A 72089-nucleotide genomic window follows, 5' to 3' on the forward strand; every position below is an offset into this window, starting at 1 on the left:
TAACAGGAATATATAATAATCTATATATTTTCTATTGTTTATTAAAAAATGATTATAAAAAAATTGAATAGATCAATCAACAAATCTATAACAAAATTTTTAAATTTAAATCTTATTAGATTCCACATATCATTTTTTTCTAATTTGTTGCTATTTAATTAATTTTCTAATAATTATATAGTTTCAAAATAGTTAAATGATTAATTAATAATAAAAATATAAATTATATTATTACCGAAAAATTAAATCTATATTATAAATATCTATCTATATTTTAAATAACCTAAAGCATGGATTTGAATTATAGAAAGAAAAAAAAACTAAAATATCTATAAAAATTAATCTTTAAAAATAAAATTGAAAATAACTAAAATATTATATATTATTTTATTTAATGTAACGTAAATTTTTGATTGAATTTAAATGATTATTATATTGTAACAAATGTGAAGATATTTATAATATCTTATCTCTTAAATTACCAAGTTTATCATAATGCTTTAGTAAAATATCTATGTTACACCCAGATTTTGAGGCCTGAGGTTGTGACCTCAAAAGCTAGATTCATCAGGTATGAGCTCGCAATATCTAAAGTGTGTGTTCGTGGTCTAGGTGCCAAAGCTCGAAGCAAGGTGGCCACCTTGAAGATATGTAACATCGGAGTTCTTTCTAAGCTCGAAAGACGTAGCATCGGAGTATATCCATCGCCAGGTGTCTCGGATCAAGTAGCCCGAGCTTGGTATGGGTATGAGCTCAGAATGTGACAGCCTCGATGATATTTACCTGCTCTAAGCTGGTCTTGGGGAAAGTTATACAGCTCGTAATTTACCTAGAGACCTGGACTGACATGATGCTGACCGCTGACCGCTGACCTCGAACAGCTTAGTGAGTCATCTGATGAGACGCAGTCCATGCATTCAAGAGATATTTATTGTTGTAAATTCCCTACAATAAAGGGATATTAACTAGTCGGTTATACGCCCCCTGGTCTTTAGGGGACGTTTCCTTATATATAGGAGTTACATAATTTAATGTCATTATTCCCATTAATGAAGAAGAGTGTCTTCCCGAAATATGTGGGAACGAACTCTAAGAACCCTCTATAAATAGAGAAGTCCTGAACACTTGAAAAGGATCGAATTTTTGTTATCTTGAGAGAATTTCTGGAGAATCCATCCCTGAAGGAATTCCAGAAAACTTCAAAGTCCTAATAAAAAAGACTCGTGGACTAGGCAGAATAAACTGCTGAACCACGTAAAAAATCCTCATAGTTCTACTGTATTATTCTTCTTTGTCATAGTTTTTATTGTTTACGTGTTCTACATTTTAAGATGACAAAAAACGGCGTCAACAATCTATAATAATTAAATAATCTAAAACTTAAATTGAAAATAACTAAAATATTATATATTATTTTATTTAATATAACTAAAATTTAAATATGTTTCTAATTGAATTTAAATAATTCTTATATTGTAATAAATGTGAAGATATTTATAATATCTTATTTTACAAATTATCAAGTTTACCTTTATGCTTCACTATAAATAGAGTTTAAGTTCATTGGTAAAAGAGACTTGAATTCCAATTCTCTAGAGAAAACCCTCTCACTTGTAATCATTTTTTTCTATGGTGAAAATAATATACGTTCTTTTTTATTGATAATTCTTTTTCAATTATTATTATTACTATCGTTTTTACATATTGTCACTTTTAATTTGTGTAACCACTTTTGCTAATATAATATTTTCATGATATTTAATCATGATACTATATACTTATCTATCTTTTTTTTGCATTTTTTTTTGCTTTTTTTTTATAATTGCATTCATAAGATTGATTGTTGAAAATTTCAAATTAAATATTTCACTTCCTTTTTTTATTTTGTTAATCTATTGTGTTAGTTTTTCCTTTTTTTTTTATCTTTTATGGAGTCTCATATTTGACTCAAAATACTCGGTATATGATAATTCAATTTCAAAGAGTCATCGTTTAGATTTGATATTAAGTATTAACCCAACAATATATCATGTCAAAAAATTGTTATTAAGAGTTCTATATGTGGATTTAGATTTTTTATTTTGTGTATTTATACTCTGACATTTTTTTCTCATTTTTTAGTAACCTTTCATATATATAATAAAAATACATAACCAATTAAAATCAAATAAGTTATCACCATGTTATACACATGATTCTATTTTTTATCAATTTTAATTCTATTTTTTCTAATTTATGGTGCAATAATAATAAGTATAATAAATGTTTATTCAAAACATTTATACTTTTTATTTAAATGTAAATAGTTTTACAAAAATATCTTAACAACATATATACTTTAAATTTGAATTCTAATTTGATTTATATAAAAATTTAATTTAAATGATATTTAATTTCAATTCAAATTTGATTAGATATTTAATAACGATAATTTTTTAATTAAATTATAAATTATAAAAATAATAATAAAAGTCTTTTTTCTCACTTTTTATTCTATTTTTTTAATTTATGCTTAAAGTGTTATACCCAGATTTCGAGCCATAGTAAATATGATCTCGAAATCTGAGTTCGCATTAAATGGTCTCGTGAGGGTTAGGGTATGCTCTACGATTGTAAATCGAAGCCTGCAAAGTACGATACATGACCTCGAATGTACTGACCTCGAAATGGTCTCGATCTCGAAAGATAGCTCTGAGAGCCCCTCATCTTCAGGAACAACTTCGGAGTAGGGATATCGAGCTCGATGTACTATCTCGAAAGCAATGTTAGCTCGGGAGATGTCAGTGGCTCGCACAATGACGTGAAACCTGAGATGCTGAAGCCTTATGACCACCTTAAATATCTACAAGTATTGTAGATATGAGATATAATCCTCATTTATTGATGTAAATCCCCAAGAATCGTGGGATATTATTTAGTCAGTTATGCGTTTCCTGATCTTTGGGGAACGTTTCCTTTTATATCTGATTATTGGCATTTAAAGCCATTTATTTTTATTCACAAAAGAGTAACTACCCAAAATATGTGGGATAGTATTCTGCATCCTTCTCTATAAATAGAGAAGTCATGCACCATTGTAAAGGACCGAAATTCTGATCCTTGAGAGAAAACTCTGGAAAATTCATGCTAAAGAATTGTTCAGAGATAATCTTGAGATTAATAACAGAGACTTGTGGACTAGGCAGATTTAACTGCTGAACCACGTAAAAAACCGTGTTTGATTCGTTTGTTTATTTTTGGCCATTGTCTTAAATTGTTTACGTGCTCTCTTCTTTTATCTGTTGACGAAAAACGGCGTCAACAGTTTGGTGCTTTCATTGAGAGCCTCAAGCATCCATCCCGGAGAGATTCATGGCTGCAAACAATCAGAACACTCCTGAAGAAAATTACCCAAGGCGTCCTGGAAAACAACCAATGGAGAACCCGGACGCTGAAGAAAGGAGTGGGTCCTCTGATTCCCGGGGACCACCTCCACAACCAAGGGATGAGGACATGTACTATAACCCTGAGCATTATGTCCCTATTGTAGAATTGGAGAATCGGCAGCTGAAACAGCTGCTGGCAGATGCCAACAAACGTAACGAGGAGTTGACTAGGATAGCCGCGGAGGCGCAGGTGGCTCAGCCCCCGCTTCCGCGCGAAGACCAAGTCCCTCCTCCAAGGGACGTGCACGTTCCTCCCCGGAGGCCCCGTGGACGTCCACGAAAAAATGCTGCCACAAGGAGGCCAGCACAACCTCCAGCACCAACAGAGCCATCTGCTCCTTCTAGGCCTCAGAGGAGTACCGGAGCTCGGGTCCCGCCTAATCCACCTGTGGAAGTGCCTGCAGGAACTGAGAACAACTGAGCTCCTGCCGAGGCTCGGACTCAGGTTCCTGGTAGTGCACCGAACGCAACTGCCCATCTCGGGCAAATTCTGGACCCTCCAGGCCGAGGCAAGGATGGCAACCACCGTCTCCTATACGGTTTCCTCCGTCACCCATAAGATATCCTTCACCCCCCCCCGCAGGAACGCTCAACCTGGTCGAGATCAGGATCAAGGGCGTACAGGGGAAAGACAAGGAAACAGGGAGACGTTCCAGGGGCGGAAAGGTGCGCCATCCGAGAGAAGTCAGACGTCCCGATCTCGCACTGCACAGACAAGGCGACGTAGAAAGGATCCACCACGAAATGACCGATCGATGAGTTTCACCAGTGATGAGTCCGGAGAAACTAGGTCTGTCAGTAAACACGACCGGGGTCGTAAAAATACTGGAAATCACAAGAGCCATTCCGACCTGCGCAATCATCTGAATCAGAGCAGGGGAAAGAGAGATCAGACAAATCCGGATCTTAGGAATCATCTGAATGGGCGTAGAGATCCCTCACGGAGACGCGAGCCTGGGATCGCGATTAATGACTATCAATTCCAAACACCGCCTAAGGACCCAGTACAAGAAAGGATCGATCAGCTCGAAAAAGCCTTTAGGCTTTTGAAGAATGAACGAGGGAACGGTCGATATGAGGACTCTGATGAGGAGCTCGAGCCGTTTGCTCCCAATATTTCTAACACTCAGTTCCCCCAAGGGTTCTGGATTCCTCACGTCCCAGCGTTTGAAGGAAAAACCGACCCATGCAGCCACCTGAGTACATTCAACACTATCATGAGAGCTAGTAACGTGGGCTACGAGCTCAGATGTATGTTGTTTCCGACATCATTGGCCGGACCTGCCAAGAGTTGGTTCGAGAAGTACAAGAGACATTCTATAACTTCGTGGGATCAATTGTCTAGAGACTTCAAGAAGCAGTTCCGAGCTATGATGGGAGTCAGACCCGAAGCATCCACTTTGACTAACGTCCGACAACAACCGGGCGAAACACTGAAGAGCTACCTGACAAGATTTAATCTAGAGGTCGCCCGAGCTCGAGACGTGGATGACAGTGGGCATTTGATGGCCATCCGAGCTGGTGTTTTACCCGGGAGTGCCCTTTGGGATGACATGCAAGGGAAACCGGTGAGGTCGATAACCGAGTTTAACAGACAGGCGCAGAGATTTGTCAATGTAGAGGAGGCGAGGTCAACACTCAAGGCGACCTCGCAGACCGAAACTACAACGATAAACATTAACTCCGCCTCAACCTCGGTTGACCCAGTATGGGGCCGGTTATTCACTCGTCACACATGAAAGGCAACACATCCATTGTGCACTTTGTTTTGGGTTTAATGCATCTAATATCAAAGCAGAGTATGGAGAATTAATCATGGGGCTAAAGTTAGCAAAAGAAGTGAAGGCTAAATTCTTGGACATATACAGTGATCCGCAGGTTGTTGTCAATCAGGTCCCGATGAGTACAATGCTTAGGGAGCAAAAACCATAGCCTATCTTAGTAAGATCAAAGACCTACTCACTCAGCTTAAGAAATACACCATTTAACAGATGCCAAGAGAGCAAAGCAGATGCACTGTCCAGACTGGCCAGTAGTACTGTGGTGGACAAGGCCAACCTAGTTCCTATTGAATACCTGGTCAAACCTAGTATCTACCTGCCAAAACAACTCCTTCTGATAAACGACACTCCTTCCTAGATGACCCCGATTGTAGCTTATCTGGAACAGAGAATCCTACTCAACAGTCGCAATGAATCCAGGAAACTGATGAGGAAAGCTGCTCAGTACCTAATCTTGGATGGGGTTATGTACAGAAGAGGGTTTTCCATGCCATTGCTCAGGTGTGTCAACCAAACAAAGTGAGGACGGCTTCTAGAGGAGGTACATGAGGGTTTATGTGAGAACCATGCAGGGGGCAAAGTTTATCTAAAAAAATCCTGAGGCAAGGCTACTTCTAGCCAACTATGAATGAGGATTCTATGGCATATGTTAAAAAGTTCGACAAGTGTCAATGGTTTTGAGATAATAAAACACTTATTCATTAAATATTTTAGAAATAGCATAACATACAAAATGTTTTGAGATAAGCAAAATACTAAAACACTTATCTTCTATTTCTTAGGCACTTTAGCTAGCCATGAACCCATGTGTCCCGGTAGGCGAGAGTCACAAATATTCACGTAGTTAAATAGAGAAACATCTCAATTAATAAAACATCATAGACTTTTATTAACTACCTATTCCATCCGATCAAAGTAACGAAAACTCATGTGTCCCGGTAGGCGAGAGTCACAAATATTTCTTACTTTATGAGTTTGACCCACGGTTTCGATTATTATAGATTTAATTCCTATAGTCACCGTAGGGATGAGTCTATAGAAGGTCCATCCATAACCATCTATCCTAAGAAATTTAACCATGTTAAGAAGTCCAGTGAATACCTTCCGTAGGGAGACAAAATCAAAGTGCCATGAGGCCCCATTGAACTCTAACCTTGTTAAATCAACGATGGAGATCAAATTGAATTTTTTTTTTTAAAACTCATTATTAAATATTTTAGTATTTTATTCTTTTTGAAAAAATATCAACTTAGGTTTTCCAAATTATCAAAATAATCAATAAACCAACTAAGGTTCGCCAAATTATAAAAATAATCAACAAACCATAGTTTATAATTTTTCCATTAATTCTAAAATTACCATTGAAAATTAATTCAAAAATTAGAATTAATATGTTTCTAATCAATTATTAAGTCCAACTAAAAAAAATAACCTAATATAATTAAGTCCAACTTAGGTAAATGGGCCTTAAATATTCGAGCTTGCATGGAGGAGAGCTGGGTTCAGTATGTCGGACACACTACTAAGGCTCCCTAACTTCCACACAAAGCCCAAAAAGACAGGAATTTGAACCTTTGTTTTATTAATTGTTATTCAATTGATTAGGCTCAATCTAGAAATGCAAAGCAAATGAGCCTTCACAAGTGGAACCACCCACAAGAGAGGAATTTAAACTTTACATGTTCAATTGGGCCCAAATAAAACCTAACATTTTATGAAAGTTTTATTTGAGTTTTCCCACATTTTTTTAAACGCAACAATTGGGCCATCATTATACTTATATTTAAAGCCAAAATGCAAAAAATAACTTAATAAGGATGCTTGATATGTTAATAATTGGATGAGTCTAAAATGTTATTCTATAAGCATGTATTATTAAATTATGTAAATATACCACAACAAAACACTATTTTGTAAAATACCATAATTAATTAACATAGAATTCATCGGATAAAATTCAATATAATTAATTAAACAAGTTACAAAATATTAAATTAATTAAAATAGAATTTATCAAACAAAATTCAATTTCAAATAATTAATTTAACCAAGGTTGTTAAGTTGTTAGGAATGATAAGAAATTTTATTTTTAAATATTTTAACAAATTTTAAAATATCAAAATATATTTTAACCAAGTTTAAAATATCTAGTATTATCTAATAACTAATTATAAATATTTTAAACAATAAAAATATCTTGAATGATCAGATAACTAATTTTAATATTTTATTTATAACAAAATAAAAAAAATATCTTAAAATGTACTAATTATCAGATAAAAAATTCAAAATATTTTAAAAAGCAAAAATATTTATCAAATTATCAAATAATCAATTTTAAATATTTTAAACCTAACTGCACAAAATATCCAATTTAAAAAAAAAAAAATTGCGAAAAAATGTCGCGCGCAGGTTCCAACACCGACGTCATACGGACGTCCGTACGGATCCGTACAGCGTCCATACGCCCGGGTCCCGGCGGCGGCTCCATGCATGCCAAGCACACACCGCAAAAAACAGTTCAATTTTTTTTTTTTTAAATCTGTGCAGTTTTTAAATCCAAAACAACCAAATTATTGCTAAATTTACATAAGAAAACATAACACATGCACTAATTACATGTACCATCCAATTAATACCTAACATATCAATCAATTTCATACATGCTCATTCATGAAAATAAACTAGCAATCTATGGCTCTGAGGCCAATTGTTAGAAAAACTCATTGCAGGATCTTTATTTATTTTCATGCAGTTTACATATTATCAAACAAACATGCAAATTCCTATAACATGCTTCTATGAAATTGATACAAATACAGAGTAAAGTAAAAGCTTACATTACGTAGTGGAACTAGAACAACTCCATCCTTCAATCTCTCTAACCCTTGATTCCTTTCTGTAGCAGAGTATTATCAAGAGATTGAACAAGATCAGCAACACAGTCTTCCTCACCAAGCCTTTGATCAACCTAGAACTAGTGTGGGCTGGTTCTCAACACATGAGATAGAGATCTTGAAGAGAAGAAGAAGAAGAAAGAGTGGCCAAGAAATGTTAGATTGTCTAGGTTTTCACTTACCAATCAACTGAAACTTACTTGCTTATGAAAATCCTAGATATCATATTCCTTATATAGGCAACTTAATGGGATTTATTAATTAAAAATAATAAACAAAAATAAAATCCTTGGGCTACCATAAATGAAAATCCTAGATATCATATTCCTTATATAGGCAACTTAATGAGATTTATTAATTAAAAATAATAAACAAAAATAAAAGTCTTGGGCTACCATAAATGGACTTGGGCCCAATCTCTTTGTTTTGAATTTAAATCCCAATTGGGCCTAAATTCAAAACATTTTATTTATTTTTATTTTTTAATTAATTAATTAAATCATTATTCAAATTAACTAATTATAATTTGAAACTTGATTTAATATTATTTATTTATATTGATACAAATTTATCAATATTAATAACTTTACCCAAAGATTCTCTTTTATTCTCTAAATCTCATATCTATGTAAATTTTCCAAAATTGACCTAGTCAACTTTAAAAATCCTAATTGATAATTAAATCAATTAATTGAGACATTCTAGATGATTTACTCAAAGGTGATGCAGGGACCATGGATCCATGAAATCAAGAATCAACAAGTTACCGTGAATTTATTTACGAATAATTTCACTACCTTATTAATTCCTCGTGAATCCATTTTAGACTCGGAATTGAACTCTTGAATTCATAGAACGTATTTTCAAAACCATAAATACGTTATACATTGTTATAACAATTACAATAAGTCAATCATCTATCGATGACTTACTAACGAGCTGGGTGCAAATTACCGTTTTACCCCTCATCAATATTTTATCCTTAACTCCCACTAAGTTCCTTATAAATGATATTTCCGTGAACTTAATCACAGAAATGAGATCTCAATCAGTTAACCTTTTGAACAAAACAATTAAGGAAATCATCTTTTCACTTCTCATACAGAAGTTATAGATTTCGTATCTATGAATAATACTCCCACTCAATTACACTAATAAATCTCCAAGATGTAAGTATAGGCTAGACCATAGGGTAAGCTGGTAACGAACAAGTCAAAAGATTTAAATAATAAAATTAGCAGAATATTATCAATCAGAATTAAGATTGAATTAACATATGGTCAACGTTGTGACATTGATTAGATTTGATAACAACGATACTTATTTATCAATCAATAATCAATATCGGTCCTAGTCCGATGTAACTAAATACATCCAATCTTATCTACTTGGTCGATGCCTTGGTCAAGACATCACACCCTGAATGTGTAAGTATATCATATCGTAGATTTCCTAATCAGTGAAAATCCAATGCACTGAACTAATCTTAGGACTCGTTCTTTTGAACATATAATTACAACTATAATCCACTGTGACCTAGTCACTATAATTGTAACTATCCATATATTCAGGATTTTATTAATGTTTGTATTATTTCAATAATCAAGCAAGCAACACGGTTGTCAAACTAAATGATTTCTACTACTTTTATTGATAATATGAAATCGTACTACATGTCAGACATGGTTTTATAAGGGCATAAAACCCAACACATAAATACGTCATATTATTGTTATCGTTCTTTTGATGTTTATTGGTCCTAGGTTTAGCTACTTTGAATAAATCATTATTAAGAACGAGGGGTTTGTTAGGTCGCAGAATTTAAAGCCCGTTTTCCAAACATGCAGTACAGAATTGTGATCCATTGAAAGAAATAGATATATTAAAACTTGTGAAAGTCCTAACAAATCGTTCTAATTGCAACATGGAAACTGAAATTAAATTTCTACTAAAATCCGGAATAAAAAATACATCTTTTAAAACTAAAAATTTATTTCCGAACTTCAGACGAGTTCTTCCTCTAGCTTGGACCGCAACGAACGCTCCGTTCCCAACTCTAAGCTTTAAGCCACCTTCGTTCACTTCCTCCCACGATTTAAGAAGTTGTAAAGGGTTGCAAACATGGTTGGTAGATCCAAAATCAATAATCCAAATACATTTATCATTCTCTACAGCACATGTTTCCAAGATAAATGAACTAAATCATTACCTTTGTTTTTTTCCGCTAGAAACTTTGGGCAATCTCGTTTCCAATGCCCATTCTCTTTGCAATGAAAGCTCTTATCTTTACCTTTCTTGTTTTTCTTGTTCTTCCCCTTAGGCGTCTGTGCACTCATCTTTGCAACCTTTGTAGGCTTGGGGTTGTTTATTTGTCCACCTTTCCTCTTGTTTCAAGCTTTCGAAGACGAAGCTTGGTTAGCTTCAGCCTTAGCTAGATGAGCAACAACATGAGTAGTCTTATTTTCACCTCCTTTACTAGGTCCACCCATGACAGGTTCAATAATCTGAAGCTCGTTCATGAGCTGTGTCAGACCATATTTGAGTTGAGCACGAATGTGCAGACACGGTGTCATCCGAGAATTTACGGTGCCATCATGAACGTGCAGAGACGATGCTATCCAAGCATTTACAGTGCCATCACGAGCACTGACGGTGCCATCACGAACGTACGGACACGACGCTCGTTCTGGGGATTCCTCAATCATGACGAATTCAGAGTTGTCACCAATCAACTCTATGTTGATATTCTGCTTCCAATTAAGGAAGTTTTCTCCAGTGACTTTCTCCATCGACAGTTGAGAAAGGATAGGAATAGACATAGACACTACTTAGCTTAAAACTACAAATTATCAATAAAATAGAAATCAATCACATTTGCTCAATAAAACTTCTATTCACACAAATTTCAAGAAATAGCACAACATATACAAAAATATGTAAGATATGAGAAAAAACACCAAAAACAATCATATATCTATTTTTTTAGGTTTTTAACTAATCTATGATATCCTTGTCCCGGTTGGCGAGAGTCAAAAATACAACTAGTTAAATAGAGTTGTAAACTCATTTAATAATGGACACCACTATTAACAACCTACTATTCGATCAAAATAAGAAAATAAAATCTCTTATATTATGAGCTAAACCCACGGTTTCAATAATCATAGATTCAGTCCTAGTAGTCACCGTAGGGGTGAGTCTAGTAGAATTTGATCTATAATGATCTATCTTTCGAAATCTAACATTGTCAAGATAACTAATGAACACCTTCCGTAGGGGGACGAATCAAAGCGCCTCGAGGCTCCATTAAGCTATTGACTATGTTAAACCAACGGTGGAGATCGAATAAAATTCTTAAAATAAGCTCATTATAAAATTAAAAATAGTATTTTTATTATTTATTTTTAGAAAATTAATGACTATGGTTTTCCCAAAAAAAATTAAACATATTAAATTTTTTAAAACCAAAGTCCTATAATTTCTTATTAATTCTAAAGTGTCACATTGAAACAAATTCAATTAATTTAGAATTAATTGTTGCTAATTAATATTTAGGTTTAACTAATATAATGAACCTATACAATTAAGCCCAACTCAGGTAAATGGGCCTTAACAATTGGGCTTGTATGGAGGAGGGATGGGTCCAGTATGTCGTTCCCACTACAAAGGCCCCCTATCTTCCATATAATGTCCAAAAGACATGAATTTAAACATTCGTTTTATTAATTGTTATTAATTGATTAGGCCCACTATAGTCATACAAAGCGAATAGGCCTTCACAAGTAGAATCACCCACAAGAGAGGAATTTAAAATTTACATTTTCTAATGGGCCCAAATAAAACCTATCATTTTATGAATATTTTATTTGACAAAATACCATATATCTAACAAACATATGGGTCACTATATGCATCTAACCCCAATTGCAAAAATACCACATATAGTGTAAATAGACATGTTATAATTGGATGGGCCTACTCATGCTACTATATGAGCAATTCTATGAATTTATGCAAAAATACCACAAATTATTTTATTTGCAAAAATACCACAATTAATTATCTAGAATTTATCAAAAAAATTCAAATTAATTAAATTTTTACAAAAAATACCACAATTGAGTTTGTCATAGAGTTGGCACCGGGGGTGGAGCCAGTCTCTAGGGCACCCTATAGAATGGATCCAGCGGAGTTAAAGGAATTAAAGATCCAGTTACAGGAATTGTTGGATTTGGGGTTTATCAGACCGAGTTTCTCGCCATGGGGTGCTCCAGTGCTATTTGTTAAGAAGAAGGATGGGTCACTTAGGATGTGCATTGATTACAGGGAGTTGAATAAGCTAACCATCAAGAATAAGTATCCACTGCCTAGGATTGATGATTTATTTGATCAGCTTCAGGGGAGTACGGTGTTTTCAAAGATCGATCTTCGGTCAGGCTATCATCAGTTGAGAATTAAAGAGGAGGACATACCGATGACAGCTTTTCGGACAAGGTATGGCCATTATGAATTTCTGGTTATGTCCTTTGGATTAACCAATGCCCTAGCAGCTTTCATGGATATGATGAATAGGATCTTTAAGGATTATCTAGACAAGTTTGTGATTGTATTTATTGATGATATATTGGTATACTCCCAATCAGAGATAGAGCATGAGCATCATCTGCGCCTGGTGTTACAGCGGTTGAGAGAGCACAAGTTATATGCTAAGTTTAGCAAGTGCGAGTTCTGGTTATCGTAAGTTACATTCTTGGGCCATATTGTTAGTAAGGAGGGGATACTGGTTGACCCAAGTAAGATAGAGGCAGTGAGAGATTGGCCTAGACCGAGCAGTGTTCCTGAAGTTAGAAGTTTTCTCGGATTGGCAGGGTATTATCGGAGGTTTGTAGAGGGATTCTCCAGAATTGTTACTCCATTGACAGAGTTGACAAGAAAGAAGACTAAGTATGTGTGGACAGATCAGTGTGAGAATAGCTTTAAAGAGTTGAAACGGTGATTGATTACTGCACCAGTGTTGAGTCTGCCGACAGAGAATGAGAAGTTTGTGGTCTACTGTGATGCTTCTAGACAGGGTTTGGGATGTGTGTTGATGCAGGCTGGGAAAGTAATAGCTTATGCATCAAGGCAGTTAAAGGAATACGAGCAGAGATATCCCACGCATGACCTGGAGTTGGCTGCAGTGGTATTTGCGCTTAAGGTGTGGAGGCATTATCTGTATGGTGAAAAGTGTGAGATATACACTGATCACAAGAGTTTAAAGTATTTCTTTACCCAGAAAGACCTGAATATGCGCCAAAGGCGGTGGCTGGAACTGGTAAAGGATTACGATTGTGACATCTTATATCATCCTGGAAGGGCTAATGTGGTGGCTGATGCATTGAGCCGGAAGGGCCCAGGACAGTTGTTTAGTTCGAGGCAGATATCAGATAGACTAGCTGAGGAGATAGCCAGAGCAGGTATAGAGTTAGTGGTTGGTAGGTTAGCCAACATAACTCTTCAGTCAACGCTCTTAGAGAGGATTAAGGAAGCGCAGGGAAAGGATCCCCAGTTATTTGATCATAGGGAGGATGTCCTAGCGGGAATGATTAAGGACTTCTCTATTTCAGAGTTGGGTCTGCTGAGGTACAAGGGACGGATTTGTGTTCCAATTGATGCAGATATTCGACGAGAGATTTTGGATGAATCTCATACCACTCCCTACTCTTTACTCCCAGGTACTACGAAGATGTACCAAGATTTGAAAGTGTTGTATTGGTGGTCAGGCATGAAAAGGGATGTGGTAGATTATGTGGCAAGGTGTCTAATGTGTCAGCAGATTAAGGCTGAACATCAGAGGCCAGCGGGGTTATTGCAGCCTCTAGGGATTCCCGAGTGGAAATGGGAGGATATTGCCATGGATTTTGTAGTTTTTCTACCGAAGACCGTGGGTCAGCATGATTCGGTGTGGGTGATTGTAGACAGGTATACTAAGTCTGCCCACTTCTTACCTGTGAGAACAACTTATACTGTGGAACAGTATGCTGAGCTTTATGTAAAGGAAATTGTTCGACTTCATGGGGCTCCGAGGTCGATAGTATCCGACAGGGACCCCACCTTTACCTCCAAGCTTTGGGAGAGCCTGCAGAAGGCAATGGGCACACAGTTGCGGTTCAGTATCGCTTACCATCCTCAGACAGATGGGCATTCTGAGAGGACGATTCAGATACTGGAAGATATGCTTTGGGCCTGTGTGTTAGATTTTGGGGGATCTTGGAGCAAGTATCTCCCATTGATTGAGTTTTGTACAATAACAGCTATCAGGCGACTATCGGAGTGGCTCCGTATGAGATACTATTTGGGAGAAAGTGTACATCACCGATACACTGGGATGAGACAGGTGAGAGAAGATATCTAGGTCCTGAGATGGTTCAGAGGACCAATGAGGCAATTGAAAAGATTAGAGCTCGTATGCTTGCCTCCCATAGTCGCCAGAAGAGTTACTCAGATCTGAGATGCAGAAAAGTGGAGTTTCAGGTCGGCGATCATTTGTTCCTCAGGGTTTCGCCCCTGAGGGGAGTGAAACGATTCGGTGTTCGGGGCAAGCTAAGTCCCAGGATTGTTGGTCCCTTTGAGGTTCTGGAACGAGTTGGTGAGGTGGTTTACAGGTTAGCAATGCCTCCAGCTCTATCAGGGGTTCATGACGTGTTTCATGTGTCCATGCTTCGGAAATATGTATCAGATACTACTCATGTGTTGAGCTATGAGAACCTAGAGTTGGATAAGGATTTGTCATACGAGGAGAAGCCTGTTCAGATCCTTGATCGAAAGGACAAAGTCTTGCGGAGCAACACCATCGCCTTGGTTAAAGTGCTGTGGAGGGACAGCAAGGTTGAAGAGGCTACGTGGGAGCTTGAGTCTGATATGCGGGAGCGGCATCCCGAGTTGTTCAGGTAATTTCGAGGACGAAATTCTTGTAAGGAGGGGATAATTGTAGCACCCCAATTTGCTAATAAGGTTTAGGACCTTTATTAGCGTGCCTGGAGGGAAATAAATGAGTTAACATGTTTATATATATATGAATTTAAATGAATATGTGATTAGAATGCATGTTTAGGTGGTATGAATATGCATGTGGGCCCCGTATGCATGATAGGGGTAAATTGGTAATTTTAGCTCATTGAGGACATAAATGCGATAATTGTGCTGTGTGAATTGTACCACGTGAGTGTGCTGATATCAGTGTGATGCACGTGCCGAGACGGTCCTAAGGAGCTAGTTAGTTTAAAAGTCACAATGGGACTAAATACCCTGCTCGGGAGGAGCCTAGGGGTATTTTGGGGATTTTGTAGTTGGGTTCTTGTGAGTTAATGGTAACTGGTAATTTGGTAACTTGTGTAACCGTTAGTAACCACTGAGAGTAACAAGTTTGGTTGGAAGAAGTGGTAGAATTGTAATAGATAAGAAAAGACAAGAGAGCCCTTGAGGTTTAGTTAGGAAGGGATATGTAAGGAAGGGTAAAATGGTCAATTGGCTAAGTATAGATAAGCTTGAGCTGAAGGGAAAGGGTGGTTCACGTATAACACTTGGCGATAGTGGTTTATGCTGAATTTTGAGACCTAGAGACAGAGCAAAAGAAAAACAGAAGAAGGAAGCTGAATTTGAGTCTTGGAAGGAGAATCAAGGGGTTTGAAGTAATCAAGATCAAGCTTAGGCCAAGGTTATTCAGAGGTAAGAGTTAGAACTCTGTTTTTTGTTGAATTTAAGTCTGAATTTTCAGAGATTGAATGTGGAATCTAAAGGGGATATGGCTGGTTTCACTTGGAATTCAACTAGGGTAATCAAGAGGAAAGATGTTGGAGGCTGGATTTGAGAGGAGTTCAAGCTGAGTTTGATTGAGGTAAGAATCCTTAGCATGCTTAAATTTTCGTATCTGGTGTGGTTTAAGATTTTAGAGGCATGATTTACATTTTTCAAGCTAAGGTTTAAGTCTTGGAAGCCATGGTTTAAGTTTCTGAAATTTGAAACTCAAAAATGGATTTTTGAATATGATTGTGTGATTGGGGTAGTCTAAGATGTTTATAGGTTGTTAAAGGGTTCATTTGGGGTTTTGAGTTGATTTTGGGACTTAGGTACTTGCTTGGAATGATTTGGAATGGTTTTAGCTCGGGAAAAACGCAAGGAAAAACCCAGATTTCTAGGTTCGCGAAGGAGCGCCGCGGCCCTATTCTTGGGCGCCGCGGTGCGAGGTTGCATCAGGATTAGGGAAAGCCACTGGGCGCCGCGGCCCTTGAAGGGAGTGCCGCGGCCCTAGGCCATTTTTGACAGCCAAAAAATTGCATTTTTAGGGCTTTTGCCCAGGGACTCGGGGGATGGTTCCAATGCGTTGTTTTAAGGAATTAAAGGTCCCGTGAGTGTGGGAGTGGTCCCGGGAAGGGGTTTTGGATTGGTTAGTATTAAAGAGTGTTTTACATGTGTTGTGACTAGGATTTTGGAAGAGGCTCGTGCTAGAGGACCGTGCTCGTGACCGTGGTGCATCGGAAAGCTCAGGGTACAGGTAAGAAAATTGTAGCACCTGTAGAGCAGGACTTGGGCCCATAGAATTATTGCAGGGCGCGGCCCTAAACTGTATTATTGCTAGGATGTAGCTTAATATGAATGATTGTATATTTGATTGTTATTTGTGAATGCTAAATATGGTAAAAGCATAATGAACGGCGAAGGGCCGAGAACGGCAGTGGGGCCGGGAATACCACTTAGCACATGGAGTGCTCGTGGTTAGGGTGAGACCCCAATGGATACATGGGATATCCTTACGGTATAGACCGAGATCCCAGCTTTGGTAACGCTTCTGGGACGGCGTGGCCGTGTATGTGTTAGATTTTATGGACTGTCTGACTAGATATGAACTATCTACTATAGTGACTGTAGATTATGCGTATGTTATGTACTGTTTCAGTTTTCTTGCTGGGCTTCGGCTCACGGGTGCTCTGTGTTGCAGGTAAGGGCAAAGAGAAGGTCAACCAGCCATGAGTACGGAGAGCGTGAGGGCGGCGCGTACATGTTTGGCCTGCCCAACTGCTTTGGTTGGGGTATTTTGAGAAATGGCTGTAAAAACCCTAATTTTGATAGTTAAACACTTGTAAACTTGTTTTGGAGTTGTAAATACTTTATATACTGTGTTTTGGGATCCCAGATGTAAGAGGCTTGAAATTTTCAATGAATTAAGGGATTTTCAAGATTATAGCCTTAACCTCAGTTTAGTCACAATTTTATTCTAAAAACCTCGTTTAGCGAGTTGTTAGCACATTTTAAACTCACTTAGTAACGGCTATAAGGTAATAGGGTGTTACAACATCAGTCTGAAAATCTAAATCGGTGTAGCCTACAAGGTTCAAAACACCATCCTTGTAGACTAAAATATAATCCATAGTCCGTCTCAAATACTTCAGGATATGCTTAACTGCTATCCAATGTTCCGGTCCTGGGTTTGATTGATACCTGTTCACTACTCCCACTGCATAGCAGATATCTGGTCTAGTACACAACATGGCATACATCAGACTTCCAACTGCAGATGCATAAGGAACTTTTCTCATTGCATCTTCCTCTTCAGGAGTCTGGGGAGACTGCTTCTTTGAAAGATGAATTCCATGGCGGGACGGTAGACGCCCTTTCTTGGAATTTGTCATTGAGAAACGTTCAAGCATTTTATCTATGTAAGCTGCTTGAGATAGAGCTAAGAGTCTGTTCTTTCTATCCCTTGTGATCTGGATACCTAGAATATAACTTCCTTCACCCAAATCCTTCATCTGGAATTGAGTGCTCAGCCAATTCTTCACATCCGATAATTTCTTAACATTGTTTCCAATGAGTAAGATATCATCTACATAAAGAACCAGGAATACCACTATTTGATTTACCTTCAGTTGGTAAACACAGGGCTCATCAATATTTTGTTCAAAGCCATAGGTTTTGATTATTTCATCAAACCTAAGATTCCAGGAACGAGAAGCTTGCTTAAGTCAATAGATGGACCTATTCAACTTGCAAACTTTTCCTTCTTGTCCAGACACTTTAAATCCTTCTAGCTGATCCATATAAATGACTTCATCAAGCTTTCCATTAAGAAAAGTTGTCTTGACGTCCATTTTCCAGATCTCATAGTCGAGAGCGGCTGCTATTGATAGGAGGATGCGAATGGATTTGAGCATGGCTACTGGACTAAAAGTTTCCTCATAGTCCACGCCTTCTCTTTGGGCATAACCCTTTTCCACTAATCGAGCTTTATAAGTCTCGATATTTCCATCAACACCTCGTTTCTTCTTGTAGATCCACTTGCACCCAATGGCCCTAAAGTCACTAGGTGCTTCCACAAGATCCGAGACGGAATTTGAGTACATGGACTCAATTTCCTATTTCATGGCTTCGAGCCATAGTTCCTTTTCAGGGCTAGCCATTGCCTGTTTGAAAGACAACGAAACATCATCACTAGTGTCACCAACAACCATATTGGTTTCATCATCCAAACCATAGCGAACTGGGTTCCTAGAAACCCTCCCACTACGACGAGGCTCCGTGACTGTTTGTTCAGGAACAGTGGTACTTTCTTCATTTAAATCGACTTGCGTCAGTTGTACATGAAGAGTGGGAATTTCATCATCGACTTGCTTTGATGACGATGGAACATTGGTTGGATTCAATTCTTTAACCATCTCCTCTAAAAACTACTTTGCTGCGAGGTTTAAAGTTCTTGACATAGTCATTTTCCAGAAAAGGAGCATTTGTAGAAGAAAACACTTTTTTTCTGAATGACTATAGAAAAGTCCACCCCGAGTACCTTTAGGATAGCCAACAAACATGCAAACTTCAGTTCGCGGTTCTAGCTTTCCCTTCTTTTTCCTCAGGACGTAAGTGGGACACCCCCAGATTCTATAATGGCGTAAACTAGGTTCACGACCATTCCAGCATTCTAAAGGTGTTTTGGGGATTGATTTTGACAGCACGACATTGAGAATGTCATTCGCGGTTTCAATTGCATGTCCCCAGAATGGAGTTGGTAGAGCTGAGTAACTAAGCATGCATCTAACCATTTCCAATAAAGTTCTGTTCCGGCATTCCGCTACACCATTTTGTTGCGGAGTACCTGGGGCAGTAAGTTGTGATAAAATCCCAAGTTCAGTTAAATGATCTTGGAACTGCATATCCAAATATTCTCCACCCCATCAGATCACAAGATCTTTAACGTTTTACCTAATTGATTCTGAGCCATTGCTAGGAATTCCTAAAACTTTTAAAATGTTTCTGATTTCCTATGCATTAGGTAAAGATATGAGTATCTAGATTAATCGTCAATGAAAGTGACGAAATACTCAAAACCACCCCTGGCTTGTACATTCAAAGGTCCACAAACATCTTAATGCACAAGACCAAGTGGTTCTTTGGCCCTATCACCCTTTGCAGAGAATGGACGCTTGGTCAGTTTGCCGTTTAGACAAGATTCACAGACAGGTAATTCACCTAAGGTGAGTTCCCTCAAAGGTCCATCCTTTGTAAGTATTTGAATCCTACAATAGCCAATGTGACATAGTCTCAAGTGCCATAAATACGTCATATTATTGTTATCGGTCTGTTGACGTTTATTGATCCTAGGTTTAGCTACTTTGAATAAATCATTATTAAGAACGAGGGGTTCGTTAGGTCGCAGAATATAAAGCCCGTTTTCCAAACATGCAATACACAATTGTGATCCATTGAAAGAAATAAATATATTAAAACTTGTGAAAGTCATAACAAATCGTTCTAATTGCAACATGGAAATTGAAATTAAATTTCTACTAAAATCCGGAATAAAAAATACACCTTTTAAAATTAAAAATTTATTTCCGAAATTCAGACGAGCTCTTCCTCTAGCTTGGACCGCAACGAACGCTCAGTTCCCAATTCTAAGCTTTAAGCCGCCTTCGTTCACTTCCTCCCACGATTCAAGAAGCTGTAAAGAGTTACAAACATGGTTGGTAGATCCAGAATCTATAATCCAAACAGATTTATCATTCTCTAAAACACATGTTTCCAAGATAAATGAACTATAATCATTACCTTTGTTTTTAGCTGCTAGAAACTTGGGGCAATCTCGTTTCCAATGCCCTTTCTCTTTGCAGTGAAAACATTTGTCTTTACCTTTCTTGTTTTTCATGTTCTTCCCCTTAGGCGTCTGTGCATGTGGTTGTGCACTCATCTTTGCAGCCTTTGTAGGCTTGGGGTTGTTGTTTTTTCCACCTTTCCTCTTATTTCTAGCTTTGGAAGACGAAGTTGGGTTAGCTTCAGCCTTAGCTAGATCAACAACAACATCAGTAGTCTTATTTTCTCCTCCTTTACTAGGTCCACCCATGATAGGCTCAAAAGTCTGAAGCTCATTCATGAGTTGCGTTAGACCATAGTTGAGTTGAGCACGAACGTGCAGACACGGTGTCATTCGAGAATTTACGGTGCCATCACGAATGTGCAGAGACGGTGCTATCCAACCATTTACGGTACCATCACGAGCATTGACGGTGCCATCAATAACGTGCGGACACGGTGCTCATTCTGGGGATTCCTCAATCATGACGAAGTTAGAGTTGTCACCAATCAACTCTATGTTGATAATCTGTTTCCAATTAAGGAAGTTTTCTCCAGTGAGTTTCTCCATCGAAAGTTGAGAAAGGATGGGAGTAGACACAGACACTACTTAGCTTAAAACTACAAATTATCAATAAAATAGAAATCAATCACATTTTCTCAATAAAACTTCTATTCACACAAATTTCAAGAAATAGCACAACATATACCAAAAATATGTAAGATATGAGAAAAAATACTAAAAACAATCATATCTATATTTCTTTAGGTTTTTAACTAATCTATGATATCCTTGTCCCGGTTGGCAAGAGTCAAAAATATCACTAGTTAAATAGAGTCGTAAACTCATTTAATAATGGATACCACTATTAACAACCTACTATTCGATCAAAATAAGAAAACAAAATCTCTTATTTTATGAGCTAGACCCACAGTTTCAATAATCATAGATCTAGTCCTAGTAGTCACCGTAGGGGTGAGTCTAGTAGAATTTGACCTATAATTATCTATCTTTCGAAACGTAACCTTGTCAAAATAGCTAATGAACACCTTTCGTAGGGGGTGAATCAAAGCGCCTCGAGGCCCCATTAATCCATTGACTATGTTAAACCAACGGTGGAGATCGAATAAAATTCTTAAAATAAGCTCATTATTAAAATAAAAAATAGTATTTTTATTATTTATTTTTAGAAAATTAATAACTATGGTTTTCCAAAAAAAAATAAACAGATTAAATTTTTAAAACCAAAGTCCTATAATTTCTTATTAATTCTAAAATGTCACATTGAAACAAATTCAATTAATTTAGAATTAATTTGTTGCTAATCAATATTTAGGTTTAACTAATATAATGAACCTATACAATTAAATCCAACTCAAGTAAATGGGCCTTAACAATTGGCCTTGTATGGAGGAGGGTTGGGTCCAGTATGTCGTTCCCACTACAAAGGCCCCATATCTTCCATACAAGGTCCAAAAGATAGGAATTTAAACCTTCGTTTTATTAATTGTTATTAATTGATTAGGTCCACCATAGTCATGCAAAGCAAATGGGCCTTCACAAGTGGAATCACCCACAAGAGAGGAATTTAAGCTTTACATTTTCTAATGGGCCCAACTAAAACCTATCATTTTATAAATATTTTATTTTGCAAAATACCATATATCTAACAAACATATGGGCCACTATATACATCAAAGCCCAATTGCAAAAATACCACATATAATGCAAACAGACATGTTATAATTGGATGGGCCTAATCATGTTACTATATGAGCAATTCTATGAATTTATGCAAAAATACAACAATTTATTTCATTTGCAAAAATACCACTATTAATTATCTAGAATTTATCAAAAAAAATAAAATTAATTAAATTTTTACAAAAAAATAAGTCAATTTAAATAAAATTTATCAACAATTAACAATAGTTAATTTAAATTTCATTTATCAACAATCAACTTGTTTTTAGGTTAATTTGAAAAAAAAATATTAATTTAATTTAAATATGATTTATCAACAATTAAACAAAGTTAATTTAAATCTCATTTATTAAAAAAATATATTTTATTAATTGGCTGAAAAAAATTATATTTTTCAAAATTTAACCAATTTTAAATTTTAAAATCAACATCTTAACTATTTTCCAAAATATCTTGTGTTGTTACAACTATTTGCTAATATTTTAACCATTTTAAATATATATATAAATAGTTATAACAACCCTTAAATATCTCAAAATAATTAAACAAATTCAAATATCCATAAAAATATCTAACTAACAATATTCAAATTTCAAATAATTTAAATATTAAAAACTATAGAATAAATAGATATTTATATTTTCAAATAAATATTTATAAAAATATCAAGAATTTAAATGAAAATATCTTAAATATCTGATATCATAATTTTAATAATTTAATATATTAAAAGATTAAAAATTAAGTTATTAGTCTATTTTTAAATTTGAATTTGAATCTTTGTAAAAAATATCTAATTATTTAAATCTCAACTAACAAAAAATTTCTTATTTTTTAAGAAAAAACCAATTTTAAATACATAACAAATTTGATATTTTTTTGGCTTTGATTATAAATAATAAATATCCACAATTTTAATTTTCTTAAATTTAAAAAAAATTAAAAATATATATGATGAACAGTACCGTACCGGTACTGTTCACTGGTTGCTGGTGTCTGGGCTTGTGTGCATGTACATGCGCACTGTGTGCGTGCACATGGCAGCCAGAAGAAAACAAATTCAAAAAAAAATTTGTGCAATTTTTCAAACAAAAACTATTTTCTAATTAATTTTTAATATGTTTTACACAAAATAAAGCATATATAAAATTTAATAGCATAAAAAACAAAACAAAATAACCTAAAAATTGCTAAAATTCACATAAAATTTATATGCTTCATAAAAACATGAAAACCATCCAATTATTCAAACATATCAAATAATCCAATTTTAAACATGTTCATGCATGAAAATAAAGATTACCAAAAGCTATGAGGCCAGTTGTTGGATTAGCTTATACAGGATCTTTATTTATTTTCATGTATATCTAACATTAAACAAATTAATACGAGATAGCCTAAAAACATGTTTCTAAAATTGAATTCAAAGAGAAACAAAGAATAGAATACTTACAGTATACGCAATAGAATTAAAGAGTCATTCATTCAGTTTCTCTAACTCTTGTATCCTCTCTGTCGTAGAGTATTATCAAGAAATTGAACCGATCTTCTATTTTCTTCACAATCTTCCAATGTATCCTTAGAACCACCTAGACTAGCGTGGGCAATTCTCAACACATGAGATAGATATAGAGAGAAGAAGAGAAAATAACAAAGAGGCTTAGAAAAGAACTTATGTTTAGAGGGAATCTAAAACTATCAGAAAATTTGACTTGTGACTTATCAAACTTATGTTTTGACTTCTCTCTAAGGACTCATTTTATAGACTCAGTTACGTCATTTAATTTAATTAAAAAATCAATAAAATAATAGTCATTTTGATGCCCTAGGTCAAAATTATCATGGGTTATAGGCCCGTGAAATTTCTCATTTGATTATAAGCCCATTAGACTTAAAATCAAGGTCTATATTATTTTCTATTGATTTAGTTAATTAAATAATTATTTAAATCCTTTATCAAATTAATTATTTATAATTTGAACCTTGATTTAAATTTATTTATTAATTTAGATACCAATTTATCTTAATTAATAAATCTGCCATAATTTCTCTTTTCTTCTCAAAATTACACAACTATGTGAAACTATCCAAAATTGACCTGGTTAACTTTGATAATTCTAATTGATAATTAAATCAATTAATTGAGACTATCTAGATGATTTTATCCAAGGTACAATGGGGACCATGGGCCTATGAAATCAAGCTCCAATAAGTTATCATAAATCTAACAAATAAATTTACTAACTTATTAATTCCTCGTGACTCCACTATAAACTCAGAATTGCACTCTTGAATTCATAGAACGCTCTATAACAAATATAGATAGGCTATTAATTATCCATTGTTACAACCATAATTGTCACTCAATCCTCTATAGAGGGTCTACAATGAGATGGGACTAAAATACGTTTTATCCCTCATTGTATTTTATCCTTAAAACACTTAAATCCTTGTAAATAATATTTCAGTAAACTAATTTAATTACTGAAATGAGATCTCTGTCATATAACACCTTGAACCAAACTAAAAGGAAACCATCGTTTCACTTCTTCATCAGAAGCTATAGATGTTCATATCTATGATTAGCACTCCCACTCAATTATACTACCGAGTTCCCAAGATGTAAGTATGGGCTAGTCCGTAGGGTAAGCTAGTAACGAACAAGTCAAAGAACTCAAATAATACAATCAGCTAGAATACTAACCACTCAGAATTAAGATTGAATTGACCTATGGTTAACTATATGATATGACTAGAATAGATAATAACAGTATGTTTACTTATCTTATCAACTGTCAATATCGGTCGTATCCAATGTAACAAATACATCCGATCTTATCTACTTTGCTAATGTTCTGGAAAGAACATAACACTGTAATGTGTAAGTAGATCATATCGTAGATTGGCAAGTCAGTGTAAACATGTGCACTGACTAATCTTAGGACTAACTTATTTTGAACATATAATCATATTTATATTCCACTGTGATTACGTCACTATAAATAAGATTAGTTATATGCTCGGGATTTAATAGAAGTTTATATTAAACAAATAATCATGAAAATAAAACATGTGAGCAAAGTGATTGACCAAGTCAAAAAATGATTTCTATTCTTTTATTGATAATAAAATGAGATTACAAAGAATTTGGGTTTTAATTAGGGCATAAAACCCCAACAGAAATACCCCGAGCGACCCTGGCGAGGGCTAGACTTGAGGACGAACAGATAGTTCACTTCATGTGCTGAGGGCACCGGCCATCCCTCAGATTTATACAGGACATACAAGGCAAACAAAAACCTAATACCTTTAGGACTAATTTGGGTAGGGAAAATCCAAAAATAATCAGCCACACTCCGAAAGTATGGCAGTAAGGGCAAGGTGGCACCAGCAGTAATAAGGTACTTGCTTCAGGTGCAAAACCCGAATCCAGGATACTCTACCATTTGCTCGGCGGTGGGTTTTAGAATAGTGGCACTCCCAAGTTTGAAATGTTCCATGACATTCTTTATTTGTTTGTCGAAGATGGTACTTGCGGGAGCTGAGTATGAGGGGGCTCTTTCATCTCCTGAGTCGGGTTTAGGATAGCCTCATTATAAATCTCCTTGGCATTGTTTGGCTAAGAGTCTTCCTCCCAGCCAGTGCCTATCAGCACTTCATCGGTGGGCAATGCTTCTTGATTTCTAGTAGCACAGCAGGCCATGTGGGGGTTTTGTGAATCGTCGGTACGGGTTGTATTCCTTGTGCGGGTCATAATCACCATGTGGAAGAAAGCCTCTTCAGGCTTGATGGTACCTCTACATGATGAGTGCTACTACGAGTTAATGTTAGTCCAGTGATCGCCTACCCAACAGTCTACACGTACAATAAAAAGGGGGAAAGGAAGGGGTGAGAGCACTGAACATCGTCGGTCGGTGTATACATTTTGTATTATACTGACCAGTATAAAATGACGAACAATGAAGAACACCGACTAGAAAATAAAGCAGCTTAAAGAACAAGAATTGCCAAGAAAAAAAATTCATAAAATTTTCAAGAATTGTTCTTCATGTTCTTTAAGAACACCAAGCACAAATCAACCAGAAAAAGGTATATTCACGAAATCAAAGGCTAGTATGAGCGGCCCATTCCTAGAACTACAAAATACATTAACACAAACCTAGATTAAAACAACATGCAAATATCATCCATGACAACAGTAAATAGCGTAGACGGAGAAAAAGAAAAAAAAATTCACACACAATGTCAAGTTAAGTAGAGAAGTTTGAGAAACTTACTTACTGCAGGAGTATGGTGCCAAAAGTGTGTTTGTAGTGTGAGGGTGGTGTGACGTAGAAGTCGGAGCACGAAATAGCTCTCTTGGACAGATTGGGAAGAGGAGACTTAGGGTTTCTTAGGTTGGCTCTGGTTTGTGTGAAGTAAAGAAGAAGGTGAAAATAGAAGAAAGGAAAGGGCATCCCTATTTATAGATAGGACTTCGCCCTACAAGAATTTAATACGTTTGTCTAATTAGCAATCCCCTCGATTGCTACAGGCGCATGTCCCCAGACACATCAGCATGCCGGCACGCACGTCCCTCTAATCACGTTTCCTCAACCGCCATACATGTCAGCCCACTATTTGGTAACTGCACAACCATCGATACAATTTTTAAAAGAGGCCATCGTGATGCTTTATGGTTCCAAAAAGAGGCGGGAAAGAGTGAAAAGTCATTTCTTGGAAACTTGAAGAAATACTAAGGCTATTAATTATACCAGACGTTATGCCACGTAGCAATGAGTATATACCCCTGATCAGATTGGACAGTATGCTCCTCAGAAAAAAGTTTCCATGCTGCTTAGCACCATTGCAAACTTGGGAGGCAAATGTTATCCCAAAAATTGGCATAGCTGGCATGGCATTAAGCATGGACATGTGTTGTAGACTTGGCAGAACCCGCAAAAGACTGATCGATGTATACCTGCATGGTATACGATAAGTTACAGATCGGTAGGGTAAGCAGTTTACAGACAGTAAATATTCAAACCCTTCCCAATCTTGAGGGGAAATCTTTCTAACACTGCTCGGCAGGACCATCAGAACACCTGATGATCGGTATGATAGACAGATATACTTTTTCGGTTGAAAGTGGTTACACTCACCATTAACAGTCCGTAGGAATCGCCCAACCATCCGCAAAGAGCGCCTAACAGCCATGAAAACTCGGTCAAGCCTCCTAACAAATAGGATTGCAACTACCTGTGAGAATAATGGGATATTTCCACCATCAGTTACGCCGTGGGCAACCCTTGGGCCAACAGAGCATTATAAATTTGAACCCTCCACCACAATGGAGGGGGTTCACGAAACTAGCCTACCAACCAGCACCAGAAACATACGAGCAGCCTGGCTTGATACTTATCAACGATTCTGTCATTCTGTTTTGTCTTTTACCCCTAGAAATCTACCTGTATTCACTTTTTATCTTATGTAAACCCTTAAGATCAATACAAATCTTAGAGGAAGTAGGTCATTACCATTTATTGGGGCCGAACCTCTATAATTCTGGTGTTATTTGTCATTTATTGCTCATAGTTTTAGGTTTTTGGCTTATTTATCGTTCATTGATTGTCTAATTGAAAGCTCTCTGATTAATTAATTTAACTTCGTGTTAGTTGACCAAAAAGTCCGTCAACATGTCTGTTTATGGGTTTTGGACATTTTGAAAAACTTGTTTTGTACATTTTAAAGAATAAATTTCTCTGTCATTAAGTAAAATCTTAAATTATGTAAGTGTTTTTAGGTTTTAATAATTTATTAATTAATATATTAAAAATATTAAATAATTAGTTTTGAATTTATAGAAAAAATAGAAAACCCTACAATGACTTGCAGGGGGAGACGTTGAATGTATTCAAAGTCTCCCTTTGTGAGTCATTCTAACACCCCAAGTTGCTAATAAGGTTTAGGACCTTGATTAGCGTGCCTGGAGGGCAATAAGTGAATTAATATGATAATATATGAATTTAAATGAATATGTGATTAGAATGCATGTTTAGGTGGTATAAATATGCATGTGGGCCCCGTTTGCATGATAGGGGTAAATTGATAATTTTAGCCCGTTGAGGGCATAAATGTGATAATTATATTATGCGGTTTATACCACGTGGGTGTGGTGATATTAATGTGATGCACGTGCCGAGACGGTCCTAGAGAGCTAGATAACTCAAAACTCACAACGGGATTTTATACTCGGCTCGGGAGGAGCCTGGGGTACTTTGGGGAATTTTGTGAGTTGAGTTAAGAATTTGTGGTTAGTGGTTATTGGTGATTGAGTAACCTGGGTCACCATTAGTAACCGCTGAGAGTAACAAGTTGTAATGAAAAGTGGTAGAATAGTAATAGAAATGAAATGACAAAAAAGGGCCTTGAGGTTTAGTTAGGAAGGGATATTTGAGGAAGGGTGGAATGGTCATTTGACAAGATAGATAACCTTCAGCAGAAGGAAAAGGGAATTTACGTATTATACTTGGTGATAGTTGGTTTATGCTAAACTTTGAGACCTAGAAATAGAACAAAAGAGGAGCTGAAGAAGGGAGCTGAATTTGAGTCCTAGGAGGAGAATTAAGAGGTTTGAAGTAACCAAAATCAAGCTTAGACCAAAATTGTTCAGAGGTAAGAATTTGTGTTCTGTCCTTGTTGAAATTAAGCTTGAATTTACAGAGATTAAGTGTGCGAACCTAAAAGCGATGTGGCTGGTTTTACTTGAAATTCAGTAGGATAATCAAAAGAAAAGGGGGCTTGAAGCTGGAATTGAGAAGAGTTCAAGCTGAGTTTTGTTTAAGGTAAGAGTTCTAACATGTTTACATTCTGTTTCTAATGTGGTTTAAGATTTTAGGGGCAAGGTGCATATTTTTCAAGCTATGGTTTAAGTCTTAGAAGCTATAGTTTAGGTTTCTGGAATTTGAGATCCAAGAGTGGGTTTTTGGGTGTGATTGTGTGATTGAGTTTGTTTATGATGGTTATAGGTTGTTAAGGGTTCATTTGGGGTTTTGAATTGGTTTTGGGGCTTAGGTACTTGTTTGGGATGATTTGGAGTGGTTTTAGCTCGGGAAAAATGCAGGGGAAAACCCAGATTTCTGGGTTCGCGAAGGAGCGCCATGGCCCTGTTCTTAGGCGCCGCAGCGCGAGGCTGTTTCTGGGAAGGGGAAGTGTTCTCTGACTTGCTGGGCGCCGCGGCCCTCTAGGGCAGCGCCGCGGCGCTAGACTATTTTCAGAACATGGGATTTTGCAATTTTGAGCTTTTGCTCCGGGGGTTCGGGGGATGTTTCTCACGTATTGCTTTAGGAATTTGGAGATTCCGAGAGTGTGGGAGTGGTCCCGGGAAGTGGTTTTGGATTGATTAGCATTAAAGGATGTTTTATATGTGTTGTGACTAGGTCTTTGGAGAGGCTCGGGTTAGAGGACCGTGCTCGCGGCCTTAGTGCATCAGAAAGCTTGAGATACAGGTAAGAAAACCGTAGCACCCGTAGAGCAGGGCTTGGGCCCATAGTTTTGTTGCAGGGCGCGGCCCTAGATTGTATTATTGCTAGGATGTAGCATTATATGAATGATTATATATTTTATTGTTATTTGATAATGCTAAATGTGGAAATAGCATAATGAACGGCGAAGGACCGATAACGGCAGAGGGGCCGGGAATACCACTTAGCACATGGAGTGCTCGTGGTTAGGGTGAGACCCCAATGGATACGTGGGATATCCTTACGGTGTAGACCGAGATCCCAGGCTTTGGTAACGCTTCTAGGACGGCATGGCCGTATATGTGTTAGATTTTATGGACCGCCTAACTAGATATGAGCTATCTGCTGTAATGACTATATACTATGCATATGTTATGTACTGTTTGAGTTTTCTTGCTGGGCTTCGGCTCACGGGTGCTCTATGTTGCAGGTAAGGGCAAAGAGAAAGTCAACCAGCCATGAGTACGGAGAGCGTGGGGGTGGCACGTACATGTTTGGCCTGCCCGACTGCTTTGGTTGGGGATATTTTTGAGAAATGGATGTACAAACCCTAGTTTTGATGGTTAACTACTTATAAACTTGTTTTGAATTGTAAATATTTTATAAACCGAGTTCTGGGATTCCGAATGTTAAACTCTTGAACTTTTAATGAAAATAGAGTACTTTTTAAAGATTACAGCCTAGACTTCTGTTTTATCGCACTTTTGTTTTAAAAACCTCGTTTAACGAGTTGATTGCACATTTTAACCTCACTTAGTAACGACTCTAAGGTAGTAGGGCGTTATAGTCATCGTAGGACCACATAAGATGGCTCCTAGAACAACGTCTCCCACAAGGGGAGACATTTAATGTAACGTCTCAAAATTCATAATAATACTTAGTGCATTGATTAGTGGGTTAGGAAGGCCTAATTTGATTTATTCATGTTTTTATTGAGTGTATATATGTGATTGTGTGAATTATATGAGTTATATTATAATATGATTGTGTATGCATGTTTAAGTGTATTAAATGTGCTTAAAGACCCGCTTTTGTTAAAATGGGACATTTTTGTAATTTTGACTCATTAAGGGTATAATTGTAATTATATGTTTTATGTGTTTGAGACCACGTTATTATGTGGATATTTTTTAGATATTCGACACAAGTCGGTCCTTTTGAGCAATTAGCGGAAAATTCACAACGGGGGTTAATGCCCAGCTCGGGTCGAGCAAAGGAATATTTTGGGATGTATTGGTAATGAGATAAATTGGTGAAATAGTTGTATTTGATGGATTAGTTGATAATGTGAGATTAGAGATGTAATTATATTTTTAAGCAAAAAGACCAAAATGCCTTTGAAATTAGCTTTGGAGCTAAGTAAAGGCAAGGGGAAAAATGATCATTTGACCAATAATTATTAGACAAAAAAAAATGGCTAAGTATGGGAAGTGGCTACCATACATGTTCTAGACTCACCCTCCTTATACTTTCACCACTTGCCTTTGGTTATTCAAGCTTATACAACACAAAGTTCTTGATCCTTGGAGGATGCTAGGAAGGAAATTGAGCTGAAGGAGAGGGTTTAGCAGTCACTAGGGTTATCTTCAACCAAGAAAAATTTAAATTCCATCTCTGAGGTAAGATTCCCTTGATTATTCTTCACTTGTTCTTGAGGGAAATTGAGAGTTTTTGGTTAATTTCAAAAATTGATGGTGGTGGGTTGTTTAGGAGGATAGGTTGAGAGTTAAAACATGTTCTTGAACTGAATTATAGTTTGAATTTCTGTTGAATCCCTAAGTTTAGTTAGAATTTTTGGATTGAAGAAAATTGGCAGTTTTTAACCTAAATCCTTGAATTATAGTTTGGAAACAGAAATTGAGTGATAGGTTATGGTTATTGGATGCTATATGATGTGTATGTTTGGTTTAGAATGCAAAATTTGGTCTGGTTGCAGGTTTGAGATGATTTTGGGTCGATTTGAGTTTGGGAAAATCGCAGAAAAATGCAAGGGTTTGGCCTCTGACTTGAATCGTAGGTATACAATTTTAAGACAACCTAAGGCAACCAACCAACCAAACTAATGTGTTAGCAAAAAAAATATCTTGTTATATTCTATTTAAAAGTTACCATCGTAAGCAATCTTTTTTTTTTAAAAAAAAAAAAACTATTTTTATAGCTTTCTAAAATAGCTTCTAAGGTTGTTTAGGATACTTTAAATGTAAAATAAAAATATACTTTTTGATAACTCATGAAACTTATGTCTAAATTATAGCTAATTTTTAGTTAACCAAATAGAAAAGTAACTAAAATGTTACTCTGGAATCATAACACAAAATCAATCCTTTCATTTCATCTTCAATGATGACGACAAGAAGCCAAATAAAAAAAAGTAACTAAAAGTTACTTTTGAAGACAATATAACTAGGAAATGGTCATATAACATTGATGATATTAGAGAAATGGGTGGTTGGATTTTATTACTCTCAAAATGCGTGTTCCAATGTTACCACACCTAAGCCTTGGAGTGGCCAAAGTTGATCGAAAAATACAGTCAAAGTCATGCATTTGACGACTTTGACCGACGCATATGTCATTGTTCAATAGCTTATAGCAGCAAATTTGGGTAGTGAAACCATCACCACAGGGCGAACCTCATTTTAAGCCTAGTAAGGTCAATGCCTAAAAACCTAAAGATTGGAGGCCCATTTTATATATTTGTATATTAATATATTTTAATACTTAGTTTAAAAAAATAGTCCTTTTTTTATTTTTTTAAATATTAGTGTGGTGAGTATGTATGGCTTAAATGAGAAAAAAAAATTGGAGAATAATTATTTTATTTTTAAATTTGAAAAAAAATCATTTCCAATGTAAAATTGTACCTTTTCATACAAAACAAATAATACTCTAAAGTTATTTTTTAATATAAACTAACAATAATTATGGCTTTCAAAATTGTACCATTGTTTGATTTATTGAGTTTATTTTACAAGATTACTAATATATCCTTAAATATTTGTATTTATTTCTATTACAATTTTCATGTTTTAACTATACAATTTTAAACTAATCATGTATTGACGCTAAATTTGTTGACGAAAATATGCCTGAATTTTAATATTGTTTTAATTATAGATTTATTTCGAAAATTGAACTTTATCAAATGGATATAAAGGTTTAGGTAGTTCTCCGGTGCACCCCTCAAAAAGGGGTACACCGGTGTACCCCCCCCCCCCCCTCTCTAGTTTTTTGCTCGATAAGTATTTTTGGAGTAATTTTTTTTATAGCCGTAATTATTTAGAGCATCTTGCAAAATTTCAAGAAATTTCAAATAATTTACTGTGTTGAAAACAATGTTCAAATAAGTTATTTTCCATGCGCATAAACAAAAGAAAAATATTATTTTGGCCCCTATATTTTACCCAAATACTCGATTGGCCCCTATGTTTGTTAAATGACAGAACTAACCCTATGTTTTGTAAAATTGAACAATATGATACCTTAAACCCGATTTTGGTGAAACAATTTTTCAATATGACTACAATGCCCTCAGTTTTTTTAATTTTTAATTTTTTTTAATTCCTTTAATGAATTTTCTTTTTTCTAATACATAAAAACAATTTATAAATTATTTTAACTAGAAAGTAAAAAGTCAAAGTAAAAATGAAATATAAAATATAACTGAAAAGTAAAAAGTAAAAGTAAAAAATCTATCCCACTTGTCGAACCTGAGTAAGCTTTTCCTTTGTCTTCGTCTTCATAGACTCATCGAACATAGATGAAGGTCTAGGGCAGTCGTCTTTGTCTTCAGGCAGTCGCTTTCGTCTTCGTCTTTAGGAAGTCGTCTAGGGTGTTTAAGGTTTTTGTGTTAATTTAAGGTTTTCAATCTTAAGCTTTTTGGTAACAAGAGAATGACCTCCTACAGCAGCAACTTAGTGGTCGAAAATGGTGTAAGATTTAGAAATAGGAGATGCAGTTGTGGTAAGAAATGTCTTGTGAGAATTAGTGAGTCAATAAATAATCCAAATCGTCTGTACTTTTGTTGTCCATTTGGGGAGAAAGGATGTGTAAGTATTTATCATGGTGGGGCGATGGCAATTTTGGGAAAGACGATTTTGAGAAGGGAGAAAGAGAACAAGAAGCAACTTCATATTGACATGATTCAAATGTTCAAGAAAGATTACAAAACTTTGAAGCCAATTTAGCTGCTGGGAAATTGTTGTTGAAGATCTTGGGAAAATATGTTTGTTTTTTATGTTCCTAGTTTTGTGTATGGTAATAAAGATGTAATATATAGTCTTTCTTGACTTAATTGAAGAAATTATTGTCAATTTGGTTCCATATAAATTTTTTTTTGTTTCAATTTGTTGTGTTAGAAATAATTTGTATAAACTAATGACCAAAACGTCATAAAAGACATAAAAAGGCATAGATAGGTTGTTTATGTTCAAAAAGCATAAAGTATGTTGCTAAATTTCAGTGTCAAAGCACTAACCAACAGAATACAAGTTCTTTACTTTGAAATGGCATACATAAGTCTACTAAATTAGTGTCTAAAGCACTAACCAATAAAATACAAGCATAAATTAACTAGATAAATTAGTGTCTGAAGCATTAACCAACAAAATAAAAGCTACCCTTAAATACAAACAGAGAAATCCATAATCAAAAGTTGATAATCCATAATGTCTAAATCACTAAGCAAGCAGTGGCAACACCTTGCTGGGGTTGCATATTGTGACAATCAGTATCCCGTAATCCGTAGGAGGAAACACCGAGTAAAGTTTTGCAATCCCACATCGTCTGGGGAAGGTCAAGTGTGATGATTCTAAGACTATGTAGGTATGGGACTACACAGTTGAAGATGGCTTAAATGGATTGATGGGTACTACCTATGCCAACAGGATGCATCTTCTTTTCAGTAGCCCATCACTTGAGAACTCCAAAGTTAAGCGTGCTTGACCTAGAGTAGTCTCATGATAGGTAACCTCTTGGGAAGTTTTCCCAGGAAGCATGCGAGTGAGGACAAAGCACGTTGGAAAGACTCGTGTTAGTTTGTAGGGTCAGTCGTCATTCCAGGACCATAGTGACGTGGGGCGTTACATATATAATCTACATGAACTTCATAGGCTACAGGCTCATTCTCAGGGCACCATGTTCCTCTGGTTGAGCACTTGCCTCGAATTGAGAAGTTGCAATGTCATTATCAGGGGCAAGCCCTTGCTCAAGTTGCATATAATAGGCATCTTCTTCAGAGGTTGTAGGCTCATTCTCAGGGGCACCATGTTCCTCTAGTTGAGAACTTGCCTCGAATTGAGAAGTTGCAGTGTCATTATCAGGGGCAAGACCTTTCTCAGGTTGCATATAATTTGCATCATCTTCAAAGACTGCATGCTCATTCTTAGGAGCACCATGTTCCTCTTGCATATAACTTGCCTCGAACTCAGAAGCTGCACTCTCATTCTCATGAGCCTCTTGTTCCACTTGCATATAACTTGCATCAACTTCAATTGGAATTGTAAAGTAAAAAAAAACACATGTTAACCAATCCCATAGTTTACATTAAATACATCATTCCTAGATTAACAAACTTACCTTTAGTTGGGACATCTTCATTTTCAAGTCCATCATTAGGTGTAGGTGAAGCTTCTCCTTGAGGCCCTGGATCTGGTTGAGCTTTGTTGCCACCATCTCGAGTTGGTGATGTGACGAACTCAAAACGGGTATGTTTTAAATATTTATACTCGCAAGCGCACGAATCGTATATGGAATATAGTGTTCGTGTAAGCACGAGATCGAACCCAAAGGAGTTGTCTAAAATCGAAAAGAAAACTATTTTAAACCAAAATTAATAAATTCTAACCTAGCTCCAAAGATTAAGAGATTTTTTAATAATGAAAATAAAATAAAAGACAATATATATTACTAAATTAATAATTGTAAACAAGAAGGTAAAATAAGATTATTAAGGATTAGAATCCACAAAATATAAGTTCAATAATATTTATAAGTATATTGATTCCCAAGTTTTAGTGATAGTTAAAATAAATCAAACTATCATTTTCCAAATAGATTTATTATTTTAAGCACAAATTACTTCTAAAAAGATAAGATTTTTCTTCATATTTCAAAATTATAATTTCAAAGCATTTAGTGTAAATCAATCTAATGAAATAACAAATAAATCAATGAACATTATTTATAAGGCAAAACATAGTATTTTTGTTCTAAGTATGGATGTGTGCAATTTAATGACACATCTTACACAAAGAATATTATGTTTTTGCACTAATGAAGAACAAAGTGTAAATATGTGCTAACAATCCAAAATACATGATATTTAAGATGAAAGAAGATATTTGAAGAAGAAAATTCCATAAACTTTGTTGCACAAAATGGGAAATTGACATACAAGATAAATACTATCTAGTTACATATTGTTTCATCATCACCTTAATAATCTTAAAAAGATTAGAAACTCATAACTAGAATAGCAAATACAAACTAAAAATTACAAACATAAATAGGAAAATTTGGAGGAGAAACCCCCAAATTATTCCTCTAAAAATACATAAAATCTAAGAAAAGAACAAAGATGGAAAAAATAAAGAGATATGGAAGAATTAGTGTAAGAGAGGGCATGTGAAATGGTGACATGATGCTCCTATTTATAGGAGGGGATGAGGACTAAGAAATAAAAGTAAATTACATTGGGGATTAAAAACAAAGATTAAACCAAAATAAAACATGAAATAAAAAAAAAACAATAAAAATGGTAATTTTGATGTGAATGTTGTAGCTTTCTTGTGCATGTTTTAAAGTTGGAATTTGGTGCAATGAGACATGCAAAAGGGCAGCCGGCTCAAGGACTGCTCTCTTTAGGGCTTGTTGGGTTCTAGGAAGCAAGGAGAAGCAGGTTGGTGGCATGAGGGCCTGGCTGAAGTGAAGCAGGCAGCTGGAAGGTTGAATTGGGCAGGAAATAGGCGCTGGGCCGAGCAGGAAACCGAAGTGGGCTGGCGTGTTGGGTGCATGGAGCAGCTGCTGGCTTGGGAGTGATTGGCAGCTAGCGGGAGGAAGAGGAGACTGTGGGCCTGGCAGGTGGGAGGAAGAGGAGACCGTGGGCCTGGGGAGCTGCTGGGCTTCGGTCTGAGCAGAAGGTGGCAAGATGGAAAATGCCACATTTCATGCTATTTTCTTTCAAATTTGCCACTTGTTTTCCTTTCTTTTCTTTACTTTTCAAAGCCAAAAAAATACAACTTACTCCCTACAAAATAAACATAAATTAAATCAAATTCAAATATTTTCAATTATAAAATAAATCATATTAGTTCATTAAAAATATTAATTAAAACTTAATTTAATTAAACATTTAGTTTCACTAAAACAGCATTTTTTTACCTCAAACTAAATAACATTAATTCAAATAATTAACTACAACATTTTACAACAAAATAACTATAAAAACACATAAAAATATATAAAATCAAAATAAGACTAATAAATTCAAAATTACTTAAAAACTTAATAAATTAATTAAAAACTCAAGAATTAAGCAACAATTAGCACATAAAAAGTGGTAAAATAACTCTATTTTGTAGAGTTATGATGGTGTAACGATTTCAAGGGCCTCACAATCAATACATGCCTCATCATCAAACTCAGAGGCTGCATCAAAATCTTTGGATTTCTAAACATCACTGGAGGAGGACGAACTATTTTTCTGGCAAGCATTTTCATTCTCTTTGGTATGACCATCGGATCTGCTGCAGGGGCACATGGACTAGGGGCAAATTAGGGGCTGCTTCCACACTCGGTTCATTTTCAGGGACTCTTGGATTAGGGGCCACCTTAGGACTACTTGAACCGGCCATGTCTAATTTTGGCTCCATAACTTGCAATGCAAGTGCTTCAACCATTGTAACGTACAACTTAATACAATCACCACCAACATTCACATTAAACATTGTCATCAATTCCTTATCATCATATATATCCATCATAGATTCCCCTCCTATTTCAACCAAAACATTGAAATGAATATTCTTCTTCCCCTTCAATTCTTCAATATTAGGTACTAAATATTGATACAAATGATGATAGAGCTCCATTATATTATATGTCTCAGCATTCACCTTGAAAGGTTTACAGGCCTTCATTTCATACATGAATTGTAACCAATGTACTTCCAATTTTCAATTTTGTAAACACAAAATCAAACACATACAGTGAATAAGGTGATCATCAATCACTCTAAAAGCCAACAAATGCAACTCACACCACAACAAATAACCAGTGCAAAAAAAAAAAAAAACCCTGACATAACTAAACCAAAATCTTTGAACGAAGCAATGATTATTACTATAATATTATTCCATTAAAATTGAAACTTTAACAATGCAAAACAAGAACAAGCTCTGCCAACTTTCAAAAATACTCATAAACCATTCCTCCAAGAACAAACAACGTCCAAAGCACCATTTTTTAGATTCTCATAGATGAAAATAAACACAATAGCAAAAAGAAATCCTTTTTTGAAGACAAAAAAATGAAAACACCCTCACCATGCATGCTCATAGAAGAAACCAGAAAAAAAAAAAACATGACAAATAAATCCATTTCAAAACCAGGATGAGCACGTATCTTTTCGATCCCTTCAATCTACGAAAATGGACTTTATCAAACAAAAATGCAAAAGAAAATCCTTCATCGTTGATGAAGACAATGACCTCTGGTTCTCCAGTTGCTTGAAGAAGACGAAAAGGCGATAGTGAAAAGGTGGGATAGATTTTTTACTTTTTACTTTTTAATTTTCAATTATATTTTATATTTCTGTTTTATTTAAAATATTTTATAAATTTTTTTTATGTATTAGAAAAAAGGAAATTCATTAAAGGAATTAAAAAAATAGAAATTTAAAAAAATCGAGGGCATTTTAGTCATATTGAAAAATTGTTTGACCAAAATTGGGTTCAGGGTATCATATTGTTCCATTTTACAAAACAAATGGTCTGTTTTGTAATTTAACATAACATATGGGCCAATCGAGTATTCGAGCAAAACACATGAGCCAAAATAATATTTTCCCTAAAAAAATAGTCACAAGTGCAACAAACTATTTGAACCTAGTTTTTTGTGTACTATAAATTATTCAGAATTTCCTGAAAAATTGCAAGATGCTCTAAAAAACTACAATATATATGATCATAAAAAAAATTGAGTCGAAAATACTTCCCGAGTCAAAAACTATAGAGGAAATGCACCAGTGTGCCTTTTTTAGGATGCACCCGAGATTTTCCCTAAAAAAATTATTCAAGTTTTGGACGATATAAAAGTTAAAATTTTGGTTTTTTTGTCTTGAAAAAATACGTAATTTTAGATTGAGGAATTTACATGAAATATGGGAAAATTTTCTAAACTTTGATAAATATGACATTTTTTGTGTGCATTTTATATGGTATTTTATGTTCTCTTACTTTTTTATGAGATTTTTTTACCCATATTTGTGTTATAATTTATTAGTTTTACCATATTTAATTATATAAGATTATTTTGGCTAATTTTGAATTTTTGTGAGGGTATTTCAGTAATTGTAGGTATTGTTTTTAATTTATTTTTTTGTTCAGACATTGAAAAATGTTTTGTTTTCTTCTTTTGTTTAATTTTTTATCTTTTTCATTCAATATTTTCTCTGCTGTAATCGGTTACTACTATCCGAACAATTTTGATTTTTTTAGTAATGTACTATTATCAAAATACCAACTGAATTGTAACTGGTTACTTATTGGAGAAAAAAAACTGAAACAAAAAATAAATTGAATTGATATTACAATTAAGTTTGAAAAAAATATATATATATATGAAAAAAAAACTAGTTGCGATGGCAGCCAGTTACTTAGCCAGATCTAAAAACAAAATAGGATCCAAACAAAAAATCTAAAATGGTCATAATCGTAATTTGTTACAGCTAGGTATAAAAAAACAAATCTGAAAAAAAAAAAACAGTTACGATAACGGATTACTTATCTAAATCTGGAAAGAAGATCGGATCTATACAAAAAAAAATATAAATTAATCGTTATTGTAACTAGTTTCATCTAAGTCGTGCAAAACAAATCAAATATGAAAAAAAAAAACTAATCGTCATAGTACTTGGTTACTTAAATAGGTTACAAAAAAATTTAGATTTGAACAAAAAAAAACATAAACAAATTATGATGTTAACCGGTTATAGTTAAGGTTGGAAGAAAAAAGATCATATCTAAAGTGCAAAATCAGATTTAAAATGCAAAATCAAATATAAAAAGTAAGTATGAGAACAATCAAAATAAAAACATTAAAACTACCACCACCACCATCAGCAACAACAGAGGAAGAAGAAGAAGAAGAACCAAATGGCGATGGATTGTCGGGGGGAGGGGGCTGTGTCGCCGGCAAATGACAGAGGTGGTATCTCCGGCAGAAGGCTGAGAAAAAAAGAATCAAGTGGGGAAGGAGAGATAGAAAATGAAAAGAAATAAATGTGAGAAAAATGAGAGGATGAAAAAATGTGAGAATTTTGTATAAATATATGTTAATTTAATTTTTATATTTTATGGAATTCTGATATTTAAATTTTTTTTTTAATTTATTATATTTTGTAGAATTTATTTATTTTCCATAAATATAAAAACTCATCTTCCTTCTTTTCCCATATTTATGTATTTTGCCTAAGACCAGTGTCTATGGACGGGCTTCCATGAGGTCTGGCATGTGTATTGTTCTAATATGCGTGTAGGTTTGACAATAAATGGCTTGAAGAGAAAGTGTGGGGAAAAAAATAGTATTGTGGATGTAAAAACTTTAAAATACAGTATATAAAAGTGTGGTTCTTTGGTAAATAAAATTTGAGTTGGTTTTTTATTAAAAAAAAAGTTAGTTTAACAAACCCAAATGTAATTATTCCTTAAAATGTGATATTTTAAATCCCACCAAAAAAAAAGTTTATTAATATTTTTTTAGAAATTTAGAAGTGATTTGCTGTAACTTTTATTGTTAATTTTAGTGATTTTCAATTAGTACTATGAAAATTTTGATAGTGTTAAGAAAGAAACAAGATACAAGAGAGAAAGAAAATGAAAATATTGATTTTTTGTTGTGGCGTAAAAGATTGAACAAATCAGAGTATTTATTGAGATTTGGGGGTAAATTTTTAAATCTAAGTACTGTATACAACTTCAAGTAGAGTTTAATTCCAAATGGAAATTAATTTAACATCAATTAAGCATATAAAGAACTTGGATAATTGTACCTTTAGATCTATAATCACTGTTTACCAAACAATTGAAAAACAACAACAATTAAGAGAGCAAAATATCTGCGTATAGTCCATAAAAGACTGATTAATATTTATTATGAGAAGGAATAAGCTGCATTAACAAACAAAAGTTAATACAGGGAAGTGACAACACCGCAACCAAAAACAAAATCGAGGGAAAAACACACACACACGTACACACATTGTAGAACCATGACACATAAAAAGCCAGTTTCTACATGTTTATTTTGAAGCCATGCTGGTACGGTACAGAATCTCATCTCGTTAGGTTGTTTTAGCAATGTTTAGTGCAGAAGCAGCGGCGGCGTAAGCCACGGCAGTGGCCGTCGGGAAAGCCCTCAGTTCGGCAAACGTTGGCGCAGTTGCTCTTCCTCACGCATGGCCCCTTGAACCGATGGCTCTGTGCCTCGCATGTCCTTGCCTCTGCTACCCTTGGCCCCATCTCTGTTCAACCATCGATTAATATTGTTATAAAAAATAATCTTACTAATTAAGAAGCTAGCACCACTATATTTGAGATTTAACCACTTGTTTGATTAACATATGTTTGTGTGTTAAAATATTTGCTAATTAAATTGAATGTATGAGAACTAAAATAAAAGAAGAGAGTTTATACATACCAGTAGCCACCAGAAGCAGGAGGATGACAAAAAGAGCAGAGATTGAACGCATGAAGAGCCCCATATTATAATAACTTCTGCTTATTAAAATAAAGAAAGAGATAGAGAATGTTTTTAGTGAGGAAAATGGATATGGAAAACCAATACGAAAAGGGGTCTTATATAGGAAGAGAAAAGTAATAATTAACCATTGGTTATATTATTATATATTGAATGGCAAAAAGTAAAAGAAGATACGACAATTCTTTTAGAGGGATTCACCCTAAATCGTAGTGTTTCTCTGTTCGTAAATAATTTTTGGAGTAAATATTTTTTATAATTGTGTATATTGTAGCTATTTAGAGTATTTTGTAAATTTTCAGAAAATTTTAAATAGTTTACAATATTGAAAACTAAGTTCAGACATATTATTTTCTACGCGCATAAAAAAAATTAATCACACGTGCAACTACATGTTTGTAACTAATTTTCAATATTGTAAACTATTCAGAATTTTCTAAAAATTTACAAAATACTCTAAATAGTTACAATATATACGACTATAAAAAAATACCAAAAATTATCTACCGGTCGAAAACACTCAAAACTAATAAGGCTCTAGTAGGTAGACTTAAAATGAAGCCCTTAATTTTCCATAAATGATATGTATGGAGTAAAATACTACATACATTATTGACATTCTTACCTTACGTGTAACACATGTGGATGATAGATAGATGGAGTCTCAAAAAGTATAATTGAAACACTGATAAAGCTGACGAAGATATACGAGTCATTTCATTACAACTCATCTACTGGCACACGATCTGCAGCAGCAGCAGCAGCAGCTGCTTTAAAAGTTTGCAATAACTTTGACAATAGTCATATTGCTACTGATGATGTTTTCCTCTTTTTCTCTGTATATCTCTGTCGTTTTGCTTTTGCCTTTGCGGTTCACATGTCAAACATGAAAATCCATAGCAATGTATGTTCTTTATTTATTCATTATAATGAATCTCTTCTTCTTTTTCTTTTTCTTTATTCATTAATACAGACATGAACCAAATAAATTTTTTTCAATAAAAATAATATACATATCTAGGACATTAATCAATATATTCTAAACATTATTTTTCGCACTTCACTTATGGAATATGCCTTACCACTACTTTATGGAATATGCTTTATTGAATTGCCTTTAACTTTAATTTTCATGTGATCTTCATCGTCTGTGTAGCTGCTTGTAAAATTAAAGTAATTAAAAATCCATGAATAAATAGTATTTTAGCATTAAAACAACATTAATGAGAAAAGTAAAATGATGATAAAAAACGTGTAATTATGTCGGCAAAAACTATATTGTCCCACCCCACCCATGCCACTAAGATTAAAAATGAGCTTTCCCGCGTAGATCAATTTTGGATCTTATGGGACATTAAACTAATAATGTGGCAGAAGATCGATTGGGATGTGACACTGTTATCCAAAAGATATCATCTTTATTTTCAGAAAGTAAAAAAAAAAAGATAAAGATAAAAGTTTAAAAATGAACTATATTATATTATATTATATGATCAATTATATATAACCAAATATTAAGTATATGGTGGGAGAGAGTTTAACTAGCTAGACCTAGAACTTTCAAGAACCACTATTATTTTCAATATACAAACAAATTGTATATGGATGGCCAGTGTGATCAGAAAGTTCACCATTCTCTGCCGTGTCAACCTTTAATTTGGATATTTTATATGTATTCTTCTTCTACAAAACTTGTAAAGATGAGAGAAGCATCTAAATATTTTATAACATTATTGATCATAATACCGACAAAGATTAAGCACGCTAATCTAATTTTTTTTTTTTTTATGTAAACAAAATTATGGAACGCAGCTCACACAAATCAATCAACCCTTAACAAAATAGCCAAGCTTTATAATATTTGGGGAATTCTAGAATAGGGTCATATTTTTACATATCAGGATAAAATTATGTTTTAGACACGTAAATTAATTATAATTTTAATTTTTTTATGATGATGTTTTTATACATATTTTTTATTTTTTTGGTTATATGCTTGAAAAATAAAATTTTTTAATTCTAATTTTGACACCGTAAATTATTCAGAATTTTCTAAACTTTTTTGCAGAAATTATATTATAACTATAATGAGCACCTTCATAATAAATTAAGATATAATTAATTTATATACTTAAAATAAGGTGATATTCTACCAAAAAGGTAAAAAAAATCCTACTTTATATTGTAGAATTTTCATATAATAGGGATCTTTAAGTCGTGCCAAAGGAATCTTAACATAAGTTTCAAAAGACATTATTGCACAAAACTAAAAATAAAAATGCCAAGGCATCTATCTTATTACTCTCTTACCATAAACGACAATAAAATAAAGTATCAACGTACTCACAATAAAATAATAGGAAAAGCACATATTCATCTTATTACTCTTGCCAAAAACGGCAAATAACAGGTTTCTTGCTTCATCACTATAGTATTAATTAGTAAAGTATAATTAATTTTTATGTTTGATTGGGAGTAATGGAATGAAATGCAGTAATAAAGAATCAATTTTCATTCCATTATTTTGTTTTGTTACATTTTAGGTCATTGAAATGTGATTCCAATTAAATGAATTTTCTAACATTTTGATAAAATGACTATTTCATTTGAAAATAAAATAAAAGACCATTCTAATGCATGATTAAAAAAAAATTAATAATTTTTTTTATTCATATTAACTTTTATTCCATATCAATCATGTTCATTTTTTCATTCACATTCACATTTTTATTTTTCTATTTTCATTACCTCCAACCAAACACCACTTAAAATTGACGTCATGTTAGTAATTAATATGAGATGTGTTTTTACATGCATAGACGTTAGCATCTAAGTACCACACTTAGCTAGACATTATCAAAATTTATATAAGATGCAAAATAGTTCCAAATTGGCCTTTATTTTGTTCTAACTTCCATATATATAGAAAGAACTTTTATTTCACTCTCCCTGGATATATTCATGGTTATAAAAATTTCAGATGACAATTCATAGATTTCACAAGAGTTATCACATATTATGTGAACATAGTTCAATAACTTCAATAAGATAAATTAATAGTGCTACTTCAAATTAGAAGCACACTCGTTTGCAATTGATTTTGCTTTGAGAGAAAGAGTAGTGGTGACATCATGAATATCCGATCATTAAAAGAATTAATCATATAATTATATATATTAGTAAAGACTTCATTTTCCCTTAACAAAAAGTAGTAGGGGCACATTTAATTGTCTTTTGCATACATAAATCTATAGCTTTTTTTGTCAAAAAAAAAAAATATCTTGATTGAATAATTTAATTACAATTAAATTATGGCAAATTCTTTAGTTTTTCTCTAGACTTTGTCCCATAAGTGGGGCCCATTAAATTTTTCAAGTGTTATGATGTGAACTAGTTTTGTGTATTTATTTTTTATAGTATTTTAACTATAGAACCACATATATAAACCGAGTGTGAATAGTTGTATTGATGTGGCTGTTAAAGGTAAGGGCAATGAGATAATTTTACGTCCAGAAAAAGTGTACAGTTAAGGAGAATATGGTTATCTTGGTATTGATTTATAACTTATTTACGATATTGGTAAAGTATTATTTTGCCACGGGTAAGTAATTTTGAAGTAAGTGGTAAGTAATAATGTTATAGCAAAAAAAATTGAACCAGTCAGTTTAGTTTTTTTTTTTTTTTGTGAATTGTGTTAGTAAAAGCTTAAAATATGTTTTAATGGTTGGATGAATGAATTAGCACTAATTAGGTACCTTAGTGTTGTATAGTTAATTTTGTATAAATTTTGGCCATTATATGGTATTAGGTACCTAAGAGTTTCACTTTCCATAAGTGTTTTTTTAATGAATTTTTGTAACAAAATTAGAGTAGATTGTAAGAGTACCAGAATATTAATACTACTAAATGTAATGTAACTAAGACTAGGGCATGATGCATGGTAACTTTAATAGCTTTCATTTTTTTTTTCTCTTATTTAAAAATTTACCTAATTCTCTTGTAATCACGTTGGTATATTCTCACAACAACATAAATTCATGTTACTTATATAAATAGATATGAATCATAAAACTACCATGTCACTAGCAAATAAAATGATTCTTACAAATTAAACAACAACACTGTACAATTCGCACTTAATTTTCTAACAAAAAAACTTGAATGAAACCAAAAAATATCACGATAACTTTCATCAAACAGGTCTTGTACAAGACAATTGTTAATAAATGCTATCATTAACTCAAACCACATTTAATTAAGGAAACTAGTCATGGCCATACATAAACAATCATTAATTTCAAATGCATAACAACTTTTTCTTTAAAAAAACAAAGTCAATGAAAAATATATGGCTTAAAACATCACTCCAGTCAAAATGCATGTATAAGTCTCAAAATTACGACGTAGAGATTCAATTCATTCTTCATTTATATTTGGTGCTCTAATTGAATCCATAAAAAAGAATTAGGCAAATAGGCATTGCATCAAACATTTGGTGCTCTAACTGAATCTAGGGGTGAACATTTGACCTGCAAAACCCGCCTGACCCGAACCCCAAGAACCCGAATTTTCGAAAAACTCGTTCATTTCGGGCCTAATCCGACCCGAACCCAAAATATGTCGGGTCGGGTTCGGGTTTAAAATGCAGTAATTTCAAGTTCGGGTCCGAAATTAAAAAAAATCTAAAAAAATGGTATTTTCGGCCCAAAACCCAGCAGGCCCAGCTTAACCCGAATCCAATCCGAAAAAATTCAGATTGGTTTAGTACCATTTTTCTCTACCCGAAACCCACAAAACCCGAACCTGATGAACTTGAAACCCGAAAATCTGACCCGTGTGCACTCCTAACTGAATCCATAAAAGAAAAGAAAATATAGAGAGAGATTACCTCTCCACGACTTTAGAAGAACGAGCGGAAGTAGGGAAGAGGGCCTCTGTCACGGACCGCCCATTTGGACGATCAAATACCTCTGAGTGGGTGTGTTGCTTGATGGGAGTGAGAATGAACAAGGGAATGAATTAAAATCAAAGGAACAAAATAAGAAACAAATGATCTGCATCCACCAAATTTAGTTAGCAGAATAGAATTTCTATACGAAGAAATTTAAAATATGAGAAGACAAACAAAATTAGGGCACAAAATGGGAAAAATAAGAAGAACAAATGCAAGACAAATGTACCCGCGGATGGAAAACAAGGTAGCTTCGTTCCTGGACAATGTACGAAAAAAACAGAAGAGAAGAATGAAGGAAACCCACAACATTCAAAATGAAAATTAATTCACTCAACCTCAACCATCAATTAACCGCGCCAATCCACCTATTATTCAACACTTTTAATACAAAACTTCGACTAAAAAACGCAATGGGGAGGGAAAGATGGACCGAGGTATAGTCGGAAGGGAAGAACGACTCTTCTTTGTTTTCAATTAAAAAAATCAGAAAAAAAATTAAGAGTGGAAACGGTAGTCGGTTCCTAGGAGTTATCAAGGGGTATATGTGTATTTTAACACATCCTCAACCAAACATCACAATCTCACCGTCCACCATAGATCCAATGACTGAAAATAAATAAAGTACTAAGTCCTTCAAATCCAAATGATGGACTAAAATATTACCCTTAAATTATAGAAAGTAAAATACATATACGGATTTTTTTATGTCACCTAGATCCCAGTCCTCGGTGATAGGTTCATAAGTGCTTGGTTGAATCAACCACAAGACCAAACCTTAATTATTATATAAATGGTTTATATTTTATATTCTTGAATTTTAGCTAATATCACATATAATCTTATATTTTAAAAAATTCTACAAATATATTTTGTGATTGTTAAAATCAATCAATATTTTTTTTACCAAATTATAGACAACTTATTGACAAGATTTTAATAAAAATCCCAATATATCTTTATCTAAAATTAAATTAATAAATTTAAAATAAAAAAATCAAGTATATTCCAATTAAAGAAAATATTGCTACTTTTGTTAAAATCTAATCTAAAATTTTTGACAGGAATAATCTTTGTTCTGATAACTACAGCTAGAGTTTGTTAAGGAATTTAAAAAGAATAAAGTTAAATATAATATTTAATTAAAACTTCAGAGTAGAAAATAATATAAATCCTTGCATAAATAATTATAAATAAAAAATTACGACAGTCTTTCGGTGGATTATACTTATAGTGTACGTAGTTGTTTGCGTATGCAAATAAATCTTATAACAGTATTCTTATGGTAAACCTTCTATATTAATTTTTTAGTCAACTTCTGTCTTTAAATACAAATATAAAAGTATATTTTTAAAAAAAAAAATTATGGTCATGTTTGTTGTATTAGGATATCATTTCTGTAAATTTTAAAAAAAAATTAAATAATTTACAATGTTGAAAATAAATTTGTATTTTTTCAAACATGCGTATTAAATTAAAATATTAAAAACTCAATTTTTGATACTATAAATTATTCAATTTTTTAAAAATAAATTTACAAGAAAAATATAAAACAAGAAATAGATAAAAACATTTCGAGTATTTTTTGAAACAAAAATTTACTCATTAATAGAAGAAACCATTAATTGTACTTTAAAATGGAAAAAGGCAAGCTCGTTCCAACCTGTAAAACATAGTATAGTGCTCACACAGTCACACATACCACACTATAGCTATATATGAATTATTAGATTCCATATCATTAATTGTCTTCGAATTTCAGTAAAATCTGACAACTAAAAAAAAGCTGCTACAGTATTAGTTCAGCTGTGTGTGGCTATCGTTCCATTTGTAATATAATAACACTTGAGCCACATGATACTCTAAACTAACTTAGTTAGTATGTACGTACGTATGAATTACTGGCCACATGACTGTGTTACCCATACACCATTTGACAGCAAGATTTTTATATATTACTATATGTTCACAAAAATCAACTCAAGACTAGGCAGTTTTTCATAGCTCAAGAGAAGTTAAAATGATTACACTACTAGCTAGGGTCGGCCCAAACTTTTGGAAGATTGGTGGAGAAAAATTAAAATGAAAAATATCTAAAATTTTAATATTATTATATCATTAATTCCAAACTAAATAAAAAATTTACATCCATTTTGATAAAGTTAAATATCCTAAATAAAATTGTTGATAAAGTTTGTTATTTTCATATATATTTTGAATTTTTTTTGAAGGGAATATATTCATTTGGTACCTTATGTTTTTGCAAAGTATCATTTTAGTACCCTCTATTTTCAATAATGCTCATATGGTATCTGTATTTTAAAATCGTACATATTTGGTACCCTAAACTCAGATTTGATTGATAAAATTTTGTCAATTTAATCAAACTGCTGTCAATTATGTAAGTTATAAATTTAAATTTAATTACATAATTATATATAACTGATGACAGTTTGATCATATTGACAAAATTTTATCTATCAAATCTGAGTTTAGGGTACTAAATATGTACGATTTTAAAATACAGGGTACCATATGAGCATTATTGAAAACAGAGGGTACCAAAATGACACTTTGCAAAAACACAGGGTACCAAATGAATATATTCCCTTTTTTTAAATGTGTTAGTACGTAATAGTTTGTCTTCTAGTAATGTTGTCCAATTATTATTTTTTTAATTGTTTTTAATAATATATTTTTGTAAATAAAAAAAATTAAATTCGTATTTTTTTAAGTCTAAGGAAGTATTTTTGAAAAAGAAAAAAGAATCCTAACAAAGTTAAAAAAAATAACAAGAAAGTATATTTATAAAAAAACCCTAAAAATATTTTAATTAAATTAAAAAAACAAATACAGATATATGTTTTACTCTTTTCATCTTTCTGTGTCTGGCAGCTCCATATTCTCATAAACAAATCAATCCAAATTTACAAAGAAAATAAGCAACCCCAAATCAGTCAAAATAAACTATAAAGAACACAAACCAAAATCACAACTTATAACAAAATTGATATCTAGAACTTAAATCACAACTCATAATAAAATCAAAATCATAAATCAATGCTCATACCCAAAACAACTAAATGCTTACACCTAATCTGAGTTTTTTTTCTATTAGCCAAAACACCTCACCACCTAGATTTGGGAACCATAGAGAGAACCCCGATCAAACACCACTGGGAAGTCACACCTATGCCACAAGACTCCAAAGCCAAGATAACCCCATGGCTACGGAACAACAAGAGCTCGTCAAAGCTAGTCAAATCTCGTGATTGATAAAGTCATTTTAAGCCTCCAAATCGCGACCGATACTTTGCCTAGGTCTCACCATTGCGATCGAGCCTTTGCCAGATCCCATTGTTGCCATCATCGCCAAGCCTTTGCCCAATTCTCACCGTCGCCACCAAGCCCCGATGCCAACTTTCAAGATTTGTGACTAAGGAGAAGGTTGGTGACGACAAGAAAAAGAAGAAAGAAAAATTAGGGTTTTTAATCTTTTTTTTTTAAATGCATTTTAGTTTTATTTAATTTTATATTTTTTTTTTACAAAATATATTTAGATTCATTGGTTTTATTTAAAGAAATTGTTATTTTTTATTATTGAATTATTTTTTTAAGAATTGATAAAATAATAGTTTTTAATTTTTTTAAATTAATTTGTATTTTATATTGTACATATGGCAATGTCACATCAACGCATAAAATGTCACGTAAATATTATGTTACCCACCTAAGGCAGAAACTCAGACGTCTCATGTAGCTCACATATTTTAGGCAGCACGTTCTGGTAGTGTCATAAGTTTGAAGGCAAAAATACTAATTATTCTTAATATTAAGCTTTATTTATTTTTTAATATATAATTTATATTTATAAATTAGTTAGTGAGGACTTTAGAGACTATTGTCATTGGACTTTATATTTCATTGTGTGATGTTTAACTTGTAATTCTAATAATACTTTAGAAAATTACTCAAATATATAAATACATAAATAAAATTAATTTTGTCTCAATTAATTTATAATATTATTTTTTATAATAAATCTAAACAAATTTACACAAAAAATATATATATCTTGTTTCTTTTTTAATTTATTAAGCCTTTTAATTATTCTTTAATATCTTCAAATATATATTTAGTATTAAATTTGAACATTGAAATAATTTAATTAGAAATTTAAACTTGAGGGGACAAAAATTAGGCGAGTTTTTCTTCGATTGTTTCAATCTCTTAGATCCACCATGAGGCCACCACCTCCACCACCACAGCGATCACCACCTCCTCCACCGCCACGGCCATCACCTCCTCCACCTCCGTGACCACACCTACGTCACCTCCTCCATTGTCGGCTCCGCCAACCCATTCAAGACACCTTCAATCGAGTCCACCAAAGAAAATGAGGTCACTTCCACCATTTAAACGAAGAGCTATGGGAGCTATGGAAAGATTTGAAATATTTGAGACATCAGAATCACAATGTACACAACCAGTATGTTAAGATTTTTCTCTTGCTTATTTTTTCGCTTTAATGATAAGTTGTATCTTAAGGCGCGTTTTATCTAGGCACCTATGATTGCAAAGTTAGATTATGTGATTTGATTAGTGTGAATGTTGTGTACAATGTTGCTTGCTAGCTTATTTTCAAAATAATATTGGAAGTTATACGTTAAAATGTCTTGTTGTAAATGTTCCCTATGTAGATGGAAAATATTGAAGAGACACGAATCAATTTGTCGATTGACACTAAAAAAAACCTTACATGGACTAATGATATGGATGATTTTTTTATCTATTCATTAACTGAACAAATGCACAAAGGCCAAAAAACAGGAGGAGCTTTTACAAAGACGGCTTTAGCAACTGTTGCACATCTGGTTAGCAAACAATTTGAGCAATTCTGTCATTCTGATCATGTCAAGAATAGAATGAAGACTTTGAAGAAGAATTTCGCTGTAACCAAAAAATTACTGAACACTAGTGGATTTGGTTTTAACTATTCTACACAAATGATTGAAGCAGTTTTCAGTGTTTGAGAAACTTATATTAAGGTAAAATTATTAAATAATATTTTATTGATAAATTTCATATAATAGTATAATGTGTTCTTATATTTGTTTTTCTTGGTCAAAATAGGCACACCCAAAAGTGTCTCAATTTCGGTACAAACCCATTAGGAATTATGAAAAGCTTGACGAACTTGTGGAAAGAGATCGCGCTATGGGAGATCTTGCTGCATGTCCAAGGGAAAGGCTGCATCATTGGAGTAAAGAGGAGCCACATTTGGATGATGATACGTCTCCATTCGAATTGAGTGAATATGGAGTCGGCAATAATAATTTTGAACAAGGATACAGACTTGGAGAAGAATCATCTGCACCACAGTCTGTTACTTCATAAAAAAAAAAAGTGGTAAAAAGAAGAAAACAACACTAAGTGACATTGTAGCTATGCAGTAGCTGCAGCTTTGAGTGGAGGCATTTCAAATTTTGAAGCAGAAAAACAGTTATATGAAGAAATCTTGAAAATTGGTAATATGAGTGAGTTGTCTCATATAAAAGTTTACTCTGCTCTCACAACGGGCATTTCTTGCTCTTCTAGAAGATCGGCGATGTTTTTGGTTAAAGGTGAAGTTCGGTGGCGAATTATTTGATTTTTAGTTTTTTTTTAATACAGTAGTTATTTTATATATATCAAACATTATTGACAAATATTAAATGTATTATCTTTTAATTTTATTTAATAACATATTAACAAGTTTGTTAGTTTTTTAAAAATTTAATATTAAATTGAAAGTTGAAAAATTTATAAGAGATCATCTTTTTATTTTTTAAAACCTTAATTTAAGATTTTTTTAAGTGAAAAAAGTAATTACTAATTGATAAATAAGTTGCTTCAGAAAAATATATATATATAATTTCAAAATATTTCATTTTTTACTTTTTAAAAAAATTTATTTTCTTTCCCTCCACTTTTATCAAAAAAATCAAACAACAGAAAAAAATCATAAGAAAATCATTTTTTCCATACTATTTTTCTTTCCTTATCAAACATAAAAAAATATTTTTTTTCTTTTTCCACACTAGCTTTTTCTTTCCCTACCAAAATTCTAACTCCAAACAAGGCCTAAAAGGATAGTTACAATAGAATAAACAAGAAACCCCAAAGTCCAATTTCTTAAAACTATTTGCCTCGCACTGGTTGTTTGGAAATCCAAATAGATAGAGTTCTCTAAAAGCAATCGCTGGAACACACAAAGGTGCTTTTGGCGGGTCACTCTCAGGGTCGGCCTTGAGCTTTAGGGAGCCCAAAGCAAAATATGGTATTTTTATAAAAAAAATTATATATAAATTGGTATTATTCAAAATTGAGGTTTTTTTTATAGAAAAAATGGAGCCTTTTTAATTGGGGGATGGGACTAGTGGTGAAAAATAAAATGGAAGTCTCGCTGTCATTCTTTTAAAAAAAAAGATTAAAAAACATGTAAATTTGGATATGATAGTTCTTCCGTTACTAATGGAGTGTCAGTTGATTGGGTCTTGAATTAGATTGGATAGCCGGACCCTCTAATAAAAAAATATACAAGTGGACGATTAAAGAAATTAGAGTAAAAAAAATTATTCTATTTTATTTAACTAATGTATTAAAAATGATCAAATATTTTAGATAAAAATTAGATAGAATATCTGATTTTGCCATTTACTTTGTTTTTGTTTTATTTGAATATATTTAACAGAATGAATTGGAAAAATATTAAAATTGTAAAAAATAATGTAAACACCCTTCATCAACTTTTGATTTACAATATATGTAACTACTAATTCACTTAAAATGTTGATTCCACACCAAATCTAGGCCTATTTCATATCCATCACCCCCTTTTCTTTCCAATTTACTCAGTTTACCACTTCATTCTTGACTTTTTGTTTAAGAAAATACACAAAACAAAATCAATTTAAGACAAATCCAACCTGATAAACTTAAATATTTAACAAAAAAACACGAGGCACAGCTTTGAAACTAACAAAAAAAAGGAGTTTAGCGAGGGAGAACAATAAATGAACATAGACAATTGAAGAATCTGCCGTTTGAGTATGTACATAACTAGCGGTATAAATAAAAAGACTAAACACGTAAGTGATGAAAAGAAAAAAGAAACGACAATACAAATACTTATACTTAATGTCAATATTTATTCCCACGTAACAGATATCATAGAGTTGGCAAGGCCAGACTCCCCAAATGTCATCTCAGTGTCATAATCCAAACTCTTGGAAGCTCCTGGTATTGCATGTGTCAATCCAAATGGTCTTGTTTCGGCTTCCTTTAGTTGAGAACAACAGAATGACCATAGCAGCTGCAACAGAGTTAATTGCAATAATGTGAATCCATTCTATAATGCATTTCAACAATTCTAATATTTACAAGACTTCGGTGGAAGAACAGTAATCAAGCACAAAAATATTCTCACCTGAACTGGGTCGGTGCGAAAGAAACTCCGTTGCACCCTGCGCCCATCTGGAAGACGAACCCCAACCCTACATAGAAGGCTTTTATCGCCCTTGGGTTCTTCTGGCAAAGGTGGATAATCAGGCTTCTTATCCGGGCATGTTTTCTCATCCTCATCAGTGAGATTTACATGTTTATCCTTTGGAATCACTTCACTGGTCTCCTTCATACTTTCCATGGAAGCGGCCAATGCTCGCAACACTTCTTCATCTTCTTCACTAGTCTTGTCTGCAACTAAAGGAACATCTAATGTTCGTCAAATCAATATTGATCATCTTAAAATGAGAAAAGAAAGTGCTTGAGAAGGATATTTCTGTGAAAGATGTTGAATATGCTTTGAAAAAAAAAATGTTTCAAAACACAAAATATAGTGGGAACCAGTTACTGTACTGAAACAACTGTTAGAAGATTTATTTAGCACCCTCAAATATCAAAAGCTGGCGTAAATAAATTAGTATATATGTGTGTGAACTAAACTAAAACATTTGCTTTTACTTTGGGAGGAAAAAAACAACTTCAATGTGCTTCAAGTAGATGAAGGCTAACTACATTGGCAATTGATACATTTGAGAGCCTGCCACCATTCCTTTCCTCCTCAAAAAAGCATTAACACTAAATTACTTAGGTGGTTCCCCTTCTAAGGCATATGAAATTGAGCAGCGATATTAATCTTAATCTAGTCATTTGTATCAGAACATGCAAATGTTATTATCATGTTCAAAACAAAATGACTCCAAATTTTCAGTTTTAAAATTCAAATTAAATCGTTCCTGAACCGATTCCTCAAGTTAATGCTGCCATACCTTTAGTTTTCTGTGGCTGAGCCGAAGAACTTTCTCTGGGTCGTTTGTGTGACAAAGTCACGTGATGATCCTTTGGACCACTATCCATGAATGTCAATAGATCCTAAAGTTGAACGGAATTTTCTCAAGTCAGTAAGGGATTACATCATGTTCTAGCAAATCTTAAAAATTTCAAAAAACTTAATTTTTGAACAACTAAAACAAAAACTCCATTTACCTCCAACAATCGTTCAGGTTGGACCATTCCAACCCATGAGCGCATTTTCTGCCCAGTAATGGGATCAATAACAAGTACTACAGGAATGGAATCCAGCTTGTAATATGTGCAAACTTTCTGACCTTCAGTTGTATCATCATAAACCTAAGTTCACCGACCGATGTCAAATTGTTGAAATAAAACACATACTATAATTTTTTTTTCTTAGAATCCAAATATATAAAGTTCCCTGCCCCAAACTTATATATAAGTATAGCATATTAACTTAAAATTCTAGTCCAACAATGACCTTCAGTTGTATCATCATAAACCTAAGTTCACCGACCAATGTCAAATTGTTGAAATAAAACACATAATATAATTTTTTTTTCTTAGAATCCAAATATATAAAGATCCCTGCCCCAAACTTTATATAAGTATAGCATATTATCCTAAAATTCTAGTCCAATAATGACCATGTATCTACAGATGTACATACAAGGCCTTGAAACAATATGAAAATAGGCATTTGCTACTAGATATAAGGAATCCTTATAGCAGAATAAAAAATGAAAATTACTAATAGAAGGTCAATTTGCAAAGTGACATTAAAAAAATGCTATTTTGCCAAACCGCCTTGAATATTATTATATTTTAGTGTGAAACCCCCCAAAAATGGAACACATACCTGCCAAAAGACAAAGTTTGTACTGATCGTTTGAGAGACAGCTTCATTAGCCCATGTATCTCGATTAAGCTTCAAAATAGAATAAAAGTAAGAAATGAACACCAAAATCTATGATAAATGAACACCAATTTCAGTCAATTTAGAAAAGTCCAACGAAACACGCTACCTACCATATGTGAGCTGAACTCCTTAGTAGACTGCAAGTTTACCAAGAGCCATTTGTCCTGAGAAGAGGCAGTTCCCTTTGCCTGCAGTAGCACAAACAAAGTTTCACGTGAAGAAACATAACATAAACACTTGACATTCTTATCCTCAAAAACTAACAACAGCACCATTTCCAGCCGGATTTGAATAATATCGTTTATAAGAAAAAGAAAATTACAGTAAAACTAAAATAACCATTAAAAATAAATAAATGGATAAAGAGTACTAGGAATTCTCCAAATGCATAAAAGTCCCAGTAACTCGTGGCTGATGAAGGCAATACCGTTAAAACAAATTTCAAGTATAAACCCAAAGAGAAGCCCAAAACTAAACTCTAGCATACAAAACTATTATTAAGAGTCAGACCAGTCTTTAAACATTCTCATATACCTTTCAACCATAGAACCTTAAGAGAAATGCAAAGATCTCACTTCCTCAAAACAACCAGCTTAATTTATGCCTCAATCACTCGTATAAAACACAAGTCTCGTAATAAGATAAGGATTGCAGGTTGAAAGGATAACCCATGATATACTATCTCCATTCAACAAACTGTAACTCAAGTTCAGGACTTCAAAGAAAGCTAAATAATACATTACATACTTTCTTTATTGAAAATCTAAGACCTATATTTTCTTCATTTGTTAATAAAACAAGAAGATAATTCATTTGTACAAAAGGTCTCTCCCTTTTATATTTGGATAAAAGATATTTCTAGCATGTATAAAATATCATCATATCAGTACAGTATTATTTTCAACTAAACACTTGTTTGAGATGGAATTAAAAAGGACAAGGACTGGGATACAAATGAAGTTGAGTCTCCACTTTCTTTTAAATACCAAAAATTTCAAAATGCAAAAAAGCTAATTGCAGGCACTAGTGAAAGGCACAAAAATCCTACCTACTCACTGACTATTACACACCATCATGTAAAGCCCTACTAATATTTTTGTATTGACCCTTCTTCATTTTATATATCTTTATGTAATATGCTGCAACCGTTAAAGATTGCAGAGAACAACACTATCGTAACAGATTTAAAGGCTCAGGCACCCAAATAAATTCACATTATGATTAAAACCAACAGTAATTTTCCAAAGATAGTAAGAAAGGCAATCATCAAAATCATCTGTCAAAAAACAGAGTCAAAGTACAACAACTTTTCTTCAAATTAAGGTTAGTAAGAGTACTGAGACTATTCCAGTACAACTTACTGTATCCTTAGTGTCATTCAACTAGTCAACTGTCAAAAACATTTCAATCCAACTATCCAATTTCTACACATTGCACACTATGAAGCAAGAAACCCAACAAAAATAACCAATTACCTTTTCAAATGATCCCTGAAACATTATATGAAAGGGAGGTCGATATAAGGAGGCCAGATTATCCCGAGCATTATCTGCTGTTGATGCAACACCTTGCTCTGATTCCCAAACCCCAGGGCGTTTCATTTCTTCATCAAAATTACGGAAAGCAATTAATGAGTTTGATTCAGAGGATGGATTTCTCATTCTTGATGCCCTAAATCAAAAGGACATATTCCATAAGTAAAAGTGATTTGCAGTTAGAAATTGAAGTTGTGCATAAAATGAGACTCGCCAAACTCTAAAAATTAGCAGATATAATTTGACATGAAACACTAGTCCAAGTCATTTACAAAAGCATATGTGCAGTATCTCAGTTATGAAACACAAAATCAAAATAAAAAAACAAATCCCTACTAAAACATGAGATAACATAGAAGGCAGTAAACGAACAAAGGTTAAAGTATATATCTAAACACCACAAATTAGTGACTGAACCAATTTCCATCCGCCGAGATAAGTAAAAGTGCTACGGTGTTCATTTAATGGATAAAAAGAAAAAGAATAAAGACACAGTTCCTGCCAACAATAGATTCCTTAAATTTCCAACAATGCCTCATGTACAACTAAAATTCATATGCAATTGCATCTCCAGTAGATAGCATTTCCTAAAATCCAAAACGCCAATCAAGCAGCTATACAATGGATGACAAATGTAAACAAAATAGTAATAACAATAGACTTAAGCAATTAAACACACACACACACCAAAGAATAAACATAATAAACACTATTTTAGTTCAACTGAAAGAAGAGCTTCTGATATTTGCTATGAAATAATAAATCAAAAGGGGAATAGATAAAAAGTATACCCGTACATTAAGGCATCATCATAAAGGGCTTCCCTGATAACAGGTAAAGGAGGGCGTACTTCATCTCCAACAATCGGTGCCAAATTCCTTTCGGCTTCACTGAGTCGAATCATTCTAAACCAGCATAAACAATAATGCAGAACGAGACACATAAAACAAAGAAAAATAAATACATAAAGAAATCGATGCATCTAACATACCGAGCAGTCTGTTCGGCCAAAGCTTCAATATTTTCTGTAGGCGGAAATTGAGAAGACGATCCTCCCACTACAGTGCCGCCTTCACTGCCTATATAAAAAAGCTGAATAGCCTCCTCAAGCTTCCAACTTGTGGCCTGTTCTCCCAACAAAATTCCATAAATTATCTCCAAAAGCCCAATTCTCAATCAAAATGTTCCGATTTCAACACAACCAAAATTAAATAAATCAGAAGACCAATGGAGGCAAGTACAAATTGAGAAAGAGAGATAGAGAAACCTGCAAGAACTGCCTGGCAGTCTCGGCCGTTTGTCCAACGGCGATCTCCAAGAACGATGAGACCATACTCTGCTGATCACTGGCGGACAACATCCCACCCTCCATATCCTCTCCTTCTCGTTGTTGTTATTCCGATTCGTCTCCGTCGTCTACAGCTACAGCATTCAGGTCCCCAAAGGTTGAGCTTCAATCTAGGGTTTTCAGAAAGTTGTCAGTACTATAGATTAGGATAGTTTGCGAAAGTGGAAGGGGTATCTTATTTTGTTAATGTTCCTCACAGAGATATTTTCTTTTTTTCAGAAGAGAGATTTGGATTTAATGGGTAAGTATTTTATACGATGTAGTGTAGACCTTAGGAAGAGGAAACGTCAATACGTAAATATATAGGTATGTGGGGGAATGGAAGTCAAAAGAGTTCTAGTTCTCGTTGTATTTGAATTTGGATTGGAGTCTCGATTTGGAATATTTAACTTATAATCAAGAGATTAAATAAACTACATTATTATATTACCCTTTTCTTCATTTTCAAAAAAGGAAGTCTTGACTTGAATATCCATTTACGAGAGATAATATAGATTTTTTTTTTAATATTTGAATTTTTCTAACAGAAAACTAATTTTACTTCGACGTTAAGTCTTTATGTAAATATTTAAAATTTTCATTTATCTGTTAAAAATTAGATGAGATCTTTTAAAATCTAATTGAAAATTAAGAATAATTTTTCTTTTTGTGAAGTCAAAACGTTTTTATATGTTTTTGTATTGGAGTCTATTGTAATATATTTATAATATTTTGAATTTGAATATGACTTGAGATAAAAGGAAGTTGTTTTTTTAAATTGTAGATATCTTATTTTTTACATTATTCATTTGAATTCGAAGATATAATAAATTTCAAATCTAATATTTTTTTGTGATATTAAAAAAAAAGATATTTAGATATTTCTACAATAAAAATGGTTTTCTTTGCCTATTTATACAACTACAATAGTTGATAATTGAACGTTAAGCCTCTATAATGTTGAGATAATGATAATAAAATGTATAGAAGTCCATAAGGAATAAAATGAATTTGGTATATCTTTTAAAAAATTAAACAAGATCTTTTAAAATCTAATTGAATACTAAAAATTATTTTAAAATAAAAAAAAATGCTAAGAACAACGATCTAAAATCAAATAAAGAATACTAAAAATAATTTATAAAAATCAAAATCACAAAAATAATAATGTATAATTCGTGACTAAAAAAATAATAAAATTTATAAATTTATTTTTATTTTAAATAGGAATTAAATATTATTTTTATTTATGATCTTAGGTTTTAGTTTCTTTTTCTAGAAAATAAATATAGGAGAGGCATGTTTTTATTAATTAGAGGGGTTGAGAATTCAAATCAATTCAATTATATCAAATTAATTTAAAGTAATTACCTAAAATTAGATATCTAATTATAATTTGATTGAATTAGATATAAAAAGTTAGATGTTAATTGCATTAGATCAAATTTTTTATGGAACTATTAAAATCCAATTGCCAAGCGAAGAGATCCAACATTTATTAAAATAATAGGTATAAGCAACGGAAAATGCATATTTGCTTAGTTTTATTTAAAAATGTATTAATTTACTTTTATTATGTTTCTTTCATTGCTATATAAGTTTTAAATAAATAAATAATTGCGTATATTATAAAAAATGACATAAACATATTAGAAAAAATTAAATCAAATTAGATATGCACTTTTTATATATAAAGATATGGTACATTCTAGTTTTAAAAATTAAATACTTTTTTTCTAATTTTCTTTTAGAAAAAATATTTACGAATTTCAATATAATAAAATATTAAAATTTTCTAAATTAAAATTATGAATTTAAAAAGTTTATTTGATCAAATTTTAATTATTTAATTTAAAAAAATTTAAAGCCAACAAAAAATTATATATAAATATATATTATTTAATTAATAGTTAGAGCAATTAAAATAAGTAATAATAAAAATATGTGTATTTATGTCTTACTTCATTATTAGATATGTGTTTAGATAAAAAAAAATATGTTAAATGACAAAATAAATAATTAATAAAAAAAATTAAGCACATAAATATTTTTAGTTTATAGTTTTGAAAATATAATTGATAGAGTAATTTAAATACTTTAATATGAAATTTTTAAATATGTGATGAGAAATTATTATAGCTCATTTATTACTTATTATTTTATTTTTCAATTTATTTAGATGATTTTATTACTTTTTATTTTTTTAATATATTTACTATATTTTTTTAATAATAAAAATATGTGTATTTATGTCTTACTTCATTATTAGATATGTGTTTAGATAAAAAAAAATATGTTAAATGACAAAATAAATAATTAATAAAAAAAATTAAGCACATAAATATTTTTAGTTTATAGTTTTGAAAATATAATTGATAGAGTAATTTAAATACTTTAATATGAAATTTTTAAATATGTGATGAGAAATTATTATAGCTCATTTATTACTTATTATTTTATTTTTCAATTTATTTAGATGATTTTATTACTTTTTATTTTTTTAATATATTTACTATATTTATATAATTTTAAATCTAAACAAAACAACAATTTTTGTTGAACTCACATTTATAATATATAAAAATATAATCTATATATTATATAAATGAGAGCTTCAAGGAGATAATGTGACACTCTAAAATTGCTCTAAAACACTCTATTTATTTTTGTTACACCCAGATTTCGAGCCTTGAAAATTGTGATCTCAAAAGCTAGATTCGTCAAGTATGGGTTCGCAATATCTAGAAATACGTGTCCGCAACCTAGGCACCGAACCTATAAAGCAGGTGGCAACCTCGAAGATGGTAGCCTCGAAATCCTCACAAGCTCAAAAGACAGACATCAAAGTACGTCTATTCTCAGGTGGCCTCGGATCAGGAGTTCCGAGCCTGACATAAGTATGAGATCGAAGCCACACGATCTCGGGGAAAATACTTCAACTCGAAAGTCATTAAGAGACCTGGGTTGGCACGGCACTGACGATGTAGATTGATAACTTTGAATATCTTAATGAGTCATTTTGGAGAGACGCAGTCTACATTTATTGTTGTAACATCCCTATAATAAAGGGATATTTATTATTCAGTTATACGCCCCCCAGTCTTCAGGGGACATTTCCTTGTAGATAGGAGTTACAGGCTTTTAAGGCCATTAAATTTATTGACATAAAAAATAACTTCCCAAAGATGTGTGGGAGAGTATTCTGAGACTTCCTCTATAAATAGAGAAGTCCTGTACCTTTGAAAAGGATCGAAATTTTGTAATCTTGAGAGAAACTATGGAGAATTCATTCTTGAAGAGTTTCCATAAATTATCTTAAGTTCTAATAACAAAGACTCGTGAACTAGGCAGAGTTAACTGCTGAACCACGTAAAAAATCCTATTTGTTTTATTGTATTTTTCTGGCCATAACTATTTATTGTTTTCGTGCTCTATATTCATTGTTGACGAAAAACGGCGTCAACAGTTTGGTGCTTTCATTGAGAGCCTTAAGCTTTCAGTCCCTGAACAAGTTATGGCCGCTAACGATCAAAACATTCTTGAAGAAAATTATCCGAGACGCCCTGGGAAACAACCAATGGTAAACCCGGATGCTGAAGAGAGAAGCGAGTCCTCCGATTCTCGGGGACCACCCGCACCTCCAAGGGATGAGGATATGTATTACAATCCTGAGCGGTACGTTCCCATTGTGGAACTTGAAAACTGGCAGCTGAAACAGCAGTTGGCAGAAGCCAACAAGCGCAATGAGGAGTTGGCTAGGATAGCCGCAAAGGAGCAGGTGGCTCAGCCCCTGCCTCCGCGTGAAAACCAAGCCCTTCCTCCGAGGGACGTGCATGTTCCTCCCCGTAGGCCTCGTGGACGTCCACGAAAAAATGTTGCCATAAGAAGGCCGGAACAACCTCCGGCACCAGCAGAGCCATCCGCTCCCTCGAGACCCCAGAGAAGTACCCGAGCTAGGGCCCCGGTTAATCCACCTGCGGAGGTACCAGCAGGAACTGAGAACAACCGAGCCCCTGCAGAGGCTCGGATTCAAGTCCCTAGAAACACACAGAATGCAACCAATCCATCTCGGGCAAACTCTGAACCGTCCAGGCCACAAAATGGGTGGCAGCCACCGTCACCCATACGATTCCCTCCATCGCCTATAAGATATCCTTCACCTCCTCGCAGGAATGCTCAACCAGTTTGAGATGATGGGGAAAGACGTGCGGGGAGGAGACAAGGGAACATGGAAGCTTTCCGGGAGCGGAGAGGCGCCTTATCTGAAAAAATTCAAACTTCCCGGTATCGCACTGCAGAAACGAGGCAGCATGAAAGAGACCCATCTCGAAATAATCATGCGACAAGTCTTACTAGTGACGACTCTGGAGATACCAGATCAGTCAGTATGCATGATCGGGGTCGAAAGAATACTGGGAGCCGCAGGAATCGCTTAAATAGGCGTAAAGACCCCCTGCGAAGGCGCGAACCTGGAATTATGATCGACGACAACCAATTTCAGGCAAGACCCCTCGCGGACCCGGTCCAGGAAAGAATTGATCAGTTAGAAAATGCCTTCAGGCTTTTGAAAAATGAGCAAGGTCAGGGTCGATATGAAGATTCTGACGAGGAGCTTGAACTGTTTGCTCCCCATATTTCCAACACTCTGTTTCCCCAAGGATTTCGGATCCCTCACATCCCAACGTTTGAGGGAAAGTCAGACCCGTACAGTCATTTGAGTACATTCAATACCATAATGAGAGCAAGTAACGTGGGTTACGAGCTCAGATGCATGTTATTTCCAGCATCGCCAACGGGACCAGCCAAGAGCTGGTTCGAAAAATATAGAAGGCACTCAATCACTTCCTGGGATCAACTGTCTAGGGACTTCAAGAAGCAGTTTAGAGCCATGATGGGGGTCAGGCCCGAGGCATCAACTCTGACTAATGTTCGACAGCAGCCAGGCGAGACATTAAAAAGTTACCTTACGAGGTTTAACTTAGAAGTTGCACGGGCTCGAAATGTGGATGACAGTGGTCATCTAATGGCTGTCCAAGCTGGAGTAATGCCAGGAAGTGCCCTTTAGGACGACATGCAAAGAAAACCAGTGAGGTCCCTAATCGAGTTTAACAAATGAGCACAGAGGTTTGTCAATGTAGAGGAAGCGAGGTCGACACTTAATGTGACCTCCCAGCCCGTAACTACAACGATAAACGTGAACTCTACCTCAACCTTGGCGGACCCACAAACTTCAAAGCCTGCTGCGGAAAACCCTTCCAAGAGAAAAAAGAATGAAGGGAGTAACCCCGAGGCCGAGGGAGGAAAGAAAAAGAAGGGGGAGAGATATTTCTCCATGTACAGAGTGTACACTGAGCTCAACGAGTCTCGGGAGAACATATACCTGGCTAATGAAAACCAGGTCCCCTTCAGGCGTCCAGACCTAATGAGAAATCAGAAGTCCAAGAGGGACTCCAGCAAATATTGCCGATTTCACAGAGACACCGGGCATACTACTGATGAATGTTGACAGCTGAAAGATGAGATCGAAGGATTGATCTCCAGAGGTTATTTCAGACAATATGTCAAAAATCAGAATACTAATCAGGCGTCTACGAGCCAGAGGGCAGCCGCGCCACAGCCTGCACAAAACAACAATTCCCGAGCTAGGGAAGAAGATAGGCCCCCTCCAATTGATGGAGAAGACGTGATAACCATCTCGGGAGGGCCTCATCCCGCGGGCATGGGTAGAAATGCCCAAAAAAGATATGTGAACGAGCTAAAAACTAGGGACAGGTCTCCTTATGAACCCGAACCTAGAGCTCCAAAAAATCAAAAGATTGAATCCTAGCCAATAACCCTCACTGAGGACGACGCGTCCCATGTCCAATTTCCTCACCATGACCCACTGGTCATCACTCTCCAGCTCGCAAATAAGAGAGTTCACCGGGTTCTCATAGACAATGGGAGCTCAGTTAACATTCTTTATAAAGCCACCTTGGAGAAAATGGGACTCACTCTTCGCGACCTGAAAGCATGTGCAACAACACTGTACGGCTTTTCAGGAGAAGGGACCGCTTGCATGGGATCCATCGAACTACCCGTAACCTTGGGAGACTACCCAGTCTCGACAATCAAGATGATGGAGTTCGTAGTAGTAGACCTACCTTCGGCTTACAACGTGCTGCTCGGAAGACCCGCCCTGGTTGGGCTGGGGGCAGTCTCGTCTGTAAGGCATCTAGCCATTAAGTTCCCGACCCCCAGTGGCATCGGGACATTGAAGGGAGATCAGTTGGCTGGAAGGGAATGCTACAGTATTTCCTTAAGAGGAAAGAAACAGACGAGCGCACATGCACTCGTCATTGTTCAAAATAAAGATGGGACGGTCTTGGAGATTGATGAAGAAATCGATTCGAGGGTCGAGGAGAAAGTTGATCTCGAACCGTTAGAAGAGCTCGAAGAGATCCAGCTCGAAGAGTCCGATCCCCGAAAAAGGTAAAGGTTGGAAAACACCTCCAGGAAGAAACCAAATAGCAACTAATTTGCTTTTTGAAGAGAAACCAGGATGTCTTCGCATGGTCACATTCGGACATGGTAGGAATAAGTCTGAATATAGCGAGCCACGCGCTAAATATTGATAAAAGCTTCCCTCCAAAGCAACAAAAGCGAAGACAGCTGGATGACGACAGGAAAAAGGCACTGAAGGAGGAGGTCGACAGGTTAAAAGCAAATCGGTTCATTAGGGATGCTTTTTACCCTGACTGGGTAGCCAATTCGGTGTTGGTCCTAAAACCTAATGGGACGTGGCGAACCTGTATTGACTATTCGGACCTCAACAAATCTTGCCCGAAGGACTGTTTTCCCTTACCGAGGATTGACTAGCTCGTGGATGCCACGGCGGGGCATGGACTGATGTCGTTCATGGATGCCTATTCTGGATATAACCAGATTCCCATGCATGCCCCCGACCAGGAACATACGAGCTTCATAACGGACAAGGGGCTGTACTGTTATAATGTCATGCCATTCGGGTTCAAAAATGCTGGGGCCATATACCAGCGGCTCGTGTATATGATGTTTTCGGAGCAAATAGGGAACAATATGGAAGTTTATGTTGATGACATGCTAGTCAAGTCTCAACTTAACGATAACCATGTTGATGACCTCGAAGAGTGCTTTGGCGTGCTCCGGAAGTATAACATGAAACTAAATCCTCAGAAGTGCTCCTTCAGGGTATCATCAGGAAAATTCCTGGGCTTTATTGTAAACGCTCGTGTAATAGAAGCCAAGCCAGACAAGATCCAGGCCCTGATCGACATGCCCTCACCTCGAAGACACAAAGATGTCCAAAGTTTGACCGGCAGGATGGCGGCGCTAAGTAGGTTTATTTCAAAATCTACAGACCGTTGTCTTCCGTTTTTCAACCTTTTGAGGGGAGGCAAGAAATTTAAATGGATGGAAGAGTGCGAGCTGGCCTTCCAGGAGCTCAAAAAGCACCTCGCAGAACCCCCCATCTTATCAAAACCTATTACGAGAGAAATACTGTACTTATATCTTTCCACTACCAAACACGCAATAAGTGCAGTGCTCGTGCGAGAAGAAGAAAAGGTACAGAGGCTCGTATATTACATCAGCAAAAGATTACTGGGGGCAGAGTCGAGATACCCCTTGATGGAGAAGCTAGCTCTTAGCTTAATTCATTCATCTCGTAAACTTCGACCCTACTTTCAGGCGCACCCCATCCACGTGTTGACAGATCAACCACTTAGGCAAGTCTTGTCTAAATCGAGGCTTCAGGTCAACTTCTTAATTGGGCGGTTGAACTCGAATAATTCGAGATCACCTACCACCGAAGGACGACCATTAGGGCACATGCATTGGCAGACTTTATAGTGGAATGTACTGGCATGACCAACGAGGAAGTTATAACCCCGGCCCACGAGCTGTGGAAACTTTACGTCGATGGGTCATCTAATGAAAATGGATCGGGGGCAGGGGTCATTTTGATTACTCCCGTAGGGAGCATATTTCATTATGCCTTAAGATTCGACTTCAATGCATCAAATAATGAGGCCGAATACGAGGCTTTACTGGCGGGACTTCGTATAGCCAAAGAGCTCAAAGCTAAAGCAATACATTGCTACAGCGACTCCCAGCTTGTGGTTAACCAAATCTTGGGAGAATACCAGGCTCGTGGCACGAAAATGGCAGCTTACTTAGAGAAGGAAAAATCCGCATTGGAACATTTCGAGTTTTATGCGATCGAACAGGTTCCCTGAGAGAAAAACTCAAATGCAGATGCCTTAGCTCGGCTCGCTACTTTCGCTGAGCATGATGAGCTAAATGTTGTGCCAATAGAACACCTCTCGGCACCTAGCATTAACGAGCCGGAGGAGGAAGACGTGTGTATGATTGAGTCTGAGCCTACCTAGATGACCCCGATAGTCGAATATCTCGAGACCAGAGTCCTTCCAAAAGATCGGAACCAGGCTCGAAAGTTAATGTATCAACTTCCCCGTTACACCATTTTGGACGGAAAACTGTATAGAAGGGGATATTCCATGCTATTACTTCGGTGCGTGACTCCACCCGAAGCAAAGAAGATCATTGAAGAAATTCATGAAGGGTTCTATGGAGACCATACTGGGGGGCATAGCCTGTCCAAGAAAATCATACGCCAAGGTTATTTCTGGCCTACCATTAAATCAGATTCTTTTGAGTACGTAAAGAAATGCGATAAATGCCAGAGGTTCGCCACGATTCCTCGAGCTCCACCATCCGAGCTGACCATGATGACTTCCCCATGGCCATTTACGGTATGGGGAATTGACCTCATAGGCTCTCTCCCAACTGGCAAGGGCGGTGTGAAGTATGCTGTAGTTGCCATAGATTACTTCATAAAGTGGACAGAGGCTGAACCGTTAGCAACAATAACTTCCAAAAAGGCCCTTGACTTCGTGGTAAAGAACATCGTATGCCGATATGGGATGCCGAGGAAAATTGTATCTGACAACAGAACCCAGTTCGATAGCGACTTGTTCACCAACTTTTGCGAGAAGAATGGAATAATAAAGATTTTTTCGTCAGTAGCTCACCCCTAGGAGAATGGCCAGGTCGAAGCTGTAAACAAGACTCTCAAAAGTTCGCTAAAGAAAAAGTTGGAGGAAGCAAAAGGACGATGGCCCGAAGAATTTTCCCAAGTCCTATGGGGATATAGGACTACAGCTCGGACATCAACGGGACATACTCCGTTCTCTCTGGCATACGGTTGCGAAGCTATGTTGCCTATCGAGGTCGAGATACCTACAATTAGAACTCACACTTATGACCAATGCTCGAACCACACTCAGCTCGAAGAAACCTTAGACTTGATCGAAGAAAGAAGAAACGAAGCTCAGTTGAGGAACGCTGCCTACCAGCAATGATCTACCAGGTACTTCAACAAGAGGGTTCGAGATCAAAAGTTCGGTGTGGGAGATCTGGTGCTAAGGCGTGTATTTTTGGCAACGCGAGATCCAGCAGCTGGCATGCTCGGGCCAAATTGGGAAGGACCCTACCAGATAGAGTCAGTCATACGACCCAGTGTCTACAAGCTAGTGAGATTGGATGGGAGCCTGGTACCGCGAGCATGGAACAGCGAACACCTAAGACCTTACTATCAATAGTGTAGGAAGGATGTTTTGCCTACTTTTGGATTTTATTAAATAAAGAGTTATTTCGTCTGATATAATTTATTTTTGCAATCTCTCTTAATCTAATAACCTATGGTCACATTCATAGGATATTAAGGGGGCATCATTGGTATATATATAAATACCACCAGCTTGAAAAATAAAGTAACATATACGAAATACATACAAGTGTTTGGATATAACCAAATGCGCGAGTTAAGATAATTTGGATATAACCGATTATCAAAACATATACGAAATACATATAAGTGTTTGGATATAACCAAATGTGCGAGCTAAGATAATTTGGATATAACCGATTATAAAAAACGTACAAGTATTTGGATGTAACCAAATGCGCGAGCTAAGGAAGTTTGGGTAAAACGAAATTATCAAAAACATATAAGTGTATGGATTACAAACCAATCACAACCTTAAAAGGTTTGGAGCAAACCAGCTAGAACTAATCGACGATAAGTTGGAACCTAAACCTACTTCAAGGTAAGTCGAGATCGAGGCTGGAGTATCTTATAAAAAAAAAATAGTTTTGAACTCATAACCTTAGAGAGATAACCGAGGATGAGAAAAAGTAACTAAACAATAAGATATAACTAAACCGTTTGCATTACACACCATACAAGTACTTTCGGGTTCATGGTTAAAGTAATATCCGACCTTGATGAATAATGAGATCGGAAGCGGATAATTCGAGCAAACTGTGCATGAATGCATTGAGCCTCGAGCCTAAATCCAAACTATGTTTATACGAATAAATAAACATACACGATTCTTTAATATAAAATGTGCAAAATATTTCAAACCAAGAAATGAAAAGCATGAGTATTAAAAGAAAAAAGAAATTGTATCAGCCCTACGGGCATAAAATAAAACAATTACAAAAATGAAGGGACGCAGCCCCGAGATGAGATTCAAGAAGGAGCAGTCTCCTTGGCCTTCTCAGCATTAGCGACACTAGACCCCTCAGGACGAATAGCATGACTATCTTTCTGAGCAACCTTGGTGGCGGCCTCCCGAGCAGCCTCCTCCGCCTCAAGCCGAGCATTCCACTTATCTAGGAGCTTTGCCTCAAGAGGGCCTAGGAAGCTGGTATCGAGGTCGTCGTTATTGACCCATATTCTGTACATTGCCAGATCGACTTCCTGGTCCTTCTTCTCTTTATACTCGGCAAGAAGGCGAGCCTTTTCACCCTCAATTATATCAAAAGTTGCGGCCTGGTCTTCCTTGATCTTTTTGTTAGCCTCTTGGAGCCGAGTGTTCTCCTTCTCAAGCTCCACGAGCCTGGCATTCTCCTTCTCAAGCTCCGCGAGCCTAGCATTCAACTTCTCAAGCTCGAATGCCTTGGCCTTAAGCTCCTCGGCTCCTGCCTAAAGCTTTGCATTTGCTACCCTTAGGTCATCACTCAGTTTAAGTTGAAGATCCTTCGCCTCCTGAGCATAGGACTTGCTCGAATGGATCTCGTTGTTCAACTTATAGTTGAGCTGGGCAGAAACAACAAGAGTCTGATACACAAAAAAAAATCATCATTAACACTCGGACCGTCTATAAATATAGCTCAAAGAAAGAAAAAAAAAAAAGAAAAGTTACCGCGGCGGCAAGCTCGATACTCTTCTCGTAGAGGGCGGTGCAGTCTCGGGCGTTGTTCAAAAATTGCCATTGGGGAGCGTCAAAACTGCTGAAGCTCTGGCCCACTCAGGACAAGACGTCCGAGCCCAGCATAGCCCCATGAGATCCAGCAGCATTGTCAATTACATACTCCTCAACGTGAGTAGAAACCGACAGCTTGTGAGTTAGAGAAGCATAAGGCTTTTTGGGAGGTGGACCGAGTGTCGGGTGAACCAATACAGGAGGCTGAGGCTCAGCCATAATGGAGGCACCGACCTGTGAAGTCAGCACCATAGTGGAGCTCGTGGCAGGCGGAGCCGAGGGAGGAGGTGTCTCTTCGGTCCTCTTAAGGACCTTGGCAGGTCGGTCAACCTTTCGTGACCCCCTGGGGCGCTTGCTCCTCTTAGTACCGCCACTCTCGAGGATATTGTCGAGGTCAGAGTCCATCTCACCTACACAGTCACACCGCAGTAGAGTCAACAAAAAGAAAGGAATATATAAAAAGTAACTCAACATCACACCAGTATGCAAAGTGATAAAAAGGGCAGGTGGAGAAAAACCTAACTGGAACTCTCCGTCGAGCTTGAGCTCAGAGACCAAGAAATTCCCCCATCTTCAGAAGAGGCGGGGGGAGTACCTTCCCTATATGTAGACGTCAACCTCGAAAGGTCCCTATAGTCATTGGTTCCGTATTGAACGGCTACTCCGTTCCATACCTCGTTCAGGCTATACATAGTATTGTATTGCCCGAGCCAGCTATCGAACCTATGAACCCGTTCATCTACCCAAGTCCACACATAGAAGTGGTTCCTATCGTCCTTGCACAACACTAACCTATCGGGTTTGTGTTTTAGTAAGGTGGGGGACCACATTTTCGAGCTTAGGATGACTGTACCTTGATCATCCGAGCCCGAGCTCGAGGCTTCATCGTTGGCCTCATTCCCTGATTGCGGGCTCCTCCGGCGAACTGGAGGCGGGGGCCTCACCTCTCTTCTCGGGGGAAGGGTGCCTGTTGGCAAGGGCACGAGATCCTAGTGGTCGTATTTTTTGTTAGACTAGTCCGAGGTGGACTGTCCATCTTCCAAGAGCCCGCAAGCTCGAAGTTTACCTTCATGCAAAAGGTATGAGAGTGATCTCCTGCCATAAGGTAGTTGAAGCAGGGTCTCCCTACGCTCCTTCATCTCGTCAGAAGGAGTGGGACGATGATAGTTGGCTAGAAAATAAAATACAACTCAACTAAGTGCAAGCCTATAGACAAAAGTTCGAGCACAGAGATAAAGGAAGTTGGGGTACTTACGGATCCGTCTAAAGGAATAGCATCGTGACGGAGACAGGCCATCCGTCCAGAAGAAGGCCTTCTTAAAATCAGGAGGATGGTTGGGAAGATCCTCAAACATCTTTTTCTCCTTTGGGTAGCTCGAGAGGTAATAGAAGCCATCTCCTCCCCGAGCTTAGGAGGGATTGCTTTTCAAACAAAAGAGATACAAGATCTCTGCTAGCGTAGGTCCTTCCCACTTCAGCTCGTTGTAAATCGACTTCAGGGCAGACAGAACCCTATACGAATTGGTGTTGAGCTGGAATGGAGCCAACCCAACAAAGTCCGTGAAGTCCTTGAAGAAAGACTTCAAAGGCAGTAACGCTCCTGCCTTCATATGCTCCTGGCTCCAAGCCACATACCTCAGGTTGTTATCAGGATTTCCATCTCCTGGGGCGCGGCAGCTTCGCTCTTGGGAGGTAGGAGCTCAGCACCTTAAGGAGCCTGACAGTCTGAGACTGTGGGAGGCCAGGATATCATTTATTTGACCCAGCAAGGTAACCGAGCTCTAGTAGTGCTCGGCCTCAAAAAATTCTCCCATTGGCTGCGAGGTAGAGGGCTCCCCCATCAGTGAGAATTGAAGCTCTCCCGGGTTGTATGTGATCGTCACCTTTAACCTAGGATCAAGGGGGATCGATTTGGGCCCTAAACCAGATTCCGGATAAAGAGCCTCCCGAAGGACCTTCCTCTTTTTCTCTATGACCTCGACGATTTGGCGGCGATAATGAGCTCGGGTTTCTTCCTGTTCGCGCGCGAGGTCGTATTCACGAATCAGACGTTGGTTCCGAGAAAACAGCGATTCCAAGCTCGGAGTTTTTGGCGAGTACGGAGTGATAAGCAGCGACCCCCACCGTCTTTCCAGATTCTATGACATCTAGCGAGAAAGAAAAAATGGTGAGGGCCATGCATGCAAGGAGTCAAGAATTACGAGCTTGGCAAGGCAAGCTCGGAAAGTGCTTGGGTACGAAACGAGCTCGATCCTAGAAACCCGATTAAGGGTCAGAACGTGTATTCTACGAGAAAAAGGAGGTAAGTGGATCTAATTTTTGAGAATCC

The 72089-nt window shown here is 35.2% G+C and overlaps 2 protein-coding genes across 7 annotated transcripts; both read right to left on the minus strand.

The window, feature by feature from the left end:
• Window positions 1–40748: 40748 nt before the first annotated feature.
• On the minus strand, window positions 40749–41480 carry LOC133824250 (defensin-like protein). The gene is made up of 2 exons (XM_062257115.1): window positions 41323–41480; window positions 40749–41146 (listed from the first exon to the last, which is right to left on the minus strand). Exons 1-2 carry the CDS (start codon window positions 41384–41386, stop codon window positions 40977–40979), a joined length of 234 nt encoding a protein of 77 aa, XP_062113099.1. The 5' UTR covers window positions 41387–41480; the 3' UTR covers window positions 40749–40976.
• An 11887-nt stretch (window positions 41481–53367) lies between these two features.
• LOC133824252 (plant UBX domain-containing protein 7) lies at window positions 53368–58736 on the minus strand. 6 transcript variants are annotated; one of them, XM_062257117.1, is made up of 10 exons: window positions 58389–58736; window positions 58113–58246; window positions 57913–58026; window positions 57062–57257; window positions 55697–55774; window positions 55527–55595; window positions 54860–55003; window positions 54643–54745; window positions 53802–54067; window positions 53368–53687 (listed from the first exon to the last, which is right to left on the minus strand). In XM_062257117.1, exons 1-10 carry the CDS (start codon window positions 58491–58493, stop codon window positions 53523–53525), a joined length of 1374 nt encoding a protein of 457 aa, XP_062113101.1. In that variant the 5' UTR covers window positions 58494–58736; the 3' UTR covers window positions 53368–53522. The 6 variants fall into 6 exon arrangements, with proteins under 6 accessions (XP_062113101.1, XP_062113104.1, XP_062113102.1 ...); XM_062257120.1 differs by having other exon boundaries at window positions 57913–58011; window positions 58389–58735; XM_062257118.1 differs by having other exon boundaries at window positions 53802–54073; window positions 57919–58026; window positions 58389–58734.
• Window positions 58737–72089: the final 13353 nt, after the last annotated feature.

Source organism: Humulus lupulus, chromosome 3 (genome assembly GCF_963169125.1).
Source record: "Humulus lupulus chromosome 3, drHumLupu1.1, whole genome shotgun sequence".
In the NCBI taxonomy this organism is placed as follows: Eukaryota; Viridiplantae; Streptophyta; class Magnoliopsida; order Rosales; family Cannabaceae; genus Humulus; species Humulus lupulus.

Bases quoted from the DNA above. Each gene is read 5' to 3' on its own strand.
- LOC133824250 (XM_062257115.1), bottom strand. From the start codon at position 41,386: ATGGGGCTCTTCATGCGTTCAATCTCTGCTCTTTTTGTCATCCTCCTG. The intron at 41,147-41,322 runs GTATGTATAAAC...ATGGTTGAACAG, and splicing joins CCTGCTTCTGGTGGCTACTG to AGATGGGGCCAAGGGTAGCA.
- LOC133824252 (XM_062257116.1), bottom strand. From the start codon at position 58,493: ATGGAGGGTGGGATGTTGTCCGCCAGTGATCAGCAGAGTATGGTCTCA. The intron at 55,775-57,061 runs GTAATTGGTTAT...GTGCTACTGCAG, and splicing joins TTCAGGGATCATTTGAAAAG to GCAAAGGGAACTGCCTCTTC. The intron at 54,074-54,642 runs GTATGGCAGCAT...ATGTTCCTTTAG, and splicing joins TCAGCCACAGAAAACTAAAG to TTGCAGACAAGACTAGTGAA.